The 72089-nt window shown below is 37.1% G+C and overlaps 1 protein-coding gene and 1 pseudogene across 1 annotated transcript; both read right to left on the reverse strand.

Moving 5' to 3' along the window:
- Positions 1 to 34598: 34598 nt before the first annotated feature.
- Positions 34599 to 35753, reverse strand: LOC145158762 (uncharacterized). The gene is made up of 4 exons (XM_079077611.1): positions 35484 to 35753; positions 35151 to 35330; positions 34969 to 35032; positions 34599 to 34786 (listed from the first exon to the last, which is right to left on the reverse strand). Exons 1-4 carry the CDS (start codon positions 35751 to 35753, stop codon positions 34599 to 34601), a joined length of 702 nt encoding a protein of 233 aa, XP_078933737.1.
- A 348-nt stretch (positions 35754 to 36101) lies between these two features.
- LOC145158763 (uncharacterized) lies at positions 36102 to 44825 on the reverse strand (annotated as a pseudogene).
- Between the last annotated feature and the right edge of the window lie 27264 nt (positions 44826 to 72089).

Genomic DNA, 72089 nt, shown 5'->3' on the forward strand with positions numbered 1-72089 from the left:
CATTTCTAAAACATCTTTATTTCAAGAGAAATCACTGACTAATTTTTTAGTTCCAAATCCCTTTTCTGAATTAGGGACTGATTCAACGTCTCTTTCCAATTTGCTTTTTGATCTTGTTGATTCTCCAAATTTGAGTTGCAAGGTTTGTAACTCATATTTGCAAATATCATAATTGACCATTGTGTCATGATATGTTTTGATATTAGCTTCCAGACTTTTCTTAATTTTGGTTATGTGGGACTCAAAAATTGTTTTGGAAAAACCAAGTTCAAAGATCATAGATCATACCTGCTCTATGACGTTGGGAGCTCTTGAAGGTATATCAACACCAGCTACGAAGCAGAAGTTTGATTGTGCTTGTTTATTGTCAGCTTCGTCATCAGAAGTTGGCTAGTATTCCACGCTTGGTTCATGGATTGCCATCAATGCTCTTTGTTTTTCTTGGTTTTCCAGTTTCTTCAGTTCATCGGCTCTTTGAGCATAGTATGGTGAGTCTTTGATTTTGGTTTTGTTTTTGGCTCGACATTCTCTGGCATAGTGATTTGTTCCTTTGCAGTTGTGACAAATGATCACTTCTTCATCACTGTCATCCTTTTAACTCTTAATCGGAAGTCTTTCAGGTGCTTGAGTTTTGTTTTATTGGGAAGGTTGAGAATGGTTTTGTTGGAATCCAAAATTTTCGTTGTTTTGAAAACCATTGTTTTGATTGTTGTAACCTTGATTTTGGAAACCTCTGTTTTGATTTTGAAAAATGTTGTTTGGACTGTGATTATGACCATGGTTGGGATCATTTTGAAATCCCTGGTTTTGAAAACCTTGGTTTGAGTTATTATGGAAGGAATGTCTTTGAGAATTTTGTCCAAAGTAAGGTCTAGGTTGAAAACTTGAGTTGTTTTTTCTAAAAGATGGTCTTGGTTGAAAACATGAGTTATTTTGTCCAAAAGATGGTATGTTTTGATAGTTTGGTCTAAAATTTGATTGACCATGATTTGGGAGAAATCTCTGGAGATTTGTGTTTGCAACCAACGCACACAATTGTTGATAGTCTGCTTCATCATTCGAATCAGACTGATCAAAACAATTATTTACAGAGGCCTTGTTTTGAAAAGATGTAGTCTGATTAGAATGATTAAAGTTTTGATCATTGAAAGGTGTTTGGTTTTGAGAAGATGTGGACACAAGAGCAAGTGGTCCTCCAAAAGGTACAGTGGTTGGTGGGTCCATCGAGGATTCACACGATTGATGTTCTACATACAAATTGTACAAAGTTTCAGTATGAATAGTTGGATTTCCCTGAATAATGAGTTTAACCATTTTCCAACTTTCGAAAAGATTGTTTAAAAACTTGAGATTTATCTCGTGTTGTGTCTTTTTGATACCCAAATTGTTTATTTTAACCATAATAAAATTGAACCTATCATGAGCATCATGGATGGTTTCTGATGAAAGCATTTTGAAATTATCGAATTTGTTCAAAACAGATGTTCTTTTGTTTCCGATAATTCTTTTATTTCCACAAAAGCGATTTTTCATATTTTCCCAAATTTGATTTGCGGTTAACAGTATAATGTCATCCATTTGACTTAGAATACTAAAACAAGTTCCTTTTTGGCTTGGAGTTCCAACTTTTTTTTATTTCAGCTTGAGTGGCTGGATTTGTAGCAAGAGTAGCCATATTTTCTGGAGTAATATATGTTCCTACTACACACTTCCAGACATCTTCATTTATAGCGTTAAGATGGAGATTCATACGGCCAACCCACGAATTATACTCTTCAGGAATAAGTATGGGTGCCCGTGAACCAGATCCTAAGCTATTTGCAATGGAGACAGAGTTCATGTTGTAGTAATTAGCCAAAGACATTTTTTTTTTGAAATTTTTGAAAGGATTTTGAACAAGTGATATTAAAATGAAATATTAAAAGAAAAGCTTATGGAAGGTTTATAAACGCTAACCAAAAGTTTTTCGACAAAAATTTCAAGGTAAATCACACAAGCTCTGATACCAATTGTTGGAAAATATTCTTTTATATCAGCTCAGATACCGATGGTTGGAAATATAAAAATCTGATCAACACAACAAAAGGCTCGGTTACCAGTTATTGTGTGACAGATATATAAGTTTAAGATATAAGATGTAGATATATATATAAAGAATAATAAATGCGGAATAAGTATAAATATGAAAGCTATAAATACCTGAAAGCTATAATAATATAAATGACTGTATTTAAATGATGTAAAGCTATAAATAATATAAATGATTGTATTTAAATGACATAAAGCTATAATAAAGTATATAACTATATATATATATATATATATATATATATATATATATATATATATATATATATTAAGTAGGTTCGTCAATGAATTGACTGAACTGGACTGGTGGGACGACTGGTCGATATTTGGACTCTTGGAACGACTGGTCAATATTTGCACTCTTGGAACGACCGGTCGATATTGGGACTCTTGGAACGACTGGTCGATATTGGGACTCTTGGAACAACTGGTCGATATTTGTTCAAAGATCAATCCGGTATTTGATAAGTAACATAAAGTTCATTTTCATGTTAAATGGGTTGTTTACAAAACAATGCAAAGTACACGGGTCATGTATTTATATATCGGTATTGGGTGTTTTGAGGAGATTTGATGAGGTTGGAGTGGGTATTTGGAGGGTGATAGGAAGTGTAATAATGTTGTAGTTTTGGTGGTGTAAGGCAGCAAATATGGTGATGTTGAAAGAGCTTTCGGTGGTGATGAATGTAGATTTTGGAGTAGATCTCTCTGGATAGCCAATTCTCTCTCACGTCTCTCTGGGGTTTCCCGTGGTCAAATTTGTCCACGAAAATTTCTAGATGTAGTTAAGGTTCTTAAGAATTGATGGTTAAAATCTCCTTAGTAGAATTTTGGCTGTGTTGTGCCCAATTTTTTGTTTTCTGACATGAAGATTCTGAACTCAAAAACAAAAATCTCTCTGGATAGCCAATTCTCTCTCGCGTCTCTATGGGGTTTCCCGTGGTCAAAATCGTCCACAAAAATTTCTAGATGTAGGTAAGGTTCTGAAGAACTGATGGTGAAAATTCCCTAGTAGTATTTTGGCTGTGTTGTGCCCAGTTTTTTATTTTCTAACATGCAAATTCTTATCTCGAAAAACAACAAGGTGGTGATGGTTGACGTGATTTAAAAGGGTTTTGGAGGAGGTTTAAAGAGGGTATTTGGAGGGTGTTTGGAGAGTATTTTGAGGTTGTTTGGAGGTTGGAAGGAGGTTGATATAAGGTAGGTGTTTGGTGGTAAATGGTGTGATGAAGAAAGGTGGTGAAGTTGATGATCTTAAATTTTGAAGAAGAACATATGATGAAGATGGTTGATGGTGTTCTTCATTTAGCTTGTTGATCTTGGTGTTCTTGAGGTTTTTAGTGGGTTTATTTGGTGATGTTGTTGGAGATATTACAAAGGAAAAATGAACACACACTCTCACACATACATACTCATGTATACATATACTTGAAACAAATATCTAGTAGTACTTGAGTTGTTAGTTGAAAGTAATGGTTGGTGGTTGTAGTAGGAGTAGGAAGTCAAAGTTGTAGTAGGAGTAGGAAGTCTAAGTTGTAGTAGGGAAAAGTTATATGGGTTCTTTCATTCACATATGCTCCATTCAATTAAGAAATTGAATTTCCATATTGGTCCCTTGAGCTTTGAAGTCTTTAACAATTTGATCTTTGATTTGTTTTGTCTTCAAACGACCAAATATGAATCCATTTTACGTATTTGCATATTCCATCTTTCGAGTATTTTTGTATTTCACATTTAAGCACGAATCCACGCAACCTGAAATAACTGATAATATATGTCAGATAAAATAAAAATAGTCCGTCTTATTTCAACGATGGTTACATACAAAAACATTTTTCAACACCGATGGTTGCTCAACATACACGCTCTCTTCTAGTTCAAAATTTAAGAAGGCACACTTGACGTCCATCTGAAAAACTTCAAAATTCTTGTGTGCAGCATATGCCAGAAAGATTCACACTGATTCTTAACTTGCTACTGGAGCGAAGGTTTCTTCATAATCTATTCCTTCTTCCTGACAATATCCCTTCACAACTAGCCTTGCTTTGTTACGTATTATGTTCCCTTCTTTTTCCATCTTGTTCCGGAATACCCATTTTAATCCAACTACAGATGCATCCTTTGGTGTAGGAATCAGTCTCCAGACCGTGTTTCTTTCAAACTCATTGAGTTCATCTTGCATCTTCTGTACCCAATCAGAGTGATCAAGTGCAGTATTGACTGTTTTTGGTTCGATCTTGGAAACAAATGAATTAAACATGCAAAATTCTACTTGAGATAATAAAGCAGTTTGCTTCGTTTTCCGTTGAGAGCGTGTAAGAACTCCCTCAGATGTTTCACCAATAACATGAGTTTTTGGATGATCTCTTGTCCATTTTGTGAGAGGTGGATAGTTTGGATCATAAGCAGGATCCAGTTCAGCATTTATCTCCTCTTCAAATTCTGATTGAATATCCGAATCATCATTTGTATTTGTATTCTCCTCCTCGAATAATGGAACGGTTTCGACTTCTGGTTCAGAATTCTCCTCTAGCGGACATTCATGGGTCATGTTAGGTAATGGGTTCTCCCCCTGGAAAGGCAAATCAGGTATTGTTGATGTAGATGAACCCTCCCACTGGAATGTTGAGTTATCATTTGGAGGTTCTCTTGTTACAAGAGGTTCGCTTGGTCCTTGAGATTCGCTTGGACCTTGAGATTCACTTTCCGTTTCTTTTGCTGCATCATCAATTATCTTCTTCAAATTAACAACTTTATTTTTAGCTGCATTCTCTTAAGAATTGATGGCTTTCTCTGGTTCATCAAAGAGCAACAGGTACTCTTCAAACAGATTTGATATGGGAACCGTGACTTGACCTATTTTTGGAAAGATTTCCTCCATTGGACTTTCGCTTATCTTAAGCTTCTTTATGAAATTATCGTCGAACGTGACATAGTAGTTTCTTCTATTTTCTTTGAACGTTTTTTCAGAACCCTATATGCCTTGGAAGTGAGCGAGTAGCCAAGAAAAATCTCTTCGTCTGCCTTTACATCAAATTTGTTTCGGCTCTCTTTTGAATTAAAGATGAAGCACCTGGAACCAAAGACATGGAAGAAATTAACGTTAGGCTTGCGATTATTTAGAATTTCATATGGAGTGATAGAAAATCGCTTATTGAGGAAGGATTGGTTCTGGGTATAGCAGGCAGCAGCAATCGCATCAGCCCAGTAGTACAGAGGTAAGGAAGCGAAGCTAAGCATGGTTCGGGTGGCTTCACACAACGAACGATTTCATCTTTCAACTATGCCGTTTTGTTATGGAGTATAGGGAGCATAGAAGTTGTGAGACACTCCCTTTTTGGCAAGAAATTCTTCAAACTCTTTGTTGTTGAACTCCAACCCGTTGTCGCTTCTAACATTTCTAACCACGTTTTGCAGTTGAAGCTCCACTTGCTTTATAAAGTTTTTGAGCTTTGGAGTCGCCTCTGATTTCTGTTTAAGAAAGAAAACCCAGGTGACATGTGAAAAATCATCAACTATTACAAGAATGTACTTACTACCACCGACATTTTCGATTGCAGAGGGACCACATAGATCAATGTGTAGAACCTCAAGGGGTTTGATGATTTTCGTATTAAAACGTGTGGGATGACTTTTCTTGCTTTGTTTTCCCATTTCACATGTCGCGCACAAATATTCCTATCAAACTTGAGAAATGGAAGTCCCCATACATGATCACCAAGAACTAGCTTGTTGATATCTTTGAATTTAAGGTGCGAGAGTCTTTGGTGCCATAGCGAGCTTTCATCGGAATGAGCTTTCGTTAGAAGGCATACAACAGGCTTCCCACGTGTTGGTTTTAGATTCAACGAATGCATTTCTCCTTTACGTTGGGATTTCAACAGAACAGTCTTTGCTTTCTTTTCAATGATCTCGGATCCCTCCTCATCAAACGAGACCTTCAGGCCTGTCCCCACAACCAATTGTGAAACACTTATTAGATTGTGTTGCAAACCTTCCACATAGGCTACTTTTAGATTTAAAATTCTCCATTCATGATCATTCTATAGCCTTTTATTGTGCCATATGAGTTATTTCCATACTTGACACATCCACCATCTTTTAGAGCCCGAAACTCTCTCAGCTCTTCCCTTCTCCCTGTCACGTGACGCGAGCAACCACTATCAATATATCATTCATCGTCGAACTTCTCGTCACTTATAACCTACGAAAATCAAGCAGATTTAGGAACCCAAAGTTTCTTGGGTCCTTGTGAGCCTTTTACAGAGAATGGAATCGCAATTGAAAGATCAACCATATAAGGTCTTTTTATTAATGTAGTTTTGTTTTTCCTTTTGATGGTAAAAACTTTAACTTTATTTTCTTTTGGTTTCGAATTATTTGATTCAGATTGATTAATTTTATTTTGATTCTTAACGAAATCTTTCTTTTGTTTCCTAGGATTAGTAGTCGTCTTCATTGCTTCAGATTCTGAGACGAGCTTTCCTTTCCCTTTAACATCCTTGATATGATTTTGCTTCGGTTGAGAATAAGGATGTTAGGATTTAGGACTGAAACTGCTCTTTCGGTTCTTCTTACTGTAGGATTGACAGTGGGAGCATTGTTTGGAGTTTCCCTATGAGCTTGCCTTTGTCTTTTGCTGATACAACGTTTCCTTGTGGACATAGCTAGAGTTTTGGGATTGCCAAAACTGCTTCCTCTCATTGAGATTCTTATGGTATCTCCTGTTTCGCTCACGTTTCTGTTCAGCAAGTTGTTTCGAAGACTTGTGAATGTTCACTTTCGATTTCAGTCTCTCTTCATGAGTTCCTCTCTTCATTAAAGAGGATTCGCTTGACGCTTTTGCAGCTTCGCTTTGAACCTCTTTAGTACCACTTGTGCTTGGTACATCAAAGCTGGTAGGTTTGTTTATTGGTTCTGCTACATATCTGCCTTTGACTCTCCATGAGGTTCGCTCTCACGGACCTACTCTTTCATCATCATTGTCAATAGGAGCAGACCAGAAATATTCTTCACATCCACCAGCATTATCTTCGTTAACTAAGGCTGTTAACTCGACTGTTTGATCATGAGTGACTCCAGTGGTAGCGTACACCTGATTTGGTACCATTTGTATCTTCTGATATACCACTACCTTCTATTTAAGGACTTTGGACTTATCTTGGGACATACGAGCGAACTCAACTGAATTTTCAGAAATGAGACCTTTTAGAGGTTTCGGTTCGCTTTTGATAAACTCTGAACAGTCAACCTCATCCTCTATGGATATTTCACTCATATCATTGTTCGCGTCAAATTCAGAAGTATTTTCAACATTAATCTTGTTTTCTGAACTCAACTTGGTACTCAATGAGTCAAATTTCTGCACAGTTTCGGTGTTGATTTTCAATTTATCATTTTCATCCAATAATTTTCTAAGCATATCCTTATGGTCTTTGGACTTAATAAAGGACTCAATTTTGTCCAGACCAAATCTATAGGTATCAAAAATCTCATCAGAAGAGACAATAGATTCACAGTTATAACAATCGGCATCGACTTCATCCTCCTTTAATTCCAGGAAGGGCAAAATCATTTTATGAATCTTTTGGCCAATCTCACAATCTAGATGCAACTGAGTGATATTAGAATATAAACGTTTAGCAATTCAACAAAAAATATTCCTTTGTTTTAAAAACTTCAAATAATCACGTTGTAAATAAATCAGTTCATCTCTAGCCCTAACTAACTCCTTCTCCTTTTGCTCTATCCACATCCTTCCTTCCTCACTCTTTGATGATACCCTGCTGATTTGATCAGTTAGGTTACAATTTGCTAGGCGAGTTTGTTTTTTACTTCCACTTAAACTAGAAAACTTGAATTTTAATTCATTAAATTCCTTTTCATAGTTAGTTACGGTTATTTTCAGTGATTCGAGGATGGAATTTACCTTCTTGATCAACTGGTCACATTCATTGATCTGCTCACCCACCGGTTTGGCAGCAAAACATCTGTCTTCCCTCTCCTTCACTTCATCACTCCCGCCATCAGTGGTATAACCCCTCATCTGTGACACACCAGCCGTCACCATCAAACATTTTCCAGCAAACTCAGCACTATCTTATTTCGCCACAAAAGCCCTGCCATACATGGGCTTGTGAACTTCTTCATCTTCAGAGTCAGTAGACCAGACCTCTACTCCTCCAAACTCATTATCAACATTGTTTTCCTTCAAAATTAAAGCATTCATAGAACTATTAGTAGTCTTTTTCTTCTTTATTTCTTCCAGCTTACGCGTATGGTAAGCTTCATCATCTTCACCATCCTTCTTTTTAGACAACTTCCTTAACATGCAATCCTTAGCAACATGATTTTTCCCATGGCAGAAGTTGCACTTATATCCAGAATCACCAACAAGCTTGTTGTCCTTCTTCTCTTCTTCTTTCTGAGGAGCGCTTTTGACCTCCTTTTTCGCCTTTTTAGAGTTGTAGCTCCCTTGCCAGTTTCGGTTCTTAGTGATGGGAAACTTCCTACGAGCAAACCTCTTGGGGTTAGAGACCATTAAAGCATATTCTTCATTGGTCAGATCACATTCTGAAAGATCCGACTCTTCTTGTTCTTCATCCACGTTCTTGCCCTTTGAGAGAAGGGCCAAAGATCCCAAACTATATAAACTTTTGTTTCCTTAGTTACAACACTTTCATGTGACTTTAGTATTCCCACAAGTTTCGCTAACGAATAAGCTTTGAACTGTTCATGAGCCTTCACAGTCGAGACCACCGCCATCCATTCAGTTCTAAGGCCATTCATAAAGGTGACCTTCTGTTCGATCACTTCTCTACCGATTATGTGTTTGATCATCTTGTTGAGAAGATGATTGAAACGATCAAACGTCTAAATGATACTTTCTTCTAGCTTTTGCTTGAAGTCTTCAAACTCTGAAAGTAGAAGGGTTTGGATAGAATGCTCCAGATCTTCATGGGTTGAATATAGCTCCTTTAGCCTATCCAATATCTCCTTAGCAGTGGTACAAGAACTCACCAAGCGAAAAGTATCAGACTATAGAGCGAATCTGATCATTCTCATCGCCTTAATGTTGTTGATCAACTTATCCTTCTCATCCTGAGGGACTTCCTTCACGTTGACCATGAGTTGGTTGTACTCTTTCTGAGTCTTAATCATTCTATTTATTCCTGAATGGATGAACAGACCCAAAATAATTGCCCCCCAGATCAGATATCCTTTATCCTCTGAGCCAAGAACATAGTCTTCAAAGTGATGCGTCCAGACTTCATAATCATGAGTATATAGGATCGGAATCCTCGTGGTCGAACCAATGCTGTTGGAGATGTTGATCGGATTGTTGTGAGACTCGTCGTGAGACATGATGACTTGATTGAATATCTGTCAAGAACCAAACTTGTAAATATTGAATTAGGATATTATCGAAAACAACAAGGAACAGTGTCATTGATGAGATGACGGCTCCTACAGATTCGACAAAAGTGGAAACCCTAAAGATTTTCTTCAAACAGAAGAGTTGTGTTTGGATTACACAGCCTCATGCTCTGATACCAATTGATGAGAATAAAATCCTATAAGATCGACTAGATTCGTAACAGATATAAATAAACACAATAATAACTACGAACACAAAGATGAATCAAACAGATGCTGAATGATTAATATGCTACACCTCAGAAGAGCTCGACAAATAACTGCTACTGTAGAGGTGTGCTAGGGTTTACAATACTATGAAAGAGATATTAATCAAAAGTGTAACTAATATGATGCATGCATGCATCATTTATACTCTAACCCTACTAAACAAAACACTGCTGGACAGGCCCAGTACCGTGACTATAATGGACCGAACTAAAGGCCCAATGACGTAATATTACAAACCCAACAATGACTCACATAGAGATCAATGCCATCACAACGTTGTGGAATACAAATACAAAATCATGACAACGGAAATACATTCATACACTAATACATGGTCTTAGGGTTAAAGACCACAATATTTTTTATATATTTTCTGGTAAAAATACTATTGTACACTACCTTATATTTACAATGAGAAAAAACAAGAAATTCAGGATTTCATATTCATGCATACTTTCTACAATAGAAACCACACATGCAGTAATTACTCGAATGATACATCATTTTCAAACTATTTTACAGAAAATATCGGATTTTCTGGGTTTTACAAATAAAACAAAGTCTTTCATTCAAACATACTTATGAACTCACCAACATTATATATGTTGACCGTTTAAAAATAACTTGTATTCTCAGAGAATCGTTAAGCAGGAGAATCATCGAGACTATGTGGATTTTATTTATGTGTACCGTTAATCATCATACATTTAATGTTTTGGGATATGTAATTTAAGATAATATACTTGATGTAAACAATGACAGGTGTAATAGTGTATGCATGGTGGTGATGCTGTTATGTTTCATTTATATATTTATTGTGATGATATTCCAAGTTAAAGTCAATCAAGCCCCCGGATGTTTCCGTCGTTCGGTTTGGGGGTGTAACAGGTTGGTATCAGAGCATTGTTTATAGTGAACTGGCATATCTAATCATACATGATATGCTACTATAAAACACATTGGGACTAAATAACTCTGAACAAAACAAATAAAATACATACCTATGTGTGCATTTGAAAATAATAGCATAATAAATAATAAAGTTCTTTGGAGGATTTGAACGTTGTGATTAAACCCGAGAAGTCATGTAGTCGTATTTGGGGATGAATGTAGCCTGATCAACTATATTCACTCAAAGTACGACCAACATAGGTTCGGGAATAATTGTGATGGTCAATGAACCAAAAAACTTACCCTTTTAATACCCAAAAAGGGAGTATCGAAAACCAAACTTAAATAAACAAAATACTATAAAATTAATTTATCTGTGATTTATTTTTAGTATTTATATGATTTCATATGAGACAGGAAGTCTGGGAGGCCCGACTACGAGACACCGAGCGACAGGTGGCTCGTCTCCAGGGTGCATCCTCTTCTTCAGCACCACCACCTGGCACATCTCATCACGACTAGGATCAGCTCCATCATCTACTATTATCGCTATGGTTTCTCTTTTATATGTACTACTGTATGTATTATTGACCTTATGTGTAAGTGATTACACTACTCATAAGGTCGTCATGTTGTCAAATTTCTCTTCTTTTATGTACTGTATGCCTTTAATGCAAATTTTCATGTATCAAAACGGATATTACTAGTGAAAATATTATATGTTATAATCGTGATGTTATTATCCGTTATGTGTTTTTCAATGCTTTAATTCATGTTAACATATGGGATCACTTATATACATAAATCAAATCATCGAGGACGTAGAACTCCAAACTTAAAATATGCTATATACTCATCATCTCTCTGTTCCATGACAGAAGATGCCTCGAAGGAACCCATCAGCAAACAACAATGCAACACCACCACCACCGCCTACACCAGAGATGAACTCGGCTGTGTTCCAAGCAGCAGTTTCAGCTGCAGTTGCAGCAGCACTGACACATCCACAACGTAAATAACAGTGGAGGTAATGAAAATGGATTCGGAAGTTCAAATCAAGGGATGAACTAAGGACCTACAAAGGCCTGTACTTACAAAGATTTCACAAACGCTAAGCCACGAACCTTCAATGGGACAGGAGGTGTAATAACTCTAAAGAAATGGATAGAAAAAGTTGAATCAGTCATTGAGATCTGCGGATGCCCAGAGGAGTGCAAGGTGAAGTTTGCAGCTTGCATATTTGTTGATCAAGCTCTCTCCTGGTGGAACGGACACGTGGAGGCTATGACACTCCTGGTGGCGAATGCTATGCCATGGGAGGAGCTGAAGGAAATGTTAATGGAAGAATATTGTCTAAGAGGAGAAGTTCAGAATATGGAAAAAGAGTTATGGAATCTCACGGTCCAAAACTCCAACATTGATGCTTACATCTCGAGGTTTAGTGAGTTGTCGCTTCTATGTCCAGGAATGATCACTTTTGAGGGAAAGCAGATTGAGAGATTCGTCTGGGGATTTACCTCCCCAATTCAAGGGAATGTGATAGCAGCGAATCTTGAAACTTTTGATAGTGCCAAGAGACTAGCCAAGAAGTTGTATGACCACGACAACAAGAAGGGTGACAAGGCAGGAGAAAATGAAGTCAAAAAGGAGAGTGATAACAAGAAGGGTAAGAACAATAAGAGAAAAGGGCGAAAAAACTCGGAGTCATCAAAGAAACAGGAAACAGTGGCAGTTCATGCTGCTACTGCTCAGGTCCCCTCAACACCACATGCTCCAGCCTCATCCACACCGAATGCTCCCAAACAGTACACGCGAAACCTACCCAAGTGTAACAAATGCAATTTCCACCACTATGGAGAATGCAAGGAGATGTATTGCATGAATTGCAATCGAAAGGGTCATACCGCAAGGTATTGTAGAACTCAGCCTCCACAAAACCAGCAACCAAACAACAACAACAACAACAACAATGATGGGGCCTGTCACACCTACTATGGGTATGGGAGAACCGGCCATTTCAGACGTAACTGCCCCAATGTTAACAACCAAGGAACCGGAGGATCAGGAAGGGTCCTGATTCTGGATCAAGGCGAAGCACTACAAGACCCGACCATTGTAACCGGTATGTTCCTACTTAACAATATATATGCATGCATCTTGTTTGATAGTGGGGCAGAGCAAAGTTTCGTTAGTCATAAATTCAAACACTTACTAAATCAACAACCCCAGAAGCTTAACGAAGCCTTCACGGTGGAAATGGCTAATAGGAAAACCGAAACGACCAAAGATATCTATGTAGGATGCAAATTAACATTAAACAACCACTCCTTTGAAATAAACGTAATGCCAGTAAACATTAGGAGTTTTGATGTGATAATCGGCATGGATTGGTTAAGCCCCCATCATGTTGATATTATGTGTCGCGATAAGGCTGTTCGCCTTCATCTTCCCGATCACGAAACCCTAAAAATCTATGGTGATAAACCTGGCATAAATCTCCATCTTATCTCGTGCATCAAGGCACTGAAGTGCCTACTCAAGAAGAAATACGCATTCCTCGCTCATGTTGTGGATAAGACCAAAGAAGAAGTAGAAGTTCAAGATATCCCAGTGGCGTGCGACTTTCCGGATGTATTTATTGAAGATCTTTCAGGAATACACCCAGAAATACAAGTCGAATTTCGAATCGACCTCGTACCTGGAGCCACTCCAATCGCCAAATCACCCTATAGGTTGGCTCCAGCCGAAATGCAAGAATTATCAAGCCAACTGAGTGAACTCATGGATAAAGGATTCATTAGACCAAGCTTCTCTCCATGGAGAGCTCCGGTTCTATTCATTAAGAAGAAAGACGGATCCTTCAGGATATGCATTGACTATAGGGAATTGAATATGCTCACTATCAAAAATTGGTACCCACTTCCACGAATCGATGATCTATTTGACCAACTTCAAGGAGCTAGTTATTTTTCAAAAATAGATCTGAGATCCGGTTATCATCAACTTCAAGTCCAGGAGGAGGACATTCCAAACATTGCTTTTCGAACACGGTACGGTCATTACGAATTTGTCATGATGCCTTTCTGTCTAACAAATTCCCCCGCTGCATTTATGGACCTCATGAATCATGTTTGATGTCCATTCCTTGATAACTATGTGATCGTCTTCATCGATGACATTCTCGTATACTTTCGAAACAAAGAAGAACATGGTCAACATCTCCGTCAAATCTTGGAAACTCTGAGAGCTGAAAGGTTATATGCGAAACTCTCCAAATTGTGAGTTTTGGCTCCGCAGTGTAAACTTTTTGGGTCATGTTGTTAACAAGGAAGGGATTCATGTAGATCCTTCCAAGATCAAATCCATTGAAAGCTGAGCAATCCCGACAACACCAACAGAAATTCGCCAATTCTTGGGTCTCGCAGGCTACTATCGAAGACTCATTCAAAAATTTTCTAAGATAGCTAAGCCCCTCACCACACTAATGCAAAAAGGTGTGTCTTTCAACTGGACTGAAAAGCAAGAGGTTGCCTTCCAAACCTTGAAGCAAGCCCTCTGTAGTGAACCAGTGCTATCCTTACTAGAGGAAACCGAAGACTTCGTAGTCTATTGCGATGCTTCGAATCAAGGTTTAGGCTATGTCCTTATGCAGCATGGAAGGGTAATAACATACGCATCTAGACAATTAAAAATGCATGAAGTAAATTACGCTACCCATGATCTCGAGCTGGGAGTTGTGGTCTTCGCCTTGAAAATTTAGAGGCACTACCTTTACGGTACAAGGTACACCATTTTCACCGATCACAAAAGCCTCCAGCATATTCTGAATCAAAAGGAATTAAACATGAGACAAAGAAGATGGGTTGGGCTACTAAATGATTATGAGTGTGAGATCAAGTATTATCCAGGCAAGGCTAATGTGGTAGCCGATGCTCTGAGCAGGAAAGAATACACGGGACGCCGGGTGAGGACTTTATCACTAACCATTCAATCCCACCTAACTTCACAGATCAAGGAAGCCCAATCAGATGCATTAAAGCCGGAGAATGTCACTAGTGAATCAATACGCGGGATGGATAAGAACTTTGAAGCAAAGGAGGATGGAACTCACTACTTCATGAATAGAATTTGGGTCCCTAAGCTTGGGGGATTATGAGAAGTAATTATGAATGAGGCTCACAAGACGCATTATTCCGTCCATCCGAGTTCTGATAAGATGTATCGGGACATCAAGCAACATTATTGGTGGCCAAATATAAAGGCAGAGATCGCTACTTATGTGAGCAAGTGTCTCACTTGCGCCAAGGTGAAAGTGGAATATCAAAAGCCCTCGGGATGATTACAACAACCAGTGATACCCGAGTGGAAATGGGGAAGAATTACTACGAATTTCGTGATCAAACTACCGTATTTAGGAATCATAAAAGATGGAAAGATTGACTCGAATCTACATCAAAGATATCGTAAGACTTCATGGGGTGCCAGTATCTATTATCTCGGATCGAGATAGTATATTTACTTCACGATTCTGGCAGTTGCTACAGAAGGCAATAGGAACACAATTAGATATGAGAACTGCCTACCACCCTCAAACTGATAGTCAAAGAGAACGAACCATCCAAAAACTTGAAGACATACTTCGATCATGCGTGATTGACTTCGGCCAGTCATGGGATACTCATTTGCCTTTGGTGGAATTCTCATACAACAACAGTTATCACACGGGCATAAAGGTTGCTCCTTTTGAGGCATTGTATGGTCGTAAATGCAGATCGCCTCTATGCTGGGCTGAGGTGGGAGACACGTAACTAGCATAAGGGAAATCACCAGCCAGCACTCTCACAGGGCCAGAGATCATTCGTGAAATGACGGAAAATATAATCCAAATCAAAGCGCAACTTTAAGCATCGTGAGACCGACATAAGAGTTATGCTGACAAACGACGGAAGCCTCTGGAATTTCAAGTCGGAGATCGAGTGCTATTGAAAGTCTCTCCCTGGAAAGGGATGATCCATTTTCGGAAACAGGGGAAACTAAACCTGTGATACATTGGACCATTCGAGATTCTTGCCTGAATTGGCCTAGTGGCATATAAGTTGCAGCAACCTGCGGAACTCAACAATGTCCAAACCGTGTCCACGTATCGAATTTGAAGAAGCGCTTATCAGATGAAACTCTTGTTGTTCCTTTAGAGGAGATCGAAATAAACGAGAATCTCTTATTCATCGAAGAACCAGTCGAGATTATGGATAGATAAGTGAAGCGTACGAAGCGGAGTCGCATTCCGATTGTGAAAGTTCGATGGAACGCTAAATGTGGACCGGAATTCACATGGGAACGCGAAGACCAAATGAAGCAGAAGTACCCTCACTTATTCTCTCATTCATAATCCTATCTTTCGAAAGAATTTCAAACGAAATTCCCTCAAACGAGGGGATGATATCACAACTAGCATTTTGGCTAGGAAATTCTGAACTCATGTAAACATCATCTATTGTGATACTTGTAACCCAAATTTGATATCATGCACTATGCTCATTCAATGTCAACAAATTTCATCAAGGTTCACACGTAAAGTTCAAAACCTTATACAAAACATTTCAAATACTCAACTATGGGTTGAAAACCCTAAAAATCTCGGTTCAAGTTTATTATGGACTAGGATTCTCTTATTGGGCATAATGAACCAATAAACCTCCAATTTGATTATTTTGGGCCAAAGAACCCTAATTGGGCTCTAATTGGACCCATATTCATGAAGCTTTAGCATTTTGGGCCATGTGGACCTAGAACAATGCATCTTAACTCTAATGGGCCGTAAACTACGTATTGGACTTTTATTGGGCCAATAACTCTCCTAAGGGCCTAATGGGACAAAAATTTACTATTGGGCTCATAAAATCGAACAAGTCAAGAGAAGGTCCAAATTTCCTCAATTCCTTTCTCCTAGCCAAATACTCGGCCCAATATGTAAAAAAAAGGGAAAAATGAGGAATTATTTACTTGTGACACCTCATGTTTGCATGGTGGTTTTCCATGCAAACATCACCTCACTCTATTCTTCTTCTCTCTTCTTCAACTCTAGGTCGAACCATCCTCCCTCACCATCTCTATTTCTTTCAAAAATCTCTCAAGAAATCTCTCAAGAACTCCTCCTTCCACCTCTAAATTTTCGAGATTTTGTGTGTGTTTTCAAGAGGATTTTTCATCAAGATCATCATCATTGGTAAGTTCTTACTTGAATCTATGGATTAACTTCTAGATTTCATCAAAATCTCTTCTTAACCCATATCATTCCATGATCTATACTCTTGAACTTCATTGAATTCGAAAACCATCTCAAAGAGCTTGCTAGAGCTGAAATCTTCTCACTTCTTCATCAAAAACCGAATCCAAACCTTTAGGTGAGTTCATACCCCCTTGTTTTTGGTTTTTATATGTTTTGGGGGAGAATACAAGTTGCTTATGTGGTAGATCTAAGTATTGTGCATGTTTTGTGTGTTTTTCTTGTAAAAATGTGATAAAAACCTATAGCTCTCGAAAACCCTAACAAAAATGGGTGAGATTCGTAAACTAAAACACTTTAAGAAACATTCTATAAAGATGGAAGTGTTAAACATGTCTATGTCTTCGAAAGACCAAACAAAATCGTGTATAAGGACCATTTTTGGTAAATAAACAAAAATTTGATACTCTTGTGACATTCATGGTTTCCATAGGGACTAAAAGAGTCAAACTTACATAAAATGGGTCTTTATGATATTCTTAGTGTTAAAAGGGCCAAAAATGTAAATTCTTGCATAATGGGCCTTAATTTGGGCCTTTACGGTTTCTTGGGCCTAATTTGCAAAAATCTCAATTTTTATGGACCAAAATGTTATTTAATACAAACTTAAGCCAAAAATGAAAACTTATGGTTTTATGGGCTGAAAATGACACTTTATTCAAATTTGAGCCTAAAATGTTATTTACACAAAATTTGGGCCAAAAATGCCATTTTTATCGCATAAGGGCTGAAAATGTAAAATTCTACCAAAATGGGCTGAAAACATCAATATATATATATATATATATATATATATATATATATATTTGGACGAAATTTGCCAGTTACTAGATAATTGAGCCGAAGATATAATTTTTCATGAATTAATGGGCTAAAATGTTATTTCTAACCAAAATGGGCCAAAAATGTCATTTTATTTGAAATAAGACCATAAATGTATATTTTAGATCTTAAGGGACCTAAAGTATCAATTTTATTAAAAATGAGCCCAATTTGTAAAGTTACAACTTAATGGGCCAAAAATATCATTATAACAAAATTGGGCTTTTTACATCATTTTGGTAAGCGTTCAAACTAAAATGAACAATGTCATAACTAACAAACAAAATACAATGATTTCATGTTTATTGGGCCTAATAATCACTTTACATGTCTATTGGACCGTCGTGATCCATTTACATGTTTATTGGGCCTAATTCATACATTACATGTTTATTGGGCCTTAGTGGTCCATTTACATGCTTAGTGGACCTGAATTAATCATTACATGTTTATTGAGCCTTAGTGGTCTATTTATATGCTGATTGGGCCTGGATTATTCATTATGTGCTTAATAGGCCTCAAGTGTCCTTTTACATGCTTATCGAGCTTGGAAATAACTTACATGTTTAGTGGGCCATAATATTGTACACTAGCTAATATATACAATGAGAAAATACAAGAAATTCAGGATTTCAAACTCATGCATACTTTCTACAATAGAAACCACACATGCAGTAATTACTCGAATGATACATCATTTTCAAACTATTTTACAGAAAATATCGTATTTTCTGGGTTTTACAAATAAAACAAAGTCTATCATTCAAACATACTTATGAACTCACCAACATTATACATTGTGACAACCCGAAAATTTTTGCCTTATAAAGTCAGTCCAACCAATCATAAGACAGATTCAATCTGCTATCTTTTAGCTTTGTTAAGGGTCTATCTAAGTGTTCTACGCCTAATACATTCAAGGAATGAGTGTTAGGAAGTACCTGCTACAGTCATTGTACATCATTCAAGCCTTAAAACTCCACCAAAAGGAGTTTACGGCCGTAAACTCAAGGATGGCCGTAAACTCACCCCTTAAGTATCATTTCCTTCACTTTTCTTTCATTCTTTACACTTTCAACTCAAGAACTTCCATTCTCTCTCAAGTATCATAAGGATCTTCATTCTTGATCTTCAAAATGTAAGTGATTCTTCCATTTCATTCAAGATAGCCCTCTTTGTCTAGTAAAACTCTATGATTTCATCCATGAAATCAACTCTTTTTGGATTAGATCTTCAAGAACACCAAGAACACCAAGAACATCTCCTTATTCTTGGTCCGTGAACTCCATAGGAACCTTCAAAGTGTGAGTACCTTCCTTATCATCCAGTTAAACATGTGTAAAACTTGATTTCCTAGCCTTAAAACATCATCTAACCTCATAAACTCCAAGAGTTTACGGCCGTAAACTCTTTGTTATGGCCATAAACCCTTGTTTTGAACATGTTTTAGCCGCAAACCCTTCTCATGTTCCTTAGACATTCCCATTTTTGCACCAACAACTTAGCAAGATATACCACCTTACTAGGATAGTCAACAGGGGAGTCAAGGATGAGCAAGGAGGAATTCACCAAGGGAACTTCGAGAAGGAATCAGACAAGGAGTACGAAGCTAAGAGAATTCTTAAGGATGCCATAGGAAGATAAGGAGACAACAGAACACTTTCTTCAAGAGTAGAATAGAGAATAGATGAAACCACTCGCGGGTCATGCGAGGTGGTATAAAACCTTACGCGTCACCCTAATAACTAATCGGTCAAAACAACCTAGTGAGTTAGTGAATAAACTACTCACACTATGTGGTAGGTATAAATTATTTATAATTACAACTCATTAATAACAGTAAATCAGGTCTCAGGATTTCAGTTAAGGATAACCACGGCTATCAATTCATAAGTCTATTTTATATCGACCTCCATTATGAATTGTTTACAAAATAACCTTGGAAACATAAAATGTGATACACTCAGTTAATCTAGTTTGGATAACATTTGACTTGACATCATTCCTTTAGACTTATCCTTATTTCGTCTTTTCATCTGTATAGCTAAACGATGCCTCCAGAAGAAATCTGAGGCGCGTTAACATCCATACTACACCAAATCCACCACCGCCACCACCTCCATAATTCGATGATGCAATGTTACATGCAACAATCACTACTACAGTATCCGCAGCCATGGAACGCATCAACACGACAGTTCTCAACGTGTCGGGTAGCGGTAAAATCAACCATAACCATGTGCGTCAGAGGGAATATTCCTACAAGGAATTCAGGAATTGTAAACCCAAAGGCTTTGATGGAATCGGGGGAGTCCCTACTTTGATGCAATGGTTTGAGAAGACAGAACCGGTCTTCAAAATCTGCGAGTGCCCAGAAAAAAGCAGAGTAAAATTTACTGCTTGCACTTTTACAGGAAGAGCCCTCACCTGGTGGAACAGCCATGTGAAGTCACTGATCCTTACAGTGGCAAATTCGATGGGTTGGGAAAACCTAAAAGAAATGATGAGGGAAAAATACTGCCCAAGGGGCGAGATACAGACACTAGATGAAGAGCTTTGGAACCTCACAATGGCTGGATCTGATATAGTGACCTATACTGATAGGTTTAGTGACCTGGCGGCACTATGCCCTGAGATGGTTACTCCCGAGAGCAAGAAGATAGGGAGATATATTTGGGGGTTATCTCCTCCGACACAAGGAGATGTGTTATCATTCGAACCAACCACTTTTGATAACGCCAAATGCTTGGCACAGAGGCTTGTTGACCATGAAGCCGGCAAAGGCGTGATTACCCCTATCTCTGAGTCATCAAAGGGGGATGCCTACAAGAGGAAGTCTTGGAGGGATAAGAAGGGGAAGCCAGCATAAGAAACCACGAAGAGACAACAGTTGGTAAAAATTCATGCTGCTACAACACCTGCCACCCCAGAGAGAATGTTCCTACAAGGAATTCAGGAATTGCAAAACCAAAGCCTTCGATGGAATCAGGGGATTTCTTACTTTGATGCAATGGTTTGAGAAGACAGAATCGGTCTTCGAAATCTGCTAGTGCCCAGAAAGAAGCAAAGTAAAATTTGCTGCTTGCACTTTCACAGGAAGAGCCCTCACCTGGTGGAACAGCCATGTGAAGTCACTGGTCCTTACAGTGGCAAGTTCGATGGGTTAGGAAAACCTAAAAGAAATGATGAGGGAAGAATACTGCCCAAGGGGCGAGATACAGAAACTAGAGGAAGAGCTTTGGAATCTCACAATGGCTGGATCTGATGTAGTGACCTATACTGATAGGTTTAGTGACCTGGCGACACTATGCCCCGAGATGGTTACTCCCGAGAGCAAGAAGACAAAGAGATATATCTGGGGGTTATCACCTCCGACGCAAGGAGATGTGTTATCATCCAAACCAACCACTTTTGATAACGCCAAATGCTTGGCACAGTGGCTTGTTGACCATGAAGTCGGCCAAGGCGTGATTACCCCTATCTCTGAGTCATCAAAGGGGGATGCCTACAAGAGGAAGTCTTGGAGCGATAAGAAGGGGAAGCCAACATAAGAAACCACAAAGAGACAACAGTTGGTAAAAATTCATGCTGCTACAACACCTGCCACCCCAGCACCAGTTAGTCGATATGCTGGAACACTTCCGAAGTCTAACAGGTGTAACTTTCATCATACTGGAGCGTGCCAAGAGATGCATTGCAAAAATTGCAACAGAAAGGGGCACACTGCTCGTTTCTTTAGAGCACCGGCATGACCCATCTCCTAAGTCCCGGGCATCGGAGTCAGCCAGGCTTGATATGGGTGTGGCAAGACAGGACACATGAAGAGGGATTGCCCAATAACAAAGAACTCTAGCGAAGATGGAAGGATACTAATCATCACCGCCGTAGGGGAGACTATTCCGGACCCATGTTGAAATTTTGGTACGTTCCTTAACGATAATGTTAGACTTATATACTTTTAAAAACTAGAGCAACTCGAGTCATATCATTCTGCGAGGTTCCATCAGTTTATTGGGACTCTCGCGCTGCTAGTACTCGCCTGAGGCAGTACATCTCGTTTGCAGCAGTAATAACGTAGTTAAAAATTTAAAGTACTAAAACATATTCATGGGTCGCACCGTCGTGTTTTTGGAACACTTTTCTAAAATAGTCTAATGTCATTTATTCCAATTAGTCCGACATCATCATTTCACTTGAGTCGATTCGATCCTCACAGTGCCAGTTTTGTACGAAGATTCTTTTCCCGTAGTCGATTTTCTAGCGAATCCCTTGTTCCATAACTCCGAGGTACTCACGCGAAGAGTGCCTTATGTTGCGTAACTTTCGCGAAGTAACCTTCGACAGACCTCTCCGGAATGCCACTCGTACAGTACGTCGAGTTATGTACCAAGGACCCACACGGTCAATCTATCGCTGAGGAATGTATACGCAAGGGTGGTACATAATCAAGGGTCTACATGCTTAGAATTGATGATTCCTCTTTAACTTCTTTTCCTTGTTTGGATGTGAGCTTAAAGAAGAATCTATTCGACTGCCTTTTCAATCTTAATTATATACGACTCGTATACATGAGGCTGTGATTGATGAACCATGTAGGAGTTCTATCATGAACTTCAGGATGGAGACTGCCCAACACTACGAATTATTGTGCTACCATACGAATAAACGTAGAAGCCAAACCAGTACCTTCCCCACCGACCAGAAAAAGTGAAGTAGATGGAACAGAAGTACCTACCCTTTTTCCTTAATTCATGAGTAATCACTTTAGACTCTGAATTTCAGGATGAAATTCCCTTTAACAGAGGGATGATGTGACAACCCAAAAATTTTTGCCTTATAAATTTAGTCCAACCAACCATAAGACAGATTCAATCCTACTATCTTTTAGCCTTGTTTAGGGTCTGTCTGAGCGTTCTATGCCTAATACATTCAAGGAATGAGTGTTAGGAAGTACCTGCTATAGTCACTGTACATCATTCAAGCCTTAAAACTCCACCAAAAGGAGTTTACGGCCATAAAATCAAGTGTGGCGGTAAACTCACCTCTTAAGTATCATTTCCTTCACTTTTCTGTCATTCTTTACACTTTCAACTCAAGAACTTCTGTTCTCTCTCAAGTATCATAAGGATCTTCATTCTAGATCTTCAAAATGTAAGTGATTCTTCCATTTCTTTCATGATAGCCCTCTTTATCTAGTAAAACTCTATGATTTCATCCATGAAATCAAATCTTTTTAGATTAGATCTTCAAGAACACCAAGAACATCTCCTTATTCTTGGGTCGTGAACTCCATAGGAACCTTTAAAGTGTGAGTACCTTCCTTATCATCCAGTTAAACATGTGTAACACTCTATTTCCTAGCCTTAAAACATCATCTAACCACATAAACTCCAAGAGTTTACGACTGTAAACTCTTTGTTATGGCTGTAAACCCTTGTTTTGAACATGTTTTGGCCACAAACCCTTCTCATGTTCTAGCATAAGGTCTTAAACACATAATGGATGTTAGATAGGACCTTAAAACACCCTCTTTTGCATAATGTTCATGAGTTTACGGCCGTAAACTGCTTGCTTGGTCGTAAACTCATCTATCTTGGCCGTAAACACACCATTGTGTGGCCGTACACTCCCCTTTGATCAATCAGATGTGATTCTACACTTCACTTCAAGTGTTCCTTAGTCCCTTAGGTTGTTTTCCTTCATGATTAGTTGTATTATACACTAATTATATACATATATGTATCAATATATGTCATATAGACCTCGTTGTGTCTTGGGAATTCATTCGTGGAACTTCTCATCCTTACACGAATCTTCTTTTGAATCACCAACATAAGGTGGGTTCATACCCCTACATTTTACCACTTTTTTACTGTTTTAAGGGGGGAATACAAGTCTAAACACAAGAAATTGTGTTTACTTTAAATGAAATTCTTTAAATATTTTAAATGACATCAAGTCATCAATCTATTTTTAAATGTTAATAAACTCTTTTAAATATTGGAAAATTCTTTAAAATGTTATTAAACTCTTTTAATTGATGGTAAATACTTTTAAATGTTTTATAAAATCTTTTGAACTTATATTGTGTTTAAATCATGTTTATATGTATATACTTATATAAATAAGATTTAAAGGGCTTAGGACTGATGATTCACCTTATTTCTTTTTCCTTGTCTGGATGTGGGCTTAGGGTAAAGTTATTTCTCCGACTGCCGTTTCAATTTTGCTTATATATATATATATATATATATATATATATATATATATATATATATATATATGTTAGTCAAATCTAGATTCATACTCCCTTTGTAACATGTCGAGCAAAGGGAGTGCATTCATAAATATCACATACTTAACAAGAAATATTAGTAAATTATAATAGGTATAATTTAGGGTTCAGAACACGATAATAGTCGTATTAAACATGTATAAGGTTAATTACAACTTTCATTACAAAAAGGTTTTTACAGTATTATTCGTGAACTCATTAACACACTAAATTTGGAGACACGTCTTCGTATACTTAACCAAGTACACAAGAAGGCTAGACTTATTGAACCAGAGTCTCCTGGAGGAAGAGCGTGAGTTTGTGTATAGATCTATATGGGACTGACAATCCCACACCTTACTGCTCGCTACAGTAGGACTTGCAAGTCTACGGGTGACAAATATCATAAACAAATTCGGCGTTTACAAAGCGTCGTGTCAGGTTATCAGTCGGATCAGTATGGTTATAAGTACTCGCATGGGAGAAACTTACGATGTTATTACGTACTAATATACTTTCTAAACAATCTTAAGGAGTAGTTTCTGTGACTACTTGGAATGTACACCAAATTTATATGTGATGAGAGACTGGTAGACAGTAGCATGTGTGAACTCTGTTTTGCTTCCCTTTTCCTTGTTTGGATGTAGGTGTACGAAAGAATCACAAATTCAATTGTTCGTCTGTTCCTGATAGTATATAATATGTATATACCAAGTGGTAATAGGATGGTCTTAACATTCATATCGAGTTACAATGCAAATTGACATAACAAACAGATAATAGTCTTGTCTATAGTTTTATGGTGAGTTAAAAGTAAGCATACAAGAACATAGTACAACCACAGTCAAAGAGAACGGTTTTAGGGGATTAAAACTACATAACAACTACATAAGAAAATATAGGATTTTCTGGGGTAAACAGTAACATTTTCTAGGTAAACTAGTACCTTATAAAGGATTCTTTAAGGTTAATGTTATGATCTCTTCGTTTATACATTCCCAAGTTATATATAACGAAGATCCGGTAGACAATAGAAGGTGAGATCTCTAACTTATTTTCTTTTCCTTGTTTGGATGTGAAACTAAGGTAGAACCCCACAATCTATTATCCGTCCGATCTTGATTATATCATAACGTGTATCAACCAAGTGATCACCTATATTAATTCAACACTTAGTTATAATTAATATAACTTATATGACATTATTGTTTGATCTATAATACCTTAGTTCATACTCCAGGGTTACACATGATGAAGACCTGATAGAATGGAGAATGTGTGAATTCCATTTTACTTCCTTTTCCTTGTTTGGATGTGGATTTACGGTGGATTCACACAATCGACTATCCGTCTAATCTTGATCATATGTAACAGGTATAAACTAAGTGATTATAGAAATAACAGGCTTAGTCACAACTTACATTAAGAAAATATAGAATTTTCTTGTAAATCATTCAAACTTATTCATTTCACAAAGAAGATACTTTATCTAAACAAAATCTTAGGCACTCACCAGCTTTATAGCTGATACTCGCTTTCAAAATACTTTTATTCTCAGGAATTACTAAGACAGGTATCCAGACCGGAGTCGTAAAGACGGAGCAGTAGATCTTCGTCTTATCTTTTGATACTATCATATTATTATAAACATGTAATATTTTGAACATGATGTAAACACTTTAACATCTATAGAATGAATTTTTTTGCTTTGATTACTATTATACAATTGTTGTGATAATACATATGACGTCCTCCACCCCCGAACGTTTCCGTCGTTCCGGTTTTTGGGGTGTGACAGATTGGTGCCAGAGCATTGTTTATTGTAAACTAAGTGTATCAACCTATAAAAGATATACAACTATAAATACAATGGGTCCGAAGTGCTCTGTCTAAAAGTATACATATGAATATAAAAATATTATCAAGAAGTATACATACTTACATAAATACATACTAGAACAAGTATCACAAGTAGAACAAAACAAAAGTATTTAGATGTTGGACACAACTGTCAAACCTGGGCAGTTATGTAATCATATCTGGGATAAATATAGCCTGATCAACTATATTTATTTAAGATACGATGAACATGTATTTGGGAGTGATAGTGGTGTTTCGACGAACCTAAAACTTACCAAATCCTATATGTGAAGGATTCTATAGAACAAAACATAAAGTAAAATACTATAGGAGTATTTTAGGATGCTATTCAATAACAAGTCTAAAAGTGTACCATAACAAAGAAACTTAAGAATCAAACACAAAACAAAGATACTATAGGAGTATCTTGGATAACCATTAATAATTTATGTGAGAATTAAGAGACCCTTACTGATAGAGCTATAATTGCAGGGTGGATACTTCCAAAGGTTATATATAATAAAGATCTTATAGATTTAGAATGTGTGATTTCGCTTCATTTCCTTTTCCTTGTTTGGATGTGGATTTAGAGTAGTATCACATATTCGAATGTCTATTAGATCCTAGTTATATATAATTGGTATACACTATGTAATTGTAGAAGGACTTAGTGAGGATCACAAGTTAAAATTTATTATTAGAAATAATTTAATTATTCTCATAGATTCTTTAGACATTCCCATTTTCGCAACAACAACTTAGCTAGATATACCACCTTACTAGGATAGTCAACAGATGAGTCAAGGATGAGTAAGAAGGAATTCACCAAGGGAACTTCGAGAAGGAATCAGACGAGGAGTACGAAGCTAAGAGAATTCTTAAGGATGCCATAGGAAGATAAGGAGACTGCAGAACACTTTCGTCAAGAGTAGAACAGAGAACAGAGGAAACCACTCGCGAGTCATGCGAGGTGGCAGAAAACCTTACGCGTCACCTTGATAACTAATCGGTCAATACAACCTAGTGAGTTAGTGAATACACTACTCACACTATGTGGCAGGTATAAATTCTTTATAATTACAACTCGTTAGTAACAGTGAATAAGGTCTCAGGATTTCAGTTAAGGATAACCACAGCTATAAATTCATAAGTCTATTTTATATCGATCTCCATTATGAATTGTTTACAAAACCACCTTGAAAACATAAAATGTGATACACTCAGTTAATCTAGTTCGGATAAAATTTGACTTGACATCATTCCTAAAGACTTATCCTTACGCGTCACCTTAACATCCCTACTGCACCAACTCCACCACCGACACCACCTCCACAATTCGATGCTGCAATGTTATAGGCAACAGTCACTACTACAGTATCCGCAGCCATGGAATGAATCAACACGACAGTTCTCAACGGGTCGGGTAGCGGTAATATCAACCATAACCATGTGCATCAGAGAGAATGTTCCTACAAGGAATTCAGGAATTGCAAAACCAAAGCCTTCGATGGAATCAGGGGATTCCTTACTTTGATGCAATGGTTTGAGAAGACAGAATCGGTCTTCGAAATCTGCTAGTGCCCAGAAAGAAGCAAAGTAAAATTTGCTGCTTGCACTTTCACAGGAAGAGCCCTCACCTGGTGGAACAGCCATGTGAAGTCACTGGTCCTTACAGTGGCAAATTCGATGGGTTAGGAAAACCTAAAAGAAATGATGAGGGAAGAATACTGCCCAAGGGGCGAGATACAGAAACTAGAGGAAGAGCTTTGGAATCTCACAATGGCTGGATCTGATGTAGTGACCTATACTGATAGGTTTAGTGACCTGGCGGCACTCTGCCCTGAGATGGTTACTCCCGAGAGCAAGAAGACAAAGAGATATATCTGGGGGTTATCACCTCCGACGCAAGGAGATGTGTTATCATCCAAACCAACCACTTTTGATAACGCCAAATGCTTGGCACAGAGGCTTGTTGACCATGAAGTCGGCCAAGGCGTGATTACCCCTATCTCTGAGTCATCAAAGGGGGATGCCTACAAGAGGAAGTCTTGGAGCGATAAGAAGGGGAAGCCAACATAAGAAACCACAAAGAGACAACAGTTGGTAAAAATTCATGCTGCTACAACACCTGCCACCCCAGCACCAGTTAGTCGATATGCTGGAACACTTCCGAAGTCTAACAGGTGTAACTTTCATCATACTGGAGCGTGCCAAGAGATGCATTGCAAAAATTGCAACAGAAAGGGGCACACTGCTTGTTTCTTTAGAGCACCGGCATGACCCATCTCCTAAGTCCCGGGCATCGGAGTCAGCCAGGCTTGATATGGGTGTGGCAAGACAGGACACATGAAGAGGGATTGCCCAATAACAAAGAACTCTAGCGAAGATGGAAGGATACTAATCATCACCGCCGTAGGGGAGACTATTCCGGACCCATGTTGAAATTTTGGTACGTTCCTTAACGATAATGTTAGACTTCTATACTTTTAAAAACTAGTGCAACTCGAGTCATAACATTCTGCGAGGTTCCATCAGTTTATTGGGACTCTCGTGCTGCTAGTACTCGCCTGAGGCAGGACATCTCGTTTGCAGCAGTAATAAGGTAGTTAAAAATTTAACGTACTAAAACATATTCATGGGTCGCACCGTCGTGTTTTTGGAACACTTTTCTAAAATAGTCTAATTCCATTTATTCCAATTAGTCTGAAATCATCATTTCACTTGAGTCGATTTGATCCTCACAGTGCCAGTTTCGTGCGAAGATTCTTTTCCCGTAATCGATTTTCTAGCGAAGCCCTTGTTCCATAACTCTGAGGTACTCACGCGAAGAGTGCCTTATGTTGCGTAACTTTCGCGAAGTAACCTTCGACAGACCTCCTCGGAATGCCACTCGTACAGTACGTCGAGTTTTGTACCAAGGACCCATACGGTTAATCTATCGTTGAGGAATGTATACGCAAGAGTGGTACATAATCAAGGGTCTACATGCTTAGAATTGATGATTCCTCTTTAACTTCTTTTCCTTGTTTGGATGTGAGCTTAAAGAAGAATCATTTATTCGACTGCCTTTTCAATCTTAATTATATACGAGTCGTATACACGAGGATGTGATTGATGAACCATGTATGAGTTCTATTATGAACTTCAGGATGGAGACTGCCCAACACTACGAATGATTGTGCTACCATACGAATAAACGTAGAAGCCAAACCAGTACCTTCCCCACCGACCAGAACAAGTGAAGCAGATGTAACAGAAGTACCTACCCTTTTTCCTTAAATCATGAGTAATCACTTTAGACTCTGAATTTCGGGATGAAATTCCCTTTAACAGAGGGATGATGTGACAACCCGAAAATTTTTGCCTTATAAATTTAGTCCAACCAACCATAAGACAAATTCAATCCTGCTATCTTTTAGCTTTGTTTAGGGTCTGTCTGAGCGTTCTATGTCTAATACATTCAAGGAATGAGTGTTAGGAAGTACCTGCTACAGTCACTGTACATCATTCAAGCCTTAAAACTCCACCAAAAGGAGTTTATGGCCATAAACTCAAGTGTGGCCGTAAACTCACCACTTAAGTATCATTTCCTTCACTTTTCTTTCATTCTTTACACTTTCTACTCAAGAACTTCCATTCTCTCTCAAGTATCATAAGGATCTTCATTCTTGATCTTCAAAATGTAAGTGATTCTTCCATTTCTTTCATGATAGCCCTTTTTATCTAGTAAAACTCTATGATTTCATCCATGAAATCATCTCTTTTTAGATTAGATCTTCAAGAACACCAAGAACATCTCCTTATTCTTGGGTCGTGAACTCCATAGAAACCTTCAAAGTGTGACTACCTTCCTTATCATCCAGTTAAACATGTGTAACACTTGATTTCCTAGCCTTAAAACATCATCTAACCACATAAACTCCAAGAGTTTACGACTGTAAACTCTTTGTTATCGCCATAAACCCTTGTTTTGAACATGTTTTGGCCACAAACCCTTCTCATGTTCTAGCATAAGGTCTTAAACACACAATGGATGTTAGATAGGACCTTAAAACACCCTCTTTTGCATAATGGTCATGATTTTACAGCCGTAAACTGCTTGCTTGGTCGTAAACTCATCTATCTTGGCCATAAACACACCATTGTGTGGCCGTACACTCCCCTTTGATCAATCACATGTGATTCTACACTTCACTTCAAGTGTTCCTTAGTCCCTTAGGTTGTTTTCCTTCATGATTAGTTGTATTATACACTAATTATATACATATATGTATTTAATATATGTCATATAGGACTCGTTGTGTCTTATGAATTCACTCGTGGAACTTCTCATCCTTACACGAATCTTCATTTGAATCACCAACATAAGGTGAGTTCATACCCCTACATTTTACCATTTTTTACTATTTTAAGGGGGGGGGGGAATACAAGTCTAAACACAAGAAATTGTGTTTACTTTAAATGAAATTCTTTAAATATTTTAAATGACATCAAGTCATCAATCAATTTTTAAATGTTAATAAACTCTTTTAAATTTTGGAAAATGCTTTTAAATGTTATTAAACTCTTTTAATTGATGGTAAATACTTTTAAATGTTTTATAAAATCTTTTGAACTTATATTGTGTTTAAATCATGTTTATATGTATATACTTATATAAATAAGATTTAAAGGGCTTAGGACTGATGATTCGCCTTATTTCCTTTTCCTTGTCCGGATGTTGGCTTAAGGTAAAGTTATTTGTCTGACTGTCGTTTCAATTTTGCTTATATATCCTATATATATATAAATATAAAAGTTAGTCAAATCTGGATTCATACTCCCTTTGTAACATGTCGAGCAAAGGGAGTGCATTCGTAAATATCACATACTTAACAAGAAATACTAGTAAATTATAATAGGTATAATTTAGGGTTCAGAACACGATAACAGTCGTATTAAACATGTATAAGGTCAATTACAACTTTAATTACAAAAATGTTTTTACAGTATTACTCGTTAACACACTCAATTTGGAGATACATGTTCATATACTTAACTATGTACACAAGAAGGCTAGACTTATTGAACCAGAGTCTCCTGGAGGAAGAGCGTGATTTTGTATATAGATCTATATGGGACTAACAATCCCGCACCTTACTGCTCGCTACAGTAGGACTTGCAAGTCTACGGGTGACAAATGTCATAAAAAAATTCGGCGTTTACAAAGCATCGTGTCAGGTTATCAGTCGGCTCATTATGGTTATAAGTACTTGCCTGGGAGAAACTTACGATGTTCTTACGTAGTAATATACTTTCTAAACAGTCTTAAGGAGTAGCTTCTGTGACTACTTGTAATGTACACCAAAGTTATATGTTATGAGAGACTGGTAGACAATAGCATGTGTGAACTCTGTTTTCCTTCCCTTTTCCTTGTTTGGATGTGGGTGTACGACGGAATCACACATTCAAGTGTTCGCCTGTTCCTGATAGTATATAATATGTATATACCAAGTGGTAATAGGATGGTCTTAACATTCATATCGAGTTACAATGCAGATGGACATAATAAACAGATAACAGTCTTTTCTATAGTTTTATGGTGAGTTAAAACTAACTATACAAGAACATTGTACAACAACACTCAAAGAGAACGGGTTTAGGGGATTAAAACTACATAACAACTACATAAGAAAATATAGGATTTTTTGGGATAAACAGTAACATTTTCTAGGCAAACTAGTACATTATAAAGGATTCTTAAAGGTTAATGTTATGATCTCTTCGTTTACACATTCCCGAGTTATATATAACGAAGATCGGGTAGACAATAGAAGGTGAGATCTCTAACTTATTTTCTTTTCCTTGTTTGGATGTGAAACTAAGGTAGAACCCTACAATCTATTATTCGTCCGATCTTGATTATATCATAAAGTGTATCAACCAAGTGATCACGTATATTAATTCAACACTTAGTTATAATTGGTATAACTTATATGACATTCTTGTTTGATCTATAATACCTTAGTTCATACTCCAGGGTTACACATGATGAAGACCTAATAGACTGGATAATGTGTGAATTCCATTTTACTTTCTTTTCCTTGTTTGAATGTGGATTTACGGTGGACTCACACAATCGTCTGTCCGTCTAATCTTGATCATATGTAATAGGTATAAACTAAGTTATTATAAAAATAACAAGCTTAGTCACAACTTACATTAAGAAAATATAGGATTTTCTTGTAAATCATTCAAACTTATTCATTTAACAAAGAAGATACTTTCTCTAAACAAAATCGTATGCACTCACCAGCTTTATAGCTATTACTCGCTTTCAAAATACTTGTATTCTCAGGAATTACTATGACAGGTATCCAGACCGGAGTCGTGAAGACGGAGCAGTAGATATTCGTCTTATCTTTTCATACTATCATATTATTATAAACATGTAACATTTTGAACTTGATGTAAACACTTTAACATGTATACAATGAATGTTGTTGCGTTGATTACTATTATACAATTGTTGTGATACTACATATGACGTCGTCCACCCCCGAACGTTTCCGCCGTTCCGGTTTTGGTGTGTGACATATATGTTGACCGTTTTAAAAATAACTTGTATTCTCAGGGAATCATTAAGTAGGAGAATCATCGAGAGTATGTGGATTTTATTTATGTGTATCGTTAATCATCATACATTTAATGTTTTGGGATATGTAATTTAAGATAATATACTTGATGTAAACAATGACAATTGTAATATTGTATGCATGGTGGTGATGATGTTCTGTTTCATTTATATTCATTGTGATGATATTCTAAAATAAAGTCACTCAAGCCCCCGGACGTTTCCGCCGTCTGGTTTGGGGGTGTGACAGACCATGAGTGGAGCCCATTGAACTTGGATGTAAGACCATGTTGGGGAGCCCATGGCTTTCCAGCTAAAGACCATGGGTGAGCCCATGGCACTTAGATGTAAGACCATGTGGGGGAGCCCATGGCATCCTGGTGTAAGACCTTGGGAGGATCCCACGACATCCCTATATGTTTGTATGCATGGATCATGTGGTAGAGATAGGTTTTTAGCTAACATGATATATATGTATGTGGATTGTGTGTGGGGTATGCTCTGGGGGACTCACTAAGCATTAGCTTATAATTTGTGGATTTTCTTTAGGTACATCTGAGACCTGGGGCAAGAGCAAGGTCTGATGGCGCGACATTCACTCTCTCTCAAGCGTTTTATGGGACACTCTAATGATTTGAAATAAATTTGTAATGGTTATGAATTTTGGAAAACAATTGTATTTGGAGTTAATCGATTTTAGATCGATCGATTTTTAGCCGACACAACATAAATGATAATTGAATATATCATTAATAGGAGTTAATCGATAAAAAGACAGTCGAAAATGGAGTCCATAAGTAGAAGTTATGAACTTTAGTTTTTGGAGTAACCAGCGAGCGACACGTGGCACCCTCTCAGCCACAATTTCCTCCCCACGAATTTTAAAATATTATTAGTTTTTGGTATCAGATCATTAGTTTAAGCGAACTAGGAAATTGTAGGATTTATAGACTTAAACTTAGAATGTTAAGCGATGATCGTGAGCAGTGTGTCAAATATATTAGGAAGTACACCTGAATAGACACAAGCGCTAGCCTATTTAGGGAAGTTGCCTAAAATGTTTTTATGTACACAATGATTTGTGATGATTTATTTTGCCATTATTTTATTGGATCTATGGTCTGTTGCCGACCGGATCTGGAAACTTTATGTATTCAGATTTGTAAACGTTTAATTATGGTGTTAGAACTAGCATGTAACTTTTCGAAGTAATAAGGAGATTTATACGTCTATCATAAATAAAGCTTTACCTATCCAAATTCTCATCACTCCACACTGAACGTCTGATTTGGTGTTTAGATCCAACTGGCAAGAACCCAAAGTAGATTCGGAAACACTAATGGAAATACTAATGGTAATCAGGAACCTGTGATTGAGCGTGCACCAGAAGTAGCAGCTGCACCCGAGCCAATCACGATGGCAGGAGTCTAAGCAATGATTTGGGCTATGATGGCTAAACAAAGGGAGGATATTAGGAAAATGTTGCTTAATAGGGATGAACCTACTATACCCATTGTACAACCTGAACTAAACATTGAACAATCAGATAGTCAGACTGTCAATCAAGCTGTGCCATGAGTGCTTAGAAGAAATCAACCCAATGGAGGAAATGATGGATGTAGATGTAAGTACAAGGATTTCATGGCATCCAGACCACCGATTCTTTCTGGAAGGCCAACACTGGTGGAAGTCATGGATTGCAGCAGGGTCGGCCCCGAGATATTGGAGACCCTGTGCGATTTAACAAAAAATAGGCCCTAAATTTTGAAAGATCTCAAAATTTAAGGAAAAAAATTATAATTTAATTTTCTATTGCAAATACATAAAATTAAAATTTCATTCAAAATAATACAAAAAAAAATTAGCTTCCACTGAAAACAGCCATCCTCCTAATATTCGTTGAAATAAACTTTTCAATAACATCTTCATAAGTAACTTTATCCAACATGTTACGCTCAATCGTCATCAAAGCTAATCCATTAAGTCGTTATTGAGTCATTGTAGATCTTAAGTAGGACTTCAAAATCTTCAATCTTGAAAAACTCCGTTCTGCAGATGCAACAGTAATAGGAATAGTCAACATAATTCTATATGTAATAGATGTAATAGGAAAACAATCAACACGTTTTTAAAAATTTAGATATCATTGCTGTCAATTTTTCCTTAGGCAAGAGATGTAAAAGTAATTTTAATTCAACATATAAGTCATTTCCATCAATATCCGATTGTTCATCTTTCTTGAATGAAGTTTCAAGAGACATACAACAAGACTTTAAGGTTACATCATCTAATGAAAGAAATTCTTCTGAATTAAACAAAAAGCCAAATATTTTATCATATTGTTGATCAACAATATACATAAAATATTTAACTCTAAATTCCTCTTGGACGGATTGTGAAAAACTACAAGAAGTATCGTTTGAAATCTCATCAAAATGTTTTTTTTTATTTTTGGTTCATGTTTTTTAGGAAATATTGGATCAATGCCCATTTCTAAGGCAATATCTTTTGCAGTTTGTAAAGCATTTAAAACCCAATTTTCTCTATATTCCTTAAAATACAAAATCAACCCCATTATTTTTTTCCATAGCAACATCAATAAGCATATCTTTTGATTTCAATTATTTGCTAAATAAATTAACAGTGTTTAACATTTCATACCAAATTACCAATGCCAATATAAACTCAAAGTTGCCAAGTTCATTTTTTGCTAAGGATTTAGCTTCACTTGTTATTTTTGGATCATTATCATTTTTGGCTACTTGAAGTAAATCTTTTTGTATATCAAAATTTTGAAATCTTATAGCATTAACACTATCAACACGACTCTCCCAACGAGTGGATGACAACTATTTAAGAGTTAACCCTTTTACATTATCTTTTAAAATTTGCCATCTCTTAGTCGAATTTGCAAAAATTGTATAGATACGTTGTATTGTTCCAAAAAAAACCTTTAGCTTTACCACAAGTATTAGCCATATCACACAAAGTTAAGTTCAAACTATGACAACCACAAGGAGTATAAAAAGCCCTTGATTTATATCTAAAAGCTTTTTTTGCACTCCTTGATGTTTTCCTTTCATATTTGATCCGTTATCATAACCTTGTCCACGTATATTATTAATGTCAATATCAAGCAAATTCAATTCATTTTGTAAAACATCAAAGAGTCCTTGGCCGGTTCTATCATTTACATCTAAAAACCCTAAAAAAGATTCTTCAATGCAAACAACATTTGAAGAGACATCTACGTATCTTAAAATAATAGTCATTTGCTCTTGGTGACTTATATCGGGAGTACAATCAAGTATTATAGAAAAATATTTCGCATTTTTTATCTTTTTAATAATCATAGACTTTATTTCTAAAGAAAGCAAAAGTATTAATTCATTTTGTATCCTATGCCCAAGATAATGTTTATGGATACCAATTTCATTTGTAATACATTGTATATGGTCATAAGAAACCATGTCAAATTCAGCCAACATTTCAAATAAGCCTAAAAAATTTCCATTGTTATCTTCATACAATTTCTCATTAGTACCACGAAAAGCTAGATTATGTTTAGCAAGAAATTTCACAATAGAAATAATTGTTTTTGAGCCGCATTATCAATAGTTTTATTTTTTTTGTAATCTTAAACGCAAATCATATCAAGTATTTATATTTTTAACATGTTCCATACTAGTTTCATGCTCTTTAATTCTAGTGTTAAGATGTATCCAATCCCTAAAACCCTCATTTGCTAATTGACCCTTCCCACACCCTTTTTGAAATATTTTACAACAAAAACAAAAAAAAAATTATCAATTTCTTTAGAATAAACAAGCCAATCTCTATCACATTTTCCCCATTTGGTAAAGTTTTAGTATAATATGTTGCAGAAAATCTTCTTAAATATTTATCTTTAGGACCTTTTGTAATAGACAAATCTCTTTTAGGACCTTTCAATACTAAAATATTTATCATATTAGAATCAAGAGCATCCCAATTTCTTGTATCAAATTTATCAAAAGTGTGAAAATCAACATTATCATCAACAACAACATTAGGATTATCATTAACATCAACATTATCGCTAGCATTAACATTAGCATTAACATCAACATCAACATTATCATTATTATCAAGATTAGCTTCATTAACATTTTGTGTTTAATTTTCCGTAAAGTTTTGTGTTTTTTTTTATTATAAACTTATCTGTAGATCCTGCTTGAGTTTTATTATCTTCTTCAATTTTTTTGTTTCTTCTTACGTTTTTCATATCCAGATGCATATTTTTTTTTATTTTAGGAGGCATTATAAGTTATAGAAAAGAAATAAATGACCCTATTTATGACTTCCAATTTATAGATTCCTTCTTGGTTTAGATTTTCCACACTTCAAATCACCAAGAGAAGGTATCAAAACTGCAAATAAAAAAAATCAGAATATGCTTCTAAATAAATCACAAAATCTGCAATGATATCATATCAGAAATCCAAAAATTACCTTATTATTTTCAACACTTCAAATAAAAAAAACAAGAATATGCTTCTAAGGAAATCAGAAAATCTACAATCTGAAATGATGATATCATAATTACTTCTTAGTTCTTACAAATTAGAAATTATCATAAAGAAAAAATCAGAAAAAGTAAATATCTAAAATTAGAATTTACCTCAATTCCATGTTCCTTCTATGTTCAAATTTTTAAAAACTGATATCATTGTTGATTGTTCCTCCCGATTTAGTAATTTGGAATTAAAGAAAATGAAAATAGAAGAACCGATAAGAAATCTGAAATTATCAAATTACTCAATTAGAAAAAACAAACCCATGAAAAACAAAACTGAAGTTTAATTTTTGTATTATACCTTTGATTTCGAAACCTAAATCTGTAAGACTGTAAGATTTTGAAGCTTCTTATTTCGAATTTTGATGGTTCTGAATTCTAATTTTGAACCTTCTGATTTTGAAATTTGATGGTTCTGAATTCTTCTTTTGAATCTTCTAAAATTGTTGGTAATCTTTGTAAAAACTAATCAGTGAAGAAGAAGATAAAGAAGGAAGAACTAAGATGTGAAGGTAAATTGATGGAATATAATTGAATGATAAATGAATGTAAATTGATGTTACCGTTCCAGTAATGATGATTCCTATTATCCATGCGTCTGTTATCAATGAAGAAACCGAAGAGTTTTTTTCCCCAAAAATTCAGTTCCCGCTCCCTCTTTTGTTGCCTCCTTCCTGCGTTCGTCGACTGGTGATAGATGGATACAACCTAATTTTTTTGGGCCGAATGAACATACCCTATTAAAGAATGCAAAAAAAAAAAAAAATGAGCCCTCTGATTTTTTGGGCCCTATTAAAGGGCACTGGATGAACCTGCTTTGGGCCGGCTCTGGATTGCACCAACAAACAGAAGACCGCCCTTGTGGTAACACAATTGAAGACTGGGGTATTAAGCTGGTGGAAGCTACTAGTTGATACCATGCCCAAAGGAGAAGCTAGTAAGATGTCTTGGTATGACTTTTTGGTGCAACTGAAAATGAAATATTGCTCTGATCAGGATCTACTGGAGATCAACAATAAGTTTCAGAATCTAAAGAAGGAAAGGATAAGCGTCACTGAGTATGCTGCAAGTTTTATAAAGAAAATGAAGCGTGTTCCTTATTTGGTTCCGAATGCACTCTCTAAGGTCAACAAGTTTTATAATGGATTGCCAACAGACTTTGGTCCGATGGTCAAGCAAGTGACCACTTTTAAAGTCGCCGTCTGGGCAGCCAAGAATTTTGAGACCCAGATAAGGGAAAAGGGTCTGGAGAGAGCTGAAGTTGGCGAGAAGAGGAATTTTCATGGGTCTTCAAGATCCGAACACAAAAATAGGTTCCCCAAGTCTGACCCCAAACAACAAGAGGTATGGGGATAACAATGAAGAAAAGTGGTGTGACAAGTGTAGAAGGAAACACATTGGGAGATGCTCTAAAGAGGTGACCTGCTTCAAATGTAGGAAGACTGGTCACTATGTCGGCGAATGCACGGCCAAGAGAGAAGTCCGCTTTAAGTGTGGTGAAGAAGGACACTTCAAGCAAGACTACCCAAATAGGGAAGGAGCTACAAAGCCAAATGTACCACCAAAGCCAATGGCAAGAGAATTTCAGATGTTCCTTAATGAAGAAGGCGAGGATGCAAGGGATCAGGTGTGACGATCTATATATCTGAAGATCAGGATATGAGGTAGCCATATAGATAGTATCATGTGGTGTAGCCTAATATAAGAGGCATAGTGTAGGGGGAACTTGAACATCTATGTAATCGTTTGAAGAAACAATCTAAACCTTGGTTTTGTTATCTAGTGTGTTAAGTTGCTATATGATTTTGGTGTGTGGTGACTTGGAGAACTACGAGACAATACTTGGGACAAGTATAAGTAGGTGTGAAAGGTAGTAGAGGCCTATACTAGTAGAAGCACATGACTCACACTTGGATCAAGGAAAGTCACAAGCTTACCAAGGCGCTAGTAGTAGATTCCGTTTTATTCATGTATGTCGTTACCATCGTTTCAGTAATGACTAAGAAGATGATTGTTATTTTGACCCTAGTGGTCATATTAAATCGAGTCCAACTAAAATGAGTATGTTACGTGGTTCAGAGAACCAAGATCAATGTAGCATCTGACTTAAGCGAGAGGGTTGAAGTGAAAGATAATCGAAGCGACCAATAGAAGTATTGCGATTATTGTTAAAGTAAGAAGCTGGTAGCTAGAAGTGCTACATGCTAGAATGTGATTATATCACATTAGAACATGAAGGAAACTGTATTCCATTTTGGAAATTGGCTCTAAAAGACCTAAGTCTAAGCATTGCATCAGATGATGAGAGGCCATTAGAACATGACCCATATGTCTGTTACGATAATTGAAGTAAAGAACCTTTCATAAGTTAAGAATGCTTAAGAAAGAGCAGGAGACTCCAATAAAGATCTAGTTGTAACTCGAGGGTTATGATCGAAAGTCTAACATAGTACGAAGAGCAGATGCAAGATTGAGCATTGTCAGCAGTCAAGAAGTCCAAGAGTTAGATACTCATTTGGAAGAACATAAGAGTTATGGTTATTAACTTGGATGAAGAGAAAATGAATAGAGTCATTATACGAGCATTGTTTCATTGATGATTCTAGGACGTAATCATCCTAAAGGGGAGATAAATATAACGCCAGTAGATTCGGGCTAGTCAATTTAGAGACAATGAGCGCCAAAAAAATGAATTTTTGATAAAAGGTTATTTAGAATAAAAAATCTTAACCAAGTTATAGCATATGTCACAAGGGTTTCGTACATATAAAGAACGTTGAAATCCGAGTTATAACAAAGAAGTTATGATCCGTCAAAGTTTTACGGCTAAATCGGTTATGTTGTGTTGTGGTTTTGGTCCCTACCTCATTAAGTTTAACAGTTTGGCTATTAAATTTTTGAAAATGAAGGATTTACCCCAAGTATCCCTTCTGCAGTTTTAACTTTTTACCAAACTACAAGGACCATTTCTACAATTTTTCTTTTTCATTTTATTGAATTGTTGTACATTGATTCTTTTTTAATTTGTTTCTTATTGTACTATTTTTTAATGGAATATTATGTATTAATAAATAACTAGTGTTTGAACCCGTGGGTAACCACGGGTCATGGTAGTTGTTGTTTTTTTGCGTGTTTCGTAAATGGTCAAAGCATTCAATTATTATTGTTATCAAATATATGATAATTGCTTCCACTGACCAGAATGGTTATATTAGTAGTGTATTTGATAACGTTCGTTAACATTACATAAGACAATGTTTTATATTTTTTATGCAAGTTACGCACACGAGGGTTGAGGAGATCTGTAAGACTTCTCATTTCAGATTTAATAGAGAAGAACAACCTTTTATGCAAGAGAATACAAAGTTTGTGTCAAAATAGTAATATGAAGGATACATCCTTATTTCTATTGGCACGAAGATCAAAGTCACTGTGACAACCTGAAATTTCTATCTTGCAAGTCAATCAAATCAATCAAAATTTAAGACTTTTTTCTATTATCTTTTTTTATGTTAAGGGTTATTTTATGAGTTTCTAAGCCTTGTGCACTTAAGGGTTGTGTGTTAGGAAGTAATAGTTAGAAATATGTGGACTACATCCGAGCCAGGAACCCCTTCCGAAGAGGCTCACGACCGCAAACTAGGTTCACGTCCGTGAACCCATCTTTGGTCGTGAACTATGCACACACACACACACATATATATATATATATATATATATATATATATATATATATATATATATACATATATATATATATATATATATATATATATATATGAGTTTTACCCATTTTTCTCTTCACTTCTTCTTCTTCTAGCCGTGAACTCTCCTTTCTCTCTCAGCTATCATCAACCGTGAACCCTCCTAGCTCCTCAAAAGTGTAAGAAACTAATCCCTTTTCTTGTTGTTCCTTTGAAACCCTTGATTCCATCTCTTGATTCATCACTTTGCTTCATGATCTTCAAGGGCCGAAAACCCTTCAAGGGTCGTGAACTCATCAAATCTTCATCATTGGGCCGTGAACACATCAAGTGTTCTTGGGTCGTGATCTACTCAAGGTCCGTGAAACCTTCACTCTTGGTCGTGATCATCTTTCAGCCTCCCATTTTCGGTTCTAACACTTCATTGTAAGTGTTCCCTACTTCCTAAGGTTGTTTCCTTTACATGTTAGATGTTAAAGGCACTAATTGTATACATATATATGTTAATATATGCTAAATAGGATCTGTTTGTGCTCGGGACTTCACTAGTGAACAAAGCATCCTATATTGATCTTTCATTTGAGTCACTCACTCCAGGTGAGTTCATACCCGTACAATCAACCTTTTAAATGTTTTAAATGCTTTTTAGGGGGGGATACAAGTTGAAACACAATAGAATTGTGTTATTAGTTACATCTGAATACTTGTAAACAATAAAATTGTACTACTTTCAAACATTGTTAAACATCATTTTCAAAATCCTTTTCAAGCTACTTTCAAACTCTTTTCAAACTATCTTCAATTTCTCTTTTACTTTCAAAACCATATTCAATTATATATTTAAGTATAAGTATGCTTTAATAGACTTAGGACTATTGTTAATGACCTTGACTCCTGTTCCTTGTTTGGTTGTGGGCTTAGGGTAGGATTCACTAGTCCGATTGTCGATTAAATTATGATTATACATGCTAAATACATATATGAATATTAAATCTCATTTTCAAAGTTATACTTAACTCAATTGTACACGTTGAGCAATTGAGTCTTTTCTACAAATCAGTTACAAAGAAAACATACTAGTAACTATAATAGGTATAGTTTAGAGAACACACATATACATATATAAGAGTGCAAGAAGGAACATACTATACATATACACTTACAAGAGTACAAAAAGGAACATATACTTATATATTTACAAGAAACAGAAGGAACATACACACTATACATGTACATAACAACTAAAATGTGAGATACTACTTCATGGCACCGCAATACACTTGTTGTATCACGTTTTGTAACCATAGTCTCCTGGAGGGAGAGCGTGACTTTGTGTATAGATCTATACAGGATTGACCATCCCACACCTTGTTGCTAGCTACAAAGGGACCTGCAGGTCTACGGGTGACAAATGCCATATCATCTCGACGTCCGAAGAGCGTCGTGTTTTACACTAGGTCGATCAAGTATGTTTATAACCTCAATTACATTTTAACCTTAATTAACCAACTCGGTTACAAGTCAGTAAACTATCAGTAGACTATTTTAACGTAATACAACTACTCATCTTCATTTTCCATTACATTATACAGTGATATTCTCACAAAAACAATGCATACTATTTTTCTAAAAAAAGATAGCCACTAATATGGAAAACATACTTTTATACAGTTATTAAGTACAAACATACAGTTCATAATATTTCAAGTACAAACATTACATGTTTACTATTACAAGAGAACAAATATACAAACAGTCGGGTCTTGGTAGAAGACTACATTTCATTAAAATGAGAAAATATTGGATTTTCTAGGAAAGTACACAAACAAACACACTAAACAAATACAAAAATTTTCATGAAACAAATGCAAACGTTTGACACTAAATACGTATGAACTCACCAATATTTTATATGTTGACACTCTCTTTCAAAATAACTTGTATTCTCAGGGAACCAGTAGTCAGGTAAAATTACACAGGTTTTGAGAAGACGGAGCAGGATCAAGTCCCGTTTTTTATTTTGATATATATATATATATATATATATATATATATATATATATATATATATATATATATATATATATGTATATATATATATATATATATATATATATATATATATATATATATATACACACACACACATTTTTGGTGTCATACTAATTTAGAAAGAACACACATGTACTTAACTATATTATTAATGCAATGGATGTTGTTGCTTGTTTTACTATTATGCATTGTTATGATACTGTACATGACGTCCTCCACCCCCGAATGTTTTTGCCATCTCGATTTGGGGATGCGACAGATTGGTATCGGAGAATTTTTTATAGTGAACTAAGTATATCAACCCATAAAAGATATATAACTTAAAATACAATGGGATTAAAACACTCTGATCAAGAGTAATACTTTTTGAAATATAACAAGTATTTTACTAAAAGTATATGTATATGCATTCATACTAAGACTAGTATCATACTAAAATAGAACAAAAGTATTGTGATTGTCGAACAACACAAGTAGGCTTGGGGATGTATAATCAGGTCTGGGAATGACATAGCCTGATCAACTATGTCTATCCGAGAAGTGATTAGCATATGCCTAGGAATGGTTGTGATGTTGCAACAAGTCTAAAACTTACCAACTCTATCTACAAAGAAACATTAAGAACATAAAACAAACATTAAAATAATATAGGAGTATTTTGTGGTACTATACTTAACTTATGTGAAAACTAAAGACCCTTATTAGTAGGTCTATAATTATTGATTGGATACGCTGAGGTTATATATAATTACGATGCCATAGACTCAGAATCTGTGACTTTTGCTTTACTTCATGTTCCTTGTTTGGTTTTGGACTTAGAATTGGGTCATTTATTCGAAGGTTTATGTTATCTCAGAGTATATATAACTGGTATGCACTACGTGATTATAGAAGTAACTAATGAGGATCACCCCTATAAGTTATAATAGGTTATACGTCTATTAATTGTCTCTTATATCCCTATTCTCACGTAGATATCATGGTTGTATTTCATCATCCTGGAGATCCGTACTTCCATAACCAAGGGAATGGAGGTTGGCTAGAGGTCGAACCGGAAGAAGAATTCGAGGAGGAAATGCAAGAAGTTTCTGACTCAGAGCCCGAAGTCAATGACCTACCCTTAGTGGCTCTGATCCCAAATCCTAACCCTTGTCAGGAGTTTCAAGGTCCAACACCTCTGTGGGCAGTGAACTTGAATAGGTAGAGTCACGAACAGGGTCAACCCTCTTCGTACAATGGAGACCGCAGCTTCTACAACCTGAGTGAGGGAGGCTCAGCAGACAGAGTTCTTCCAAACTTGGTTCGCCGGGTTGCTTGCAACAATGAGCAAGGAAGGGCAGCCATTCATCGAACTGTGGAGTTAGATGCAAACACTAGATTCAATATTGTTTGTATTCGCTAGTTAGAATCAGCTCGTGGAAGAGACATACACCACAATGAGGCTTTCAACAAGAGTTAACTGCAACTCAAGCTGAAGTCAGAGAACTTCAAGCACGCCAGGCAGTGTTTGAGAGGCGTATGCTCGAAATGGAGCGTCATTTGGCGGAATCGAAGGATCATCCGAGCAGTTCCCATCGCAAGTAGAGGGCACTCTACTCACCCTTTCTTTTGGTTAAGGAATAGCCTTCGTATGTGCTCTAAGTAGCACTCTTTCCTGTAAATATTCATGTTTAGCAAGTATTGTTTCACTAGATCGCTATGTTGTCAAGTTTTCCCTCTATTGTTATATTGTAGACCTACTCCAAGGTCAAATTTTCCGAACTCTATGTATCTAGTATACCAATTGTAATGACAGGCATCTTGTTTCCTTTAAGATCATCGCTATCAATTCTATGCTGGTTCAATATTATTCAACTTGATATTTATGTTGTAGTCTTATTGTCGTTTCATCTTTAAACCTATAGCTGAAAAATGCCACCTCGCAAATGTCCCAACAAAAATCCTCCAATTACTCCAACTCCTCTGCCACCTCTACTACAGTTTGATGCTGCAATGTTCCAAGCTGCAGTAACTGTGGTTGTAACTACAGCCATGACGCAAATAAATTATGGTGGTACTAGTGGAGCTAGAACAGGTACCAACTCCAACCAAGGTGACAGTCATACACGTCCAAGGGAGTGTACCTACAAGGATTTCACCAACTGCAAACCCAGAACCTTCAACGGAACCGGGGGAATCATTGCTCTGTCGCAATGGTTCGATCTTTGAGATCTGCTCCTGCCCAGAAGGAAGCAAAGTAAAATTTGCTGCTTGTACCTTCTCTGACAGAGCCCTGACATGGTGGAATGGCCATGTAAAGTCACTTACTCAGGTAGTGGCTAACGAGATGGGCTGGGATATGCTGAAGTGTAGAGTCAAAAATGTTGTAATATGTCGAAGTCTGTATGGATTCTGTTTCGTTAGTTTTTGTAAGATATTTACTAAGGCACTTTTGTAACGAAGTCTAGTGTCAAGTCCTTAGTATTTTTTTGTACTTTCAGTATTCTTGTAAATAGAATTGGTACTCAGGGTTAGATAAGAGTTTTTGCGAGTTCCTCTTTCTAAAGACACTCTCTGTACGTTGAAAGTAATATGAGCTAAAAACCAGATTCTATTTACATCTTGTGTTCTTATTACTTGTTTTACTCTGATTTCATTCCAATACTCGATTAATCACTTCTACATTTCGTATCAAAGCAGGAATCATACTACAATGATCTGATTTTCATTCTGAGTGAAAAGTTTTTGATTCGCGATTCTGATTCAAAAGTTTCTGCACTTTTTGATTCTGAAAATCATCTCTGATCTTCAGTTGTGATTCGATTCTGCAATCGAATTGTTTAGTCAAGTGATCGATTTGGAATTTCCATTCATTCATTCATCTGTGAATTTCATCAAGTTTTTCTGAAAATCACGTCCGTACTTTCATGGCGAACTTCAACATGATTACGATGACCTCTTTTTCTCATATGCTAGGATCTGCAACGAAGATTCCTATGTTAATTCTAGATTATTATGATCAGTGGGTTGATCGAATGGAGGATTATCTGAATGGACTGGATGAGGAGCTTTGGAACTGCATAACTGGAAATGTTCATCCTCCTTCTAATGTTCAGAACATTGGTTCATCTGGTTCAACCCAAGTTGTTAGTGATCAATCTACAAGGCTGAAAAACAATGAGAAACAATGCATGAGAGAACTGCGATGTGCCTTGCCACCTGCTGTTTACAACTATGTGCGTGGTTGTAAAACTGCAAAAGAAATCTGGAATACTCTCAAAGAGAAGTTTCAAGGAAGTGAGAAAACGATGATTAATTCAGTGAAGCATTGCTTGGTTTAGTTAAAGGAGTTTAAGCAAAAGGATGGTGAATCCATTGAAGGCTACTATGATCGTCTAAATGAACTCATTTACAGATGCAATCATTATGGTATCACAAGGTCATCCATGGAGTTCTATCTCACATTCACAATGGGACTTCGCAAGGAATGGCAAAATCTCAGCATGATGGTGAAAATTCAGCAGGGTTTTGACAATTCAACCTTAAATGATCTATACAACTTATTGAAGACTCACGAAGATGAGGTAAATGAAATAGCTGAGGAAACCAAAATGAGTTTAGGTGGTCCATTAGCATTGGTTTCGAAAGTTGCTGAGAATGAGATACTGGAGAAAGAGAATTCTGATGAAGAAGGATTTCTAATGAATTTGGACGATGAGGCTGTTGCTTTTTACTCTAACAACAGAGTAAAGAATTTTTTAAGAAACCGTTTAATCCAAAGTCGAAGCAAAGTGATGTTAAAGGAAGTTTCGTTAACAAAGCTGTGAGTGAGGATAATAAAAAATTTGAGAAGAATAAAGCGAAGACTGATGAGTTCAAAGTCGAAAAGAAACTTAAAGGTGATTCGGGAATTAATTGTCATTATTGACACAGAGCTAATCACATGGGAAATGACTGTATTCTTCGTAATAAGGATGAAAAGAAGAATAAGGTGAAATACGAAGCGTACTATGTTGAGCGTTTGGAGGAAGTTGATGAAAAAGCTAAGGGAATGTCTTTGGTTGCTAGTGGTGAAGGAGAGGATGATGGTACCTATCAAATTTAGTCATCTGGATCAGATGATGAGGAGATGTGTAATCCTACGCATGGTGCCATGTATGCAAAATTTGAGGAAAAAGATGAAGAAATGGTGACTGGTCGATGTTTCATGACCAAAAGTGGATACAAATCACTGATGACTACCAAGATACGTTCTATTCTTCAATCTTTTAATATTCCTTTACAAGCTTATGATTCTGCGATAACTGCTTTTGATGATATTGTTGCTTATTTCGATACTCTTGTTGTGTATGCTAGTAATGAAGCTAAGAAATATAGTACTCAGTGGCTAGAGACTCAAAAGTTGTTGCATTCGAAAATAGGCAGGGTAGAGTATCTAGATCTTCAATTGAAAAACATTAGTTGTGATAGGGAAAATTTGGAAAATGATGTAAGGATGCTTTTAGCACAAAGAAACATCTATTGTAATTCTGCTAAACGTCTTTATGCAAAATTAGCTACATTGCATCATTCATCTGATATAAGCAAAGAACAACATAGGAAGTTATTACCTTTTCTAGCTTTCGAAAGAGAAAAGGTTGATAGCATATCTTATGACTATGAGAAAACCATAGCAGAATTTAATAGAGTACCTGATAATCGTTTTGCTTATGGTATTGTTAAAATAGATGAATATCTTGGTGCTGATGAACTTGTTGAAATTGTGAATGACACATTGACTAAAAGTGAAAAAATAAATTTTTTGAAAAGAACTAAGAATTCAAAATCTGACTCTCAATCTAAATTTGCTGATATCGAAGATAATTCTGATAATTTTAGCGAAATCAGTGAAATTAAGGAAGAGGAAAGTATCGATTGTTCTCAGTTGTCTGTCACTAATGTCACATCTAAGTCTAAAGGCAACGAAATATGTGATGATTTGATGGTTAAGATTGACTCTAACAAACCCTCTACTTCGAGAGTTTGTGATTTCAATCATGTGAGTGTCAGAGAGAGTCAAACTGATAGTAGTGATGATGAGGAAGAGGATGAAGTTTCGAACAATTCATAGACAAAAAATAATGTTTCAAAAGAAACAACCATTCCACGAATTGTTTTTGGTCAATTGTATGGAGATACAGAAAATTTCGACAAAGTGTTGAAAGAAAAAGGTGCTCATTATCTTGAGACAAATACAGTTGGGTATCCAAATTTCAAGTGCACAGATGATGTTATCTTTCCCAATCAAGTGTTTGTCACTGCTGGGAATGTTAATAACATCAAACCAAAATTCAAAAAGATGGCTGAAGAAGACAATAAGAAAACTTCGGATGAAGGATTCGTTTCAAATCAAAGCACTGTCGAAAATAATCTTACAAAGAATTCATATATTTTTCAATGACAAAAACCACAACGAAAATGGCTTGAAAAACAAGAAGTTTCAAAACAAGTTTCAAAACAAGATGTTAAAATTAATCAAGATGTTAAACTCAATTCACAAGATTTTAAGGATCTTGTTAAACTCAATTCGCAAGAAACCAAATGATTTGACAAAGAAAAAGTCTAAAAAGATAATGTCTAAATCTCTTAAGACAAAGTCTTTAACAAATTCAGATGTTAAGAAAAATCTCGCTCAATCACAAAAGTCTTTTTCACAAGACAATTTTTCGAAATCTAAATTTCAAACAACCATATCTTTGAATCAGAATTCAAATCAAAATGGTCACACAAAGAAGTTTCATACATCTCAATCATCAAGGAATTTTACAACAAACAATCAACAAAAGTTTTCACGAACTTATTTTTCAAAATGAAATTCTTTCACACAACAATCATCGAATTTTCAAAATCTATTTTCTTCGAAAACGAGTTTTCACTCAAATGTGGCAAATCGAAAGTTTGAGAATATTCGAACAAAATCAAATGTGAAATTTACTCCACAAAAACCAAACTTTCCGAATCCATCTGTGCAACAACATTCGAAAGTTCCTTACACAAAGGGACGTTCAGAAATGAACAACATAGATCATTGGTTAGAAGGCAAAGGAAAATCATACCAATCTGAAAAATTCTCTCATAAACAAATCAAAGATGCCTATGAGAAATATTTGAATGAATCTTCAAGTGGAAGTTCTTCGTCGAAAGAAACCAATAATTTTGTTAAAACATGGAGACCAATTTCGAAAGTCAAGAGTGATGGAAATCAAACTGAGAAGAAAAAGGCGAATGTCATTGACAATCCTAAACCTTCGAAAGTTCATGTTTCTAAGACTTTAACTCATGATGTGGAATTAATTGATAATTTCAACTCAAAAGTTCGCAATTGGGTCATAAGTTCAAATTTTCACTCTTTTTTTGAAACTAATCACCAAGGACCCAAACAGCCTTGGGTACCTTAACTTTTCTACTAATTGCAGGTTTTATGTGACGAGCAATATGACGAAAATGGTATATTGATAGCGGTTGCTCGTGTCACATGACTGGAAGGAAGGAAAACTTGCGAGATTTTCAAAGTTTAGACAATGTTGGAGTAGTGAAGTTTAGAAACAATCACAAATGTCAAGTGAAAGGATATGGTAAAATAACGAATTGACACTTTACAGTCAATTGCGTTGCTTATGTCGAAGGTCTGCAACATAACTTGATAAGTGTTTCGCAACTTGTTGTGGGCGCTGGAAATCAAGTGGTGCTCAACGAAGAAGGAAGTATTATTTCAAATGTCTAAACAAAAGAGGTTTTGTTAAAATCCAAAAGACATGGTGACTTGTTCACTCTCGACATCAAACCAATTGTTGGGAAACCTTCAGTGTGCTTACTTTCGAAAGCTTCATCAGATGTTAGCTGGTTATGGCATCGAAGGCTTTCTCATCTGAATTTTCGAAATCTAAATAAACTGGTGGTAAATGATCTTGTTAGAGGTTTACCTGTTTTAAAGTTTGACAATGATACTTTATGTGCAACTTGTGAACAAGGAAAAAAACATCGTCAAGGACATCCAATTGTCATAGATTTGAACATTGTTGAACTGTTGCAACTTTTTCATATTGAATTATGTGGACCATCAACTATTGAACACTTAACAAGAAACGGTACATTTTAGTCATTGTTGATGATTTTCACGATTCACTTGGGTTTATTTTCTCAGGTTAAAATCTGAAGTAGCCCAAACAATGATTGATTTCATCAAGCAAATAGAGAAAATTTTAAAGAAGAATGTTCAAAAGATCAAAAGTGATAATGGCTCTGAATTTAAGAACAATGTTCTTGATTCGTTCTTAACAGATAAAGGTATTTCGTATAATTTTTCTTCACCACAAAAAAATGGTGTGGTTGAAAGATGAAATCGTTCACTTTGTGAAGCAGCAAGAACGATGCTCAAATATGCGAATCTTCCTCAATATCTTTGGGCAGAAGCAGTTTCGACAGCATGTTTTACTCAAAATCGATCTTTCATTCGTCCTTGTTTCAACATTACTCCTTATGAAATTATCAATAACCGAAAACCTAATGTCAAATTCTTTCATGTTTTTGGTTGCGGGTGTTTTATTATGAATCTTAAGGATAATCTATCGAAATTTCAGTCTAAGGCTGATGAAGGAATATTCTTGGGATATTCACATAATTTGGTTGCTTATAGAGAGTTGAATAAACGAACGAGAAAAATAAAAGAAACTTTTAATCTCAAATTTGATGATTATTACGTGAAGAGAGTCGAAAAATGCTTTGAACAACATCCAATTATTAATGAATCAAATGATGAATCTACAAATGTTAATTCGATAGATTTTGATTATGATTTAATCTTTGGTGTTCCTGACAGAGCTACTGATGCAGAAGTTCATGCTACGGACAATCAAATTCTTGAAGCATCGAAACATTCTAATGATTCAACATTGATCCACGAAAGTTCATATTTAAACTCAGCATCAAATACTCCTAGAATTGGCGAAAGCATGCTAAATGATCAAGTGGAGGGGGAGCACTTGAATTCGACTTCTCAAGTTGAGGGGGAGCATTCTTTTGATGGGGAGAATAGGAGAATGGAAGGAGATGTTGAGGGGGGGGGCTTCATAATGATAATAATGTCGAGGGGGAGCGTTTTGATACAAATATTTCGAATGTGAATCAAAATGAAATCTTTCATGATACAACTGATAATATTTCTTTTGCAGGATCAGAAAATGATGACATGTAAGAAGATGCACCATTGGATTTTGATCCAGCATATCCACCATTGGAAAAATCGACAAGAAATCATCCAAAAAAACAAGTCATTGGAAATCCACAAGATAGAGTATTGACTAGAGCTCAAATTCGTGCAAAGAATGAGGTACTTAATGCTCATCAAGAGTTTTGCATGTTTAATGGTTTTATTTTGAAAATTAATCCTAAGGCAGTTAAGGTTGCAATAGAACACTGAGATTGGGTTGTTGCTATGCAATCTGATTAGCTGAATTCGAAAGAAACAAGGTTTGGAGATTAATTCCTAAACCTAAAGATGTTTTGATTGTTGGTTTAAAATTGATTTTCAAAAATAAAACCAACAAAGATGGCAATATTATTCGAAATAAAGCTAGGCTTGTAGTTAAAGGTTATTCGCAACAAGAAGGTATCGATTACGAAGAAAGCTTTTCCCATGTCGCAAGACTCGAGGCTGTTTGAATATTTTTAGCCTATGCAGCTCACAAGGATTTTGATGTGTTCCAAATGGATGTCAAATGTGCTTTTCACAATGGTGAACTTGAAGAAACAGTTTACGTTGAACAACCTCCAGGTTTTGTAAATGAAGTATTTCCTGATTATGTTTATGTCTTAGATAAAGCTGTTTATGGGTTAAAACAAGCAACACGAGCCTGGTATGCAACTCTTACCAATTTCCTAAAACAATCGAAATTTAAACAAGGATCAGTTGACCCCACATTATTTCAAAAGAAAGTTGGGAATCATCTAATGCTTGTTCAAATTTATGTCGATGGTATTATTTTTGGCTCTACTGACCCTGCTTTGTCTAGTGATTTCGAAAATTTGATGAAAAGTCAGTTTGAGATGAGTATGATGGGAAAAATTAAAATTTTTTTGGGGTTAAATATTCGTCAAAGCAGAGAAGGCATATTCATAAATCAAGAAAAATATACCAAGAATTTGCTTGAGAAGTTTGGATTGACGAATAGCACAAAGCTAAGAGTGCCAATGGCGGTTGGAATAAGGCTAACATAAACCTGTTGTTGATCTTACTTTATACAGGAGCATGATAGGTTCATTGCTTTATCTAACTGAAAGTCAACGTGATATCATGTTTTCTGTTTTTAATTGTGCTAGGTATCAAGCAAATCCAAGAGAACCACACTTAACTGCTGTGAAAAATATTTTTCGATATCTTAAAGGAACAATTTCATTAGGATTGTGGTATCCTTCGAAATCGGGCTTTTTCATTCAAGCATTCTCAGATGCAGATCTGGGTGGTTGCAGTCTTGATCGAAAAAGTACAAGTGGCGGATGTCAATTATTAGATAGGAAGCTTGCAAGTTGGCAATCGAAAAAGCAAACGTGTGTTTCAATTTCAACTACTGAAGCTAAGTATGTTGCAGCTGCTGCTTGCACTTCTCAAATCATATGGATCCAAAGTCAATTGCGTGTGTAGAGCTTATTTTGTGTTGCGTCATGGGCTTTTTGTATTGTATCCGGATTGGGCCTGTCCATCCGTGATTATCTAGTAGGGTTATACTATATATATGCATGCATGTATGCATTATATGTTAACGACTTTTATTACGATTATTCTTTGTAACCCTAAATGCCTCTACAGTCGAAGTTCTTAGTCGAGCTCTTCTGAGGCGTTGAAGTATTAATCATATGACATATTTAAAGTCATATTCGTGTTTATATTTACATTCTTAATTGTTTGCATGCATACAATCAAACGATCATGATTGAACTAAGTTCCATCAATTAGTATCAGAGCAGGAGACTGTGTAATCAATACACATTCCTTCTGTAATCAGAATTCTTTTAGGGTTTCTGCTTTTATCGTATAAATAGAAGCTGTCTTCTTCATATTAACGGCAACTCTGTTTCAGATAAAACCCTAATCTCAAGTTTACAGGTTTGATTCTAGGAGCTCACCATGTCTCACGAAGATTCGCAAACAAATCCCATCAACATCTCAAACAACATTGGATCTACAACCAGAATACCCATTCTTTACACTCAAGACTATGAAGTTTGGGCACATCACTTTGAAGACTACGTGGTTGGATCGAAAGAGAACGGCTATCTCATCTGGGAGGCTATCACACTTGGGCCGTTTGTTCATTCAGGAACAAACACAACTGTTAAGACGCAAAAGGAATACAACAAGCTGGTGGCGGATGAAAACAAGATGCCACAGGACGAGAAAGACAAGTTGATGTGTAATGTGTAGGCTATGAGAATGATCAGATTCGCCTTACAATCTGACACTTTTCGGTTGGTTGGTTCATGCACGACTGCCAAAGAAATCTAGGATAGGTTGGAGGAACTTTATTCGACTGATGAAGATCTAGAACACTCCATTCAAACCTTGCTGCTGTCAGAATTTGGAGTTTTTGAACAGAAACGGGAGGAGAAACTCATACAAACTTTCGATTGGTTCAATCATCTCCTAAGTAAGATGATCAAACATGGAATTGAAAGAAAGTTAATCGAGCAAAAGGTAACCTTTATGAATGGACTGAGACCGGAGTGGATGGCCGTCGTTTCAAGCGTAAAAGCCCACAAACAGTTTAAGTCTTACTCATTAGCAAAACTTGTGGGAATACTTAAGTCCCATGAGAGTGTTGTAACCAAAGAAGCAAAGGTAGTTTCTGGAATGGGATCGCTAGCTCTTATCTCAAAAGGAAAAAGCATTCCAGAAGAAGAAGAATAGTCTGATAGGTCGGAATGTGATCTCACAAGTGAAGAGTACGCTATGATGGTCACCAATCCAAAGAAGTTTGCGCGAAGAAAATTTCCTGTCAACAAAAACCGAAACTGGCAAGGAAGTTATAGTTCAGAGAAGGTGAAGGATAAAGCGAAAATTTCATCTCAAAAGGAGGAAGACAAGAAGGAGAGCAAGCTTGCTAGAGACTCTAGGTTCGATTGCAATTACTGTCACGGCAAGAACCACTTTGCCAAAGACTGCATGCTGAGAAAAATGGCTGAGAAAAGAGATGGTGAAGATGATGAGGCGTATTATATGCGCAAGCTAGAAGAAATCAAGAAAAAGAAGGCATATGTGGTATGAATGCCTTGATTGTTCTAAAAGTTCTAAAAGTTCTAAAAGTTCTAAAAGTTTGGTCAACCGACTCCGAAGATGAAGAAGTGAGAAAACCCACTCACGGGAAGGCATATGTGGCAAAGGAATTAGGTTCGGCCGAAAAGTGCTTAATGGTCACCGCTGGATTATCAACTGAAAGTGCAGACGAGGAACCGAACCTGACTGAAAATAAGTGTTTTGCGGCTAAACCTGTCAGTGAGACGATCAACGACTGCGATCGGTTGATCAAAAAGGTACAATCCATCCTTGAATCACTTAAAATTCCATTAACAGACTATGAAGAAGAATTAAATGAATTAAAATTTAAATTTTCTAACTTAAGTGGTAGTCTCATGAAAACTCGCTTAGCGAATTCTAGCCTAACTGACCAACTCAGCAGGGTGTCTTCAAAGAGTTAGGAGAGAAGGATGTGGATTGAGCTGAAGGAGGCGGAGTTAATTAGGGATAGGGATGAAAGTATTTATTTGCAAAGAGAAAATTTAAAGTTTTTAAAACAAAGAAATGTTTTTTGTTTAATTGCTAAGCGTTTATACACAAATATTGCTCAATTACATTTAAGCTGTGAGATAGGAAAGAAAATTCATAAGATGATTTTGCCCTTCCTTGAATTTAAGGAAGATGAGATCATAGCAGAATGTGAATCAGAAGTGTCATCAGAAGAGACATCCGTGTCTTACAAAATTGGACTGGACAAAATAGAAACCTTCATTGACTCTAAAGAACACAAATGTATGCTAAAAGATATTTTAGATGAAAATGATAGGTTGAAAATAAAGTCAGACACTATTCAATCGTTTGACCTGTCCAATGCCAAATTAACTTCAGAAAATAAAATGAACTTAGATAATATGTCTGAATTTGATGAGGAAAGTGAGATGAGTGAAATCTCGGTAGAAGATGTTGTTGATTGCTCTGCGTTTATGAAGAGCGAAACCGAGAATGAGAAACCCCTCATTTCAGAAAATTCTGTTGAATTTGCTCGCATGTCAAAAGTCAAGCAACAAAAACTCAAGGAAAAGGCTATGGTTTATCAAAAGGTTCAGACTGTGCCAAATCAGGTCTATGCAGTTAAAGGAGTCACTCCAAGACAATGCTGAAGGGTGCGACGATTACTTCTGGTCTGCCCCTATTGACAATGCAGATGAAACCGTAGGCTTGTCTGAGCAAACTTCATGGAGGATTAAAGGAAGATATGTTGTTGAACCTATCAACAAACCCTCAAGCTTCGACAAACCAAGCACAAGTGGAACTAAAGAAATCCCTGATGAACCAATGACAAAACCATATGTTCCAACAAATACACCCGAAAAGCAAAAGCAGAAGCCAAAAACTAACTTCAACATCCACAAATCACAGAAGGAGTTAGCAGAACGGAAACACTTAAGAAACCAAAGATATGCAAAGAACTTGAATGAGCGAAAACGTCACTGGGATTCTCAAAAACCCAACTACATACCTCCTAAGAAAGTGTCAGCGGATAAGGGAAAGGAAAAAGTGGAAGGAAAAGAAACTTTCAGCCCAAATTCCTACTACTCCAAAAGTCCGAACCGAACATCAGCTCTTGGTTCCCAGACTAACACTCAGAACCGAAAGTGAAGTTTCGGTCCCCGCATCAGCACTCAGAACCGAAAATCTAGTTTCGGTCCTCACATCGGTCCGCAGAACCGAAAGTCAAGTTTCGGTCCCAACACTAGTTTCAGTTCTTTCAATTCAAAGTGCAAAATAAACTCTATTAAGGACATCAAAGGAAAGGAAAAGCTAGCATCCGATTCTAAGTTCAAAGATAAGAAAGACTCAGCTAACCCTAGGATTCAAAAGAAAAATCCTAAACCAACTAACAACACACCAACTAATGCACCAATCTTTAAACAAGATAAAACTAAAATCAAGGTGTATACCATTAAATGAAAAGATCAAACCACTTTAGTAAAAAGAACATTTTTGGTTGATATCTCTTCTGCAATTCCTTTTTCTGTGAAAGACTCACCAGGACCCAAGAAACTTTGGGTTCCTAAATCAGCTTGAATTTGCAGGTGCTTTGTGACGAGCAGTTCGATGATGAATGGTATATCGACAGTGGCTGCTCACGTCACATGACAGGAAGGAAGGAAGAGCTGACGGAGTTTCGGTCCCTAAAAGATGGTGGGTGTGTAAAGTATGGAAATAACTCTTATGGAAAAATCAAGGGATATGGTATGATAACAAATGGAGATTTCTCAATTTGAAAAGTGGCATATGCGGAAGGATTGCAGCATAACCTCATCAGCGTGTCACAACTAGTCGTAGGAACAGGTCTGAAAGAGTCATTTGATGATGAGGGTTCTGAAATCATTGAAAAGCATTCGAAAAAGGTTCTGTTAAAGTCTGAACGCAAGGGAGAGATGTATCCCTTGAATCTCAACCCAATAAAAGTAAAACCCGCAATATGTCTGCTATCAAAGGCAAACACAGATGAAAGCTGGTTGTGGCATCAACGTTTATCGCATCTGAACTTCAAAGATATTAATAAGTTGGTGCTTGGTGACCATGTTCGAGGCCTCCCTCTTCTCAAGTTTGACAAGGAACATCTATGTGCAGAGTGTGAGATGGGAAAACAAAGCAGAAAGAGTCATCCTACGAGAATCAATACAAAGATTGTTGAAGCTCTTGAACTATTGCACATTGACTTGTGTGGACCTTCGGCTATCAAAAGCATCGGTGGTAGTAAGTACATACTTGTCATTGTAGATGATTTTTCACGTTTCACCTGGGTTTTCTTTCTTAAACAAAAATCTGAAACAACTCCCAAGCTGAAGACATTTATTAAGCAGGTGGAAGTTCAACTGAAAAAGACGGTGAGAAATGTCAGGAGCGACAATGGGCTGGAATTCAAGAATAAAGACTTTGAGGACTTTCTGGATGATAAGGGGATAACTCACAACTTTTCGGCCCCGTATACACTGCAACAGAATGGGATTGTTGAAAGGCGAAACCGTTCTTTATGTGAGGCGGCCAGAACCATGCTCAGTTTCGCTTCTCTTCTGTTATACTTCTGGGCTGATGCTGTTGCAACCGCATGCTACACTCAGAACCGGTCCTTTCTTAACAAAAGATTCTCAATCACTCCATATGAGATTTTAAATAATCGAAAGCCCAATGTCAAATTTTTCCATGTGTTCGGTTCAAGATGTTTCATCCTAAACTCCAAGGAGAACCGAAACAAGTTTGACGTTAAAGCTGATGAGGGAATATTTCTTGGTTATTCACTCTCCTCAAAAGCTTACAGAGTTTTGAATAAACGATCCAAACGGATTGAAGAAACTTATTACGTCACCTTTGATGACAATTACATGAAGAAAGTTCAAAGGAGCGAAAGTGACTTAGGGGAAATTTTTCCTACACCAGGACAAGTCTCGGTTCCAATATCCAACTTGTTCGAGGAGTACATTCGGTTATTCGATGAACCGGAGAAAGCGGCACACTCAGAGGCGAAAGTAGCAGATAACAAAATTGATAATCTCCAAAAGATCATCGATGATGCTGCAAAGAAAATGGAAAGTGAAATTCCTAAACCTGCAAGTGCTCAATCCTCTAATGACTCTCAAATCAACGGCTCAACGTTCAAGGGGGAGAGTTCGTCCGCACCAAAGACAACCAAGGTATCTATCGAGGGGGAGAATTCTATGTCGTCCCTAACTAATAAGGGTACATTTGAGGGGGAGAATCCAACTCTCTCAGAGGATGCAAACTTCGATGCTGCCACGGGTTACACTTCGCCTGTCGAGGGGGAGAAAGAGAAGGCAATTGACGAAGGCGAGAGTGATCAATCAGAATTTGAAGAGGAAGTGAATGCTGAATTGGATCCGGCTTATGACCCAAATTATCCTCCGTTAGTGAAATGGACCAAGGATCATCCTAAAGAACAAATTATTGGTGAATCTTCTGAAAAAGTTCTTACTCGTTCCCAATTAAAAGCGAAACAAACTGCATTATTCTCTAAATTTGAGTTATGTATGTTTAATTCGTTCATCTCCAAAATCGAACCGAAAACAGTAAATGTTGCGCTTGATCATTCAAATTGGGTTCAAGCAATGCAAGATGAGCTCCATGAGTTCGAACGTAACCGAGTTTGGAGGCTGATTCCCACACCAAAGGATGCTTCTGTGGTCGGCTTGAAATGGGTCTTTAGAGACAAATTGGACAAAGAGGGGAACGTCATTCGCAACAATGCTCGGTTGGTGGTAAAAGGATATTGTCAAGATGAAGGGATAGATTATGAGGAAACCTTCGCTCCAGTAGCAAGGTTGGAATCAGTTAGAATTTTCCTAGCATATGCTGCCTATAAAAACTTTGAAGTTTTCCAAATGGATGTCAAATGTGCTTTCTTGAATGGAGAACTAGAAGAAACAGTGTATGTTGAGCAACCTCCCGGGTTTGTGAACGAGAAATATCCTGATCATTGCTATGTGCTGGATAAAGCGGTTTATGGTTTAAAGCAAGCACCGAGAGCCTGGTATGAAACCCTAACTCGTTTTCTAAAAATGTCAAAATTTAAGCAAGGTTCGGTTGACCCTACCTTCTTCCGAAAGAAAGAAGGCAAACATCTGATGATAGTTCAAATTTATGTTGATGATATCATCTTCGGCTCTACGAATCCTAGCTTAACAGTTGAATTCAGAAAGTTGATGGAGACTAAATTTGAAATGAGCGCAATGGGTCCAATTAATCTTTTCCTTGGTTTAAATATTAGACAGGGTCCAAAAGGCATCTTTATCAACCAGGAGGCATACACAAAGAACATGTTAACAAAATTTGGCATGACAGGTGACTCTAAAGTGAAGGTTCCTATGGCATTTGGCATTAAGTTAACACCATCTCTGGAGAAACCTGCTGTTGACATAACGCTTTATCGTCAAATGATAAGGTCCCTTATGTATCTAACAGCTAGTAGACCAGACATTATGTTTTCTGTTTGTTATTGTGCTAGGTTTCAAGCTAATCCAAGAGAACCTCACATGGTGGCTGTAAAGAATATCTTCCGTTATCTAAAGCGAACTTCATCTCTCGGTCTCTGGTATCCTGCCAAATCAGGGTTCTTTATTCAAGCTTTTTCTGATGCTGATCTTGGAGGGTGTGGTCTAGACCGAAAGAGCACTACAGGTGGATGCCAATTTCTTGACGGAAAACTTGTTAGCTAGCAGTCCAGAAAGCAAACATGTGTGTCACTTTCAACAGCAGAAGCCGAATACATAGCTACAGCTTCTTGTACTTCTCAAGTTATATGGATTCAAAGTCAACTGAGAGATTACGGGCTGAACATGAAGAAGATTCCTCTCTATTGTGACTCAGAAAGTGCAATAAGGATCTGTCACAATCCAGTGCAACATTCCAAAACTAAGCATATTGCACTTAGATATCATTTTATCAAGGATCATGTAGAAGATGGGAACGTGGAAGTGCATTTTGTTCGATCCTCTGATCAACTTGCTGACATATTTACCAAGGCCTTACCTGAAGCATGTTTTAATAACATTTTACAAGGTCTGGGAATGATGGAAGCAAAATCGGTACCGAATCCTTGAATCTTGCATTAAAATTAAACAGCTGAAATGGAGCGACCGCTCGGTCTACTTCGGCTCCATAATTTTCGGGAACCGAAATGAACCGACCGCTCGGTCTATTTTGGCTCTAGAATTTTACGGAACCAAAATGAACCGATCACTTGGTCTGTTTTGCTTCATTCAAAAACACTAAGGTTTCGGTTGGATATTATGTATATCTCTAACATTTTCTGTTTTTATTTTTATTTTTTTATTTTTTTACTTTATTTTTCAGAAAACTTCAAAAATCTAAAAACATTTACTTTTTTTTCTTTTCTTCAGAAAACCTTAAAAATCCAAAAATATTTTTTTGTTTTGTTTCTTTTTTTTGCTTGTTTTGTTTGTGTGGTGTGTGTGTTTGTTCCTTCTTTTCAAATAGGTTCCAAGTATAACAGTATAACAGAGTTCGGAGTTGGGTCAGGTATGATGCTTATTTTATGTACTAGTTAAGGGTCCCTAGAAGCATGCTGCTGCATGTTGACCAAAGCCTCTAAGACTTAGAGCAAGGCCTTAATGATTCGATCAATACCTATCGTTTCTTCCCAATCAGGCTGTTCTTATCTACTCGGTCTAGAGCTACCTTACTCTTCTCATATAAGTTAAGAGTTTCTCTTCTTTGTCATGTTTTATCGCAGAAGGTACTTTCGGTTCTTTTGCCATCCTCATTCCATTCTCCATCCACTATCGGTTCACAACTGTAACCCTTGAGACTCTCGGTTCTTACCACTGAGGTTTATGGTTACATCAAATCTGTGTTTATGATCCTAGATACGAATACCACGTGCTGAGTGAAACCCAAAATTCAACACCTATATTGAATTGATGGTGAATTGTTATATTCAAGATCTTACTAGTTACCTACTGAAATCTCTTTTTTTTGCGAGGTCTTTTATGAATTCGTCTAAAACCAAGGCTTTTCTTCCCATAAAGATCCAATTTATTTTTGTTTTTTTGAGATTTCTATAAACTCTTTTGTCATTATAAAATATATCCTAACTACTTGTTCAACAGACCACATCGGTCTCACAAGTACTTCTTCCAACACTCGGTCTTATATTAAGAATCGATGTTCGGTTGAAGATAAGCCACCTTAAGCCTATGTCTTGAAAAGAAGCCTTTCAATGTTTCTTTACAAACACTTGATCGTATTCTCGGGAAACCACACAAGCACTTCATGTCATTCCTGACTTTGAAGGAAGCGATTCTTGCCCGGAATCCCCTGCTTTCTGTCTGATAATAAGACATCACTCACATCCCATATACATTTGCTTTATTTCTTTATCTTTTGTCACTCTTTTTCACGAAAATTTTTAATTTTCCAACATTCTGGTGATGGAATGTTTGAGTTTTATTTGTCCTCTAACGAAACAAGGGCAATTCAAGTTCGTATGGCAAGTTACATTTCAAATGCTTATTGAGGAAACCCTTTTGGGCGCATGAATTTGAACGGTCCCTATACGCACGCGTACTAACGTATACCTCGGGATAACCAACCTGTCACACTGCGCTTTTTCAGGTTACGTTTTAGTGATCACATCATTATCGTCACGATTTTTCTCTCTCCTGGCAACGGTATATAAAGGGTTTCGACGATTCTTTGTCTTCTACCAGCAACAAAGTTTCTCAACTGTAAAGGCGATTTAAACTGTTCATCTTCCTTCTTCAATCGACAATGGCGACTTCTTCATCCGCTCATGATCAGACTACTTCATCGGCATTTCTTTCCATCAAGCAAAATCAGAACATGGTCATCGAACTAAATCCGTTTCTGTATGATTCCTATATGTTACATGTTGTTGAGTGTTTGAAGTATTCTCCGTTGGTTCTAGCTCTAACCCAATTTGAAGCTGTTCCAATGTCTCTCTTGTCCCAAGTCTACTCTTCTGCAACATACGACAAGAACAAAGAACGCATCTACTTTCAAATCCACTCCAAAAAGGCCTCTATTTCAAAAGGGAGGTTTTGTTCTTTACTGCATCTTGCTATGGATTCCTCCGTCATCTCACCCGACTTCATCACTACTGCACAGCTATTCTCGATGCTTTATGAAATGGGATATACAGATGTGCTGACCACCATTACAAAGGTCAAGAAGTCGTGTCTACCGTCTCAATGGAACGAGCTTCTTACTCTTCTTATTAAAAGTTTGGCGGAATGGAGTGCTGGATCTGATGGCACCAGCAAAGGATTTCTGACCATTCTCTATGGTATTTACAATGGTCTAAACCTTGATTATGGGTCCATAATCTGGTCTCAGGTTGTGCAGAGCCTCAATGCTTCCACTCGGCATTCCGAAATTTCTTGCGGAAGGTTCTGGACACTTATTACAAGGAGGGCTATTGACACACTAGATATTCCGGTGATGAAAGATGCCCTAATCGCGTCCATTGCTACGTTTCATACAAAGAAGATCATTCTTTCTGATCCAACGAAGTTTCCACACTATGGCTCTATTCCGGAGTCCATGTATCGTAGTGTCACCGTCGAAAGTCAAGTGATGGCTGATTATCGTAAACTTCCTCCAAAGGAGCCGAGAGTTCTATCTCCGGAGCAACAGGCTGCCTTGGATGCAGTAGACAAGCCCAGCAACCGAGGCAAAAGGGTAACAATCAAGAAGGAGACAACAGAGGAGGATCAACCTAAGCCTTCAAAATCAAAGAAGCGAAAGTCGGAGAAAGAGGCTTCTTCTAAGCCAAAGAAAATTAAGAAGATGGCGAAGAGATCCAAAAATCCATCTCCTCCTAGTTCTGACAATCAAGAAGATGATGAAGAAGAGGAAAATCATTAGGAATCTCCGAGAGGTAATACTCCACCAAGATCTCCCACTCCAACCGAATCTCCTTCTCACAAACTTCCAACCCCACCTTCATCACCGAAACCGAAAGTTCCAGTTTCGGTTGTTACCACATCACCACCAACAACCTCTTTTCCACCACCACCACCAGTTTCTTCCGTTTCTATTCCTCCAATCACCTTACCACCTCCTATAATTTCCCAATCCACCACCACTACTATTCCTGAACTGACAGTAAGGGTCAACGTATCTGATATGGGGGCATCTACTGAAACCGAACCTCCAGTAATTACTAAACCTCTTTCTCCAACACACTCAACCGATTCTGGTGCCACTCTCGGTGGTGCTAATGATGAGTATGACTCCACATACTTCAGTCTTTACAGACTTCCCACTGATGATGATGATGAGGCTCCAATCACTAGCCAGCACTTGGAGAGTATAAATGAAAAGTTGGAAAAACTGCTTGCTGATAACAAGGCTTATAGTGGTGTTGTACTGAAGGCTTTTGTGGAGACTGCCATTGGGCAATACACAGACTCTATAGCCGAAAATGAAGGGTGTTTCGGAGAAGTTTGTTGCTCCGAAACAAGGGGGAGAGGGTGTTTATGTTACAACCGAACTGAAGGATAATGTAGCTTCAGGTTCTGGTTCCCAAGCAAAGCTTAAAATTGTTAAAGATGATAGTGACGATGAGATTGAAGAAACGATTGCTGATGCTCTTAAGAGAAACAAAAAAGATAGATAGTTGGATGAGAATTTGAAAATTGCAAAGGAAGCAGAGGAGAGGGAGAGGAGAAACAAGGAAGAAGAAGAAGCTTTAAACTGCAAAAAGGCCTTGTTTCCCTTGTGGACGAAAGAGACATTAATCCACCAAGTGATAGAGTTTCCAAGCGTTTATTGGTTGGAACCTGTTGCTTCGTTCGATTGTGATAATTCTAAGGACTCGCAGTTCGTTATGCCGATCACAAGAAAAGCGTTTACGTTTCATTGTTTTGATTGGACTGCCGAGGTTCCTTTCCCTCACCCGAAGGTTGACCGAGAGCTTATCGATTTTTATCTGAGTTATGGGCAACCTCAGTACCTGACATGGAGCGCACAGAAAATTATAACTATCAAGGTATTGAAACCGACACCTACTGGAAAGTTTGTGAATGTGAATTTCAAAATCACTCGAGGGTCTGCAAACTCGGTGTCAATGATTTCTTTAGCAGATCTTCCAAATCTTAATCCTCATGATTGGATTCTTTTGTTCAACATCCTGCTCACCAACTCGGGGGAATATGAGCCGATTCTAGAACATTTGAAGAGGATGTTAGCTTCATATGTTTATAAGGTTGCAGGCATGGATCAGGAGATAGCAAAGGTAATGAAGAAGAAGGTGACTGTCAAGTCGACACCAAAACCAGGAGATGTGAATAAAATGAAGATTGGCCAGATTGATTCAAAACATCTTACTGTGATGTTTACTAAAGGCGAAGGTCATAAATTTTTGTTCGCTCTTGTAGATAAACATCTATTTTCAACGGACTGCTTAGAGCACATAATCAACATAATTCATCGGTGCAAGCAGAACTCCGAAGCAGACAAGAAGAACTTCACCGACATGCTTTGGTAGTATATCACATTTCATCATCATCTTTTGGCCATTATTCCGAAGTTGTTTAAAACGGTCAAGAAGTCTTCTGCTGCTCAACCGAAGTAGACTTTCGGTTCCATTGACGCAAAGGGGGAGATTGTAGAGCTTATTTTGTGTTGCGTCATGTGCTTTTTGTATTGTATCCAGATTGGACTTGTCCATCCGCGATTATCAAGTAGGGTTATACTATATATATGCATGCATGTATGCATTATATGTTAACGACTTTTATTACGATTATTCTTTGTAACCCTAAACGCCTCTACAGTCGAAGTTCTTAGTCGACCTCTTCTGAGGCGTTGAAGTATTAATCATACGACATATTCAAAGCCATATTCGTGTTTATATTTACATTCTTAATTGTTTGCATGCATAGAATCAAACGATCCTGATTGAACTAAGTTCCATCAGCGTGATTATGCAATCAATATGAAAAAGATTCCATTGTATTGTGATTCACAAAGGGCTATACGCATTTGTCATAATCCAGTACAACATTCGAAAACTAAACACATTGCACTTCGTTATCATTTCATAAAAGATCATGTGGAAGATGGAAATGTCGAAGTGCATTTTGTAAAGACAACTGATCAACTTGCTGGTATCTTTACAAAACCAATGGAAGAAAAATCATTTGTTAGAATTTTAACAGGTTTCGGAATGATAGAATCAAGTTCTGTTCCAGGACTAATTTCGAAAGAATGACAAGTTAGTGTTAAGAAAAAGTGTCGATTCAGAGGCAATGATTAATCCTTCAGAAACTACTAGTATTAACCATTCAGAGGTTACTGTTCACGTTCAGCGCTTCGACATGCTTCGTTTTCGACATTTGGAGTGAAAAATTTTTGTAAGTTTGGTTCATTTCAATTTTCAAAATTTTCTTTGTTTGTCATTTAGTTTCGAAAATTTTTAAATTACAAAAATATTTTCATTCTTAGTTCTTTATTTTCGAAAAAATTTGAAAAACACAAAAATATTTTTGTCATTTAGTTTTCGTTTTTGATAGCTTATTTTATTTCCTTATTTTTATTAGTTTATTTTAGATTTTTAGCTCTTTTTAATTAATTTTGCATTGTATATTCTTTATTTTCTTTTTCATGGATCGTATCGGGGACTTTTTATTTTGCATAAGAAATTTTGCAGGATTTTGGAGCTCATTGCGGTTACGGTTTGACTGGAGTTGGGCTTAGTAGGCTTTCCGATGCATTGTTGGGCTTGGCAGATCCATAAAAGAAGATTTGGGCTTAAAAAGCTAAAGGCTTGGATGAAGTGGGCTTGTGAAAATGGATCTTGGACTTTTATTTTGGGCTTGGAGCATCCATATTTGAAGCTAAAATATGATTGGTTAATTTAAATCACATGGATATGGAGGGGACCAAGGGAATCTTTAGTAGTGGAGGGTGGAGTGGAGGAATGAAGAGCCAATAGCATTACAGCAACACTTGCGCGGGTCGAATTTCCGTCGCGCAGGTACCTGCGCAACTGCCCAGTTTAGGCATTTTGGTAATTTGGCACACCATAACCTAGGGGGATCAGATCCATTAGCTACATTCTCGATTTTTCACTATTAAAGACCTGTAGGAGGCGATTTTGGAGCTTGAAGACTCATTTCTTTTCATCTTTCCAAGATATTGGTAGTTTCTTTATGCAATTAGACTTTTGTGATTGTTTTTCTATTGCCATAATTGGCTAAACTCTTTATATTGGTTAACTTTGGTTAAAACCTTTGAATGTTTGTGGGTTTTTGAAGGATTCATGCTAGATTATCAGTTATCCTATGTTTATGGTTCTAGATCATATTTCTTATGCTTGTTTAATGCTTTGATCATGAGCTTGGCACTTGAATGAGCTATTGTTAGTTTATTTCTTTGCTTTTGCATTGAATCATTGAATTAACTTAGAACAAGGGCTTTATGATGGTAAAAATCATCTCTAGTTTATGAATCATAGCTCCTTTATGGATGTGTAAGCATTGACATCCTCTAGGAATTGGGGATTCCTTCTTTCTTAAGGCTAATTAACTCTTGAGTTCAATTGCTTCAATTAAACCCTTGGTCTTGATTAAGAAGGTGTGTTGTGGGCTTCCCCAACCTCCATACTACCTAAGAGGAATCTTGGCATATCATGCTTCATAATTGCTATAACCAATTTGGGATGAATGATAAGTTGCATGTTGAATCCTAATGATAAACACACAAATGTTCATTGTGTTGAATTGCCTTAGTTAACCAACTCTCTCCAATATTTGAGCATCTCACTATCTTGCTTAATTGCAAGTTTTTAGTTATTCAATTCTTTTAGTTTTCAAGTAATCAAACACCCCCCTTTTTAGTTTAATTGTAGTTAATTAGTTTATTTACAATAGTTCTTTTAGATTGCATTGGTGATTGAATACAACCATTTCCCCGAGGATTGATACCCCTTTTTACCATTATATTACGTTTTATTTGCAAACAAATGGTGTAATTTGCTTGGTGGACTTGACATTCCACCAAGTTTTGGCGTCGTTGCCGGGGAAATTGGTTATTGTTATTTGATTGTTTATGCCTAGGTCTACAAGAACCGGTGAACTACTCTACAATCCGGAAATTGAAAAAGAAGCAAAAAGATTGAAAAAGATAGCAAAACAAGCAAAGCAACAACAACTTGCTCAAGCTTCTTCATCATCTCCCCTAATCAACATACAAGATCAAGTTCATACTTCAAGTGATACTGACACCGAGCCGAATTCTCAAATTATTGGTCAATCCTTTGAAGACATTCCTTTGGAAAACTACATAGCCATGAATCACACTCCACCTCACAATCCCAACCCAAACCCAAATAATCAAGATGCTAATACCCCACCCCATCAACCAAGAGAACAACCACAAGAACCTCTCATTGATATGCCACCTTGGAATCAAGCCCCTCCTCATAACCAACCCAATTATCAACCACCACCACAACCACACAACCAACCTCAAAACAATGTTTTTCAAGTTCAACAATTACATTACCCAAATCAACCCAATTACCAACACCCCTCCAATGCACCCATAACAACAACTTCTCTACAACCAATACCCTAACTACCAACCTTATCCACCACCAATCTACAATCCCCAACAATAACCATACCCACCTTACCAACAACATCCCAATTACTTGCAACAATATCCCAACAACCCCGATCCACTCAATCCCCCTCAAGAGTTGATACTTAGACAAATGGCTTGGATAGAGAAGACCCTCAAAAGCATTTGAAGTCAAACCGCCAAGGAATTGAATTGAAGTCAAGTTTTATACATCAACTTACCAAGTTCCATGGTTTGGATAGAGAAGACCCTCAAAAGCATTTGAAGTCATTTCATATGATATGTGTTAGCATGTTGCCCGAAAATGTGACATTGGATGATTTCAGGCTAACCGCCTTCCCGCTCACCTTGGAAGATAAAGCTAGAGACTGGTTATTCAACTTACCACTGGGATCTATTCACACATAGGAAGAGTTACTTAAGGCCTTCAATAGCAAGTTCTATCCCACATCCCTGATATCAAGCCAAAGAAGTGACATTTTGGGGATTCGTCAAGGGGAGAATGAGACATTTCATGATTTTTGGGAGCGATTCAACAATTTGTGTACAAGTTGTCCTCAACACAACATTCCCGAACAACTACTTCTTTAACAATTTTATGAGGGTATGAATGAAAAAGACTGAAGGATGATTGATTCTTCAAGTGGTGGTGACATCTTCAACAAGTTACCTCACAAAATCCGATCACTTTTTGGCACCATTTCTCAAAATCAAAGGAACTTTGGGACTCGAAATGAAATGAAGAGAAGTTCTCCACAAGTGGTTGGTGAAGTTAGCAACACTCAACACTTAGAATCAAAGCTCTTGGATTTGACTAATGTGCTAAGTCAAATGGTGGTGGGAAGTGGTCAACAATTGATGGTATGCGGCATTTGTACAATGATGGGGCATTATACGGATAAGTGTCCCTCACTTAGTAATGAACTGGAAGATGTGAATGCAATGGGAGGCTATCAAGGTCAACTAAGACCCATGGGATTTCAAAACCATTTCAACCCCAACTGGAGGAATAACCCAAACAACTCATACCCACCAAAGCAAAATCCACCAAACATTTTGATGAGACCTCAACATCCACAATACCCCTCCCAAAAACCTCCATATCCACAAACTTCTTTTAACCCTGCAAATTACCAACAACCTCCACAACAAGGCCAATCAAGTTGTAACCATCAAATGAGCCTTCAAGAACTCGTTACTTCTCTTGCTCAAAGCCAAAGCCAATTTCAACAAGAGACTAAGAAAACCTTCTCAAACATTTAAGCACAAATCGCAGACTTGGCTACCGCTCTCGACAATATGGAACAAAAGGGAAAACTTCCATCTCAAACCGAGAAGAACCCCAATGTGAGTGCAATAAATTTGAGAAGTGGGAAAACACTTGGAGAAAGCAACCCTAAAAGAGTTTCAAGAGAAGAAGAAGATGAAGTCATCATTGTTGAACCTTCAAAAGTTGTAGCTCCCCCAAAGGAACCGGTTGTGCCAAACGTTGATTAACCCGACTCTTCCAACAAAACCATCAAACCATTAGTCATACCACCACCTTTTCCATCCCGGTTGGCTTCTTCAAAGAAACAAGAGGAAGAAAAAGAAATTCTTGAGACTTTCCGCAAAGTTCAAATCAACATTTCACTATTGGATGCCATAAAGCAAATTCCGCGCTATGCCAAATTTCTTAAGGATTTGTGCACCAATAAGAGGAAGTTTAAGGTAAATGAAAAGATCCAAGTCAATGCAAATGTATCCGCGGTTATCCAAAAGAAATCACCACCTAAGTGCAAGGACCCGGGCATGTTTGCAATCCCTTGTACCATTGGTGATTTACATGTTGAAAGTGCAATGCTAGATCTTGGAGCATCAATCAATGTCATGCCATACTCAGTTTTTCAATCTCTCAATGTTGGACCTTTAGAAGAAACCGGAGTCATCATTCAATTAGCGGACAAGACAAGTGTATTTCCAAGGGGCGTGTTGGAAGATGTACTAGTGCAAGTCAATCAACTAGTATTTCTTGCGGACTTTTATGTCATTGACCTTGAAGAGAAGACCCCTTCCAAGTCTTCCATGATCCTTCTTGGAAGACCATTTATGAATACTGCTCACAAGATAATCGATGTCCATAATGGGAAGATCACCATGGAGTTCGATGGAGAGACCATTCACTTCAACATCTTTGAAGTATTGAGGTATCCTAGCAATTTTTCTCCATTGTATCGGGTCGATGTGATTGAACCAATCACCCAAGAACTATTCGAGTTATCACATGGAGATATTTTGGAAATGATGCTCAACTTGAGTATTGATTGTGAAAGTTTGAAGAAAACATTGGATATGCACATATTGGAATCCAAAGTTGAAGAGATTGTGAAGGCTTTAGAAGTTAAAAAATCCACAAAGAAGGATGTTTCTCAAGTTTCCTTATCTCATTCTCCAAACAAGATGCCCCCTTCAATAATCCAACCACCCACACTTGAATTGAAAGTCTTGCCTAGCCATATCAAGATGAAACTCTTCCGGTGTTCATTTCCTCTCAATTGAAAGACTTTGAAAAAAATCAATTGGTTGAAGTCTTGAAAGAACATAAAGAGGCAATGGGATGGACGATAGCGGATATCAAGGGGATAAGTCCTAATATATACACTCACAAGATTCTCATGGAAGATGATTGTAAACCTAGAAGAGAAGCTCAAAGAAGATTAAATCCTCCCATGATGGAAGTTGTTAAGAAAGAAATAATCAAACTCCTTGATGCGGACATGATTTACCCGATTTCCGACTCCAAATGGGTTAGTCCGGTCCAAGTGGTTCCCAAGAAAACGGGAATCACAGTTGTTGAGAATAACAAAGGAGTAATGGTACCTACTCGAGTTCAAAATGGATGGAAGGTATGCATTGATTATAGAAAGTTAAATTCAAGCACACGAAAAGATCGTTTTCCTCTTCCTTTCATCGACCAAATGCTCGAGAGATTGGCGGGCAAATCACATTATTGTTTCCTTGATGGATACTCAGGTTTTCATCAAATACCCGTTACCCCCAAAGATCAAGACAAGACGACCTTCACATGCCCCTTTGGCATGTTTGCCTACAAGCGGATGCCATTTGGATTATGCAATGCCCCCGCCACATTCCAAAGATGCATGGTGAGCATTTTCTCCGAGTATGTTGAGAATATAATCGAAGTATTCATGGACGACTTCACAGTGTATGGCAATTCGTTTGACGAATGCTTGGATAATCTTAAGAAGATTTTGAAAAGGTGCATTGAGAAAAAGTTGGTGTTAAACTTTGAAAAGTGTCACTTTATGGTCAATCAAGGCATCATCTTGGGTCACATTGTCTCCAAAAAGGGAATTGAAGTTGATAAAGCCAAAATTGATGTCATCCAAGCCCTTCCTTACCCAACATGTTTTAGAGAAGTGCGATCTTTCTTGGGCCATGCGGGATTCTATAGAAGATTTATTAAAGATTTCTCGAAGATCACGCAACCGATGTGTCTCCTTCTCCAAAAGGATGTTGATTTTGACTTCAATGTTGCATGCCAAGAAGCCTTTGACAAACTCAAAGACTTGCTCACATCTGTTCCAATAATCTAACCTCCAAATTGGGAACTTCCTTTTGAAATTATGTGTGATGCAAGCAATTTTGCTATTGGAGCGGTTTTAGGTCAAAAGGAGGGAAAAGCATCACATGTTATCTACTACGCCTCCAAAACCTTGGATAATGCTCAAGCCAATTACTCTACCAGCGAGAAGGAACTTCTAGCTATTGTATTTGCATTGGAGAAATTCCGGCAATACCTTCTCGGGACAAAAGTGATTGTGTACTCCGACCATGCCGCCTTGAAATATCTCATGAACAAGAAAGATGCCAAGCCATGGTTAATTTGGTGGATTCTTCTCTTACAAGAATTCGATCTTGAGATAAAGGACAAAAGTGGTGCCGAAAACCTAGTTGCGGATCACTTAAGTCGGTTGAATATTGATGATTCTTCTTCTCCCATCCTTAATGAATTCCCAGATGAACACCTCATCTACATTTCAAACACTATTCCATGGTATGCGGATATTGTGAATTACTTGGTTACGAAAGAAATTCCCCACGCGTTTACCAAGCACCAAAAGGCCAAGTTGAAGAGTGATTCCAAATACTACGTATGGGACGACCCTTATCTTTGGAAACATTGTCCGGATCAACTAATACGGAGGTGTGTTCACCAAAATGAGGTCGAGTCTATCTTGAAGTTTTGCCACGAGTATGCATGCGGAGGACATTTTGGTCAAAACAAAACCATGCGAAAGGTGCTCGAATGTGGACTCTATTGGCCAACAATGTCAAGAGATACTTATCTATTTTTCAAGAGTTGTGATAGATGTCAAAGAATCGGCACCATATCCATGAAAAACAAAATGATTCATAGCCCCATCCTCAATTGTGAGATCTTTGATGTATGGGGAATCGACTTCATGGGCCCATTCCCCGTTTCTTTCGGTTACACTTACATCCTCTTGGCGGTTGATTACGTATCAAAGTGGGTGGAAGCAAAGGCTACAAGGCATGATGATTCTAAAACTATAATTGACTTCTTGAAGTCAAACATTTTCGGAAGATATGGTGTACCGAGAGCTTTGGTGAGTGATAGGGGCACTCATTTTTGCAATAAAATGATGGAAGCCATGATGAAGAGATATGGTGTCACACATCGGATATCAACCGCTTATCATCCGCAAACAAACGGCCAAGCCGAAGTGTCAAATCGAGAAGTCAAACAAATTCTTGAAAAGACGGTCAACACTACACGAAAATATTGGAGCTTGAAGTTAGAAGATGCATTGTGGGCGTATCGGACCGCCTACAAAACTCCAATTGGTATGTCTCCATTCCGCCTTCTCTATGG

Source organism: Lactuca virosa, chromosome 2 (genome assembly GCF_052849685.1).
Source record: "Lactuca virosa cultivar CGN04683 chromosome 2, Lactuca_virosa_CGN04683_v6, whole genome shotgun sequence".
Classification (NCBI taxonomy): domain Eukaryota; kingdom Viridiplantae; phylum Streptophyta; class Magnoliopsida; order Asterales; family Asteraceae; genus Lactuca; species Lactuca virosa.

Excerpts from the sequence above, each read along its gene's own strand:
- LOC145158762 (XM_079077611.1), bottom strand. The coding sequence starts at position 35,753 with ATGACTATTATTTTAAGATACGTAGATGTCTCTTCAAATGTTGTTTGC. Across the intron at positions 35,331-35,483 it reads TACTCCTTGTGGTTGTCATA|TTGTCATCCACTCGTTGGGA; the intron begins GTTTGAACTTAA and ends ACTCTTAAATAG. Across the intron at positions 35,033-35,150 it reads TTGAGTTTATATTGGCATTG|GAATATAGAGAAAATTGGGT; the intron begins GTAATTTGGTAT and ends TTGTATTTTAAG.